Below are 72089 nucleotides of genomic sequence, written 5' to 3'. Positions count from 1 at the left end.
TTGTAAGTTTTGTGATCCATCTTTAGGTACCGCGGAAAATGGCAGTCCATTATCGTCAAGTACATAAATATTTATGGCACTTGTCCTGCCCGAATTATCTTTGGCAAGGTTGTAATGAACTTCTGTGAAAACCGCAAGAATACGATTATCAAGTTGATCCTCTCTGAAAAAGGGAAGATGGTCCTTGTTGTCATAGGGTATTATTACCCCTTGTTGATTCTGATCGTACACAGTCACTCTCCTGTAGAGAGGTTTATCCAAGTATTCCGACATGTTTTAAGAAAATAGAGGAAGGGAAAAGTATAGGAGGGTATATAGACTTAGGAGAGCAGAGGGAGGAAGAAGAAAGGGGAAGTTGGTGAGTTATATCATAAAGAGTGCGAGAGTACAAGGGAGGAAGAAGAAAGGGGAAGTTGGTGAGTTATATCATAAAGAGTGTGAGAGTAGAAGGAGAAAGTTGAAAGGGGAAACCGGAAAATTGATATGATTTAAAAGATCTCCTCTATCTTACCAATATGTATTAGTGTCAATATGCTTGGCCCTATAGGGCTTTGGCCCTACTTTATAGGGCCAAAAGAACAAAAGGCCCTATATTCAATAGGGCCAAATTTTCAAAAAACCTTGCAGGGCCAAAAGCCCTCGTGGGCCAAACATCATAGGGCAAGTCCATGGATAATCCTCTTTTTTTGTTGCTTTTTCAATCTCTATTTCAACAATATCTATCATAGTTAAACAATCAAAACTCCATTGACAAGGTCCACAAAATAAACTCTATTTACAAAGTAAAAAAATAAAACAATATTCCAAACAAATTTTCTAAACATTCAATTTTTTACTAAACTGGTTTATTCTTCGAAAACTAAAATGACATTCTAAATCAAATTTTTCAAACAATCAAATTTTTACTAAACCGATTTATTCTAATTTCCTATTATATTGACAAAGATGGCTTAAAATATCGGGTACAAGATGCTACCCTAAACTGAACTATATCACCCAAACGATGAAACATACTTAACTAAATCAAGACGTCGATAGCCTTACTGTTGATCAAACCCTTACTGTTGTTCTCTCTGCATCCCATTTTCCACATCAGTCTAAAAAATATTTGGTCCTACAGAAGTATTCAAGTAAAAGCACTAACTAGAACAGCTACTAAATCAAAGAACCAAAGTTTACACCACCCTCTTCTTCCAACAAAGCTATCTACGGCCGTGTCCTTTCTTGTGTGCATTGACAGAGCTTTTCTTTAATATGCCAGTTGCCACAGTCCATTTTTGACTGGGATCAACAACACAGTTCTCTTTGACATGGCCGGTAGCACTGCACTTTTCAAATTGTATGTTTTGTGATCCATCTTTAGGTACCGCGGAAAATGGCAGTACATTATCGTCAAGTACATAAATATTTATGACACGTGTCCCGCCCGAATGATCTTTGGCAAGGTTGTACTGAACTTCTATAGAAACCTCAAGAATATGATTATCAAGTTGATCCTCTCCGAAAAAGGGAAGTTGGTCCCTGTTGTTATAGGGTATTATTACCCCTTGTAGATTCCGATCGTACACAGTCACTCTCTCGTAGAGAGGTTTATCCAAGTATTCCGACATATTTTAAGAAAATAGAGGAAGGAAAAAGTATAGAAGGGTATATAGACTTAAGAGAGCATAGGGAGGAAGAAAAAGGGAGAAGTTGGGGAGTTATATCATAAAGAGTGCGAGAGTAGAAGGGAGAAAAGGAAGGGAAAAGTTGGTGAGTTATATCTTAAAGAGTGTGAGAGTAGAACGAGAAAGATTAAAGGGGAAACCGGGAAAATGTTATGATTTAAAAGATCTTCTCTATCTTACCAACATGTATTAGCGTCAATATGCCGAGTCCTATAGGGCTTTGGCCCTACTTTATAGGGCCAAAAGAACAAAAGGCCCTATGCTCAATAGGACCAAATTTTCAAAAAATCTTGCAGGTCCAAAAGCCCTAATGGGCCAAACATCATAGGGCTAGCTCATGGATAATCCTTTTTTTTTGTTGCTTTTTCAATATCTATTTCAACAATCTCTATCATATTTAAACAATCAAAATTCTATTGACCAGGTCGACAAAATAAACTCTGTTTACAAAGGCAAAAAATAAAACAAAATTCCAAATCAAATTTTCTAAACATTCAAACTTTTACTAATGTGGTTTATTCTTCAAAAACTAAAATGATATTCCAAATCAAATTTTTCAAACAATCAAATTTTTACTAAACCGGTTTATTCTAATTTCCTATTATATTGACAAAGATGCCTTAAAATATCGGGTACAAGATGCTACCCTAAACTGAACTATATCACCCAAACGATGAAACATACTTAACTAAATCAAGACTTCGATAGCCTTACTGTTGATCAAACCCTTATTGTTGTTCTCTCTGCCTCCCATTTTTCACATCAGTCTAAAAAATATTTGGTCCTACAAAAGCAGTCAAGTGAAAGCACTAACTAAAACAACTACTACAACAAAGAACCAAAGATAACACCACCGTCATCTTCCAACAAAGGTATCTACGCTTGTGTCCTTTCTTGTGTGCATTGACAGAGCTTTTCTTTGATCTTCCAGTTGTCACTGTCCATTTTTGACTGGGATCAACAACACAGTCTTCTTTGACATGGCCCGTAGCACCGCACTTTTCACATTGTAAGTTTTGTGATCCATCTTTAGGTACTGCGGGAAATGGTAGTCCATTATCGTCAAGTACATAAATATTTATGGCACGTGTCCCGTCCGAATTATCTTTGGTAAGGTTATACTGAACTTCTGTGAAAATCTCAAGAATACGATTATCAAGTTGATACTCTCCGAAAAAGGAAAAATGGTCCCTGTTGTCATAGGGTATTATTACCCCTTGTTGATTTCGATTGTACACAGTCACTCTCCCGTAGAGAGGTTTATCCAAGTATTCCGACATGTTTTAAGAAAATAGAGGAAGGAAAAAGTATAGAAGGGTATATAGACTTAAGAGAGCATATGGAGGAAGAAGAAGGGAGAAGTTGGTGAGTTATATCATGAAGAGTGCGAGAGTAGAAGGGAGGAAGAAGAAGGGGGAAGTTGGTGAGTTATATCATAAAGAGTGTGAGAGTAGAAGGAGAAAAATGAAAGGAAAAACTGGAAAATTGATATGATTTAAAAGATCTCCTCTATCTTACTTGATATGATTTAAAAGATCTTTTCTATCTTACCAATATGTATTAGTGTCAATATGCTTGGCCTTATAGGGCTTTGGCCCTACTTTATAGGGCCAAAAGAACAAAATGCCCTATACTCAATAGGGCCAAATTTTCAAAAAACCTTGCAGGGCCAAAAGCCCTCATGTGCCAAACATCATAGGGCTAGCCCATGGATAATCCTCTTTTTTTTGTTACTTTTTCAATCTCTATTTCAATAATCTCTATCATATTTAAACAATCAAAACTCCATTGACTAGGTCCACAAAAGAAACTCTATTTACAAAGTCAAAAAATAAAACAATATTCCAAATCAAATTTTTCAAACAATCAAATTTTTACTAAATCGGTTTATTCTAATTTCCTATTATATTGACAAAGATAGCTTAAAATATCGGGTACAAGATGCTACCCTAAACTGAACTATATCACCCAAACGATGAAACATACTTAACTAAATCATGACTTCGATAGCCCCAATGGTTATTTTGAAAAATCAAACTTCAATTCAGAGCCAAAGGTCACCATTGAAACTTGAGATATATCAAAAGACAACCATGATATAATATAAATAAATAAACTATATACATACGTAGCCACATCCTATTACAAGTTTACAACATAATTATAATCTAACTCTGGACAAAAGGAACGAAGATGGAAACAATAAGTTTAGTAAGCATGCTCTTGGTACTAGGCATGATCAGTGATGACTTTCTAATGGATTATCTAGAAGGTCAGAACACTGCATGAACAAGTGTTGGGGTTGAGCCATTAAAGTGGAACATGCAGCCAATAGGGTTGCTCAAAGATTCTTGAGATACCCAGAAGAAGAAGCTAAAAAGAGAGAAACTCAGAAGCTAAAAGTTGGAATGAAGAAGACAACGTTAGCGTAAGAAAATTGATGGAATACATGTGGAAATGGCACTGATTCACCAAAATGAATGCTTTTTTTCTTTGCAAAATGAAAACAAAAAGCGATAGAAGAGTAGAAAACTGAAATTGCAGATAAGAAGAAGAAGAAGAAGAAGAAGAAGAAGAAGAAGAAGAAGAAGAAGAAGAAGAAGAAATTTACAGAACGACGAGAACGAGCTACAGAACAATGATGTTCAATCTGAGAAGCGAGAAGCGAGTTCTGCTTTGCACGGCGGCATCGAGAAGAGAAGAGTAGAAGACAAAGACATGTTTGGGACTTTTAGGGCTTTTAGGACTAGCCCTATTTTAATTATTTTTTTGGAACTTCATTAGGGTCAGGACTTTGTAAGATATATTTTTGTAATTTTATGGGTGTGGACTAAAATTAAATTGAAGAATTTAGGGCCAGCCCTAGAATCTTAAATTATATTAATACCATTATTTCGTTCTTCTTATTAGTACAAATTCCAACTCTCCTCAAAATGGACAACATCTCCTCTAGACTCTCCTCTTTCCACACTCAGATCTCATTTCCAATTCAGGCTCCATTTCTACTCAAACCCATCTCACATCCCACAATCACTAATAGTGCACTTTTTTTTTTTTTGTGTGGATAAAGTATAAAGTTTCGAAAACATATTCTTTAGTTTACTTTCTTTAACCCATGTGCTATGCCAGAATTGTATTATCGTTCTACTACCTACTATAATTTCTTTCTGTTGCTGAACTTGAAACATTGTTTCCTAGCTTCTGTCGATGTTGGCAATAAATGACCAAACACCTCCATTGAGAACTCAATTTTGATCCATTAATGGCTGCTATAGGAAATAAAAACTTTTCATGTAATATAATTTTGCTCCTTTAGATTTTATAAAATTTTTAGCTTTTAAAAATAATTTATTAAAGATAGCTATAACACTTAAATTTGATAAATTAAATTAAAAATAACTTTTAATTAATATAAATACCAATAGTTATATTTAGTAAAATAATTTTTAAAATTTAAAATAAACATAATAGACATAAGAATCTGACATCAATAACTTAATTAAAAATAAATCTCAATATATTAATATATAAAATAATTTTAAACCTTTAATTTTAATGAGTATGAATTAACTTTAAAAACTAAAATAACTTTTTTAGAAGTACTCGTATTTTTTCTAAACCGTATATATAAAACAAAACTTTTTTTTATTTATGTATAAAATAAAGTTCTTTAAAAAAAATTAGAGTAAAGTATATATATATATATATTTTTAAAATTTGTCAAAAATTTTAAAAATATCACTAAATTTTATTTTATTTTAATTTTATTTCAAAAGTTTTCGATTTGCATCAAATATACTCCTGACAGCTAAATTTTAAAAAAGTTTAGGAACAATCTAACAATAAGGACAATTTACCAAATTAAAATGATGGGATGTAAGCTTTACCAAATTACAACAATTGGAATTTGGTTACCATTTTGCGTTGAATCAATTTATATAGAAACCGTGGGAGCCAACCACGGATTCCAAATGCACATAAACCGTGGGAGGTAGGGAGGTTTTATGATCAAACCATTTTGTATGTAAACCATGGTAGGCAGCCACGGTTTACGTGAAGAGAATGTGAAGCATAAACCGTGGTAGGCAGCCACGGTTTATGAGTAAATGCTTTCGAACATAAACCCCTAGAGGCAGCCACGGTTTATGAGTGAGTTGTATAAATAGCAAAGCCGTGGCTGGTGAGGGCGGATCATTTGTGAGTTTTGTGAGTGAGGGGAAGGTTGGTGGGTGAGAGGGGAAAAAAAATTTTTTTTTGTTAAGTTGCTGGTTTGAGAAGTTGAACCGGTTTAGTGGAGAACCGATGGAAGAAGAAGACCGGATGTACCAGTTAAACCGCGTTGCGCATGTGGCTGGATTTATCGACCAAGAGGTTGGTTAAACCGGCTTTTTATTATTATTTTTTGTTTAATGTTCTTATCATTAATGGTAAATGTTAAATTAATATTTTAACAGTTATAATAGAATTTTTTGCTGTTATCATGATAGTGAGTATTTTATATTTATTGAATTTGTAATTTATATTGTTGGCAGAAATAATTTTTTAGGTTTACGTGTTAGTAGTATTGTTAGTGTTATTTTCTCTATTGTTGTTATGCTTAGGGTTTTTTATTGATATTACTGTAAATTGTTGCTGTTGTTGTCTGTTGAGAGTTCGCTATCTTTCTTTTTACAGCCTGTTAGGGTTATTAGTGGTGTGAGAAGACAACAGAATATGCCTTTACACGAGCGTATCATACCGTATCTAGAGACGGCAGGCTTATATCACTTGGCTAGGCTGAATAGTCAGTGGTTCTGGGTTGATGAGCCTCTACTTAGCGCATTCATTGAGAGGTGGCGTCCTGAGACCCACACATTTCACATGCCCTTTGGGGAGTGTACGGTCACCTTGGAGGACGTGGCCTATCAGCTGGGTTTACCGATTGATGGTGAGCCTGTGAGTGGGTGCCTTAGTGAGTTTGAGAATTTCATGGAAAATGGAAGACCGGCATGGGTGTGGTTCCGTGAGCTGTTTGGGGAGTTACCTCCGCAGAATAAAGTGAAGCAGATGACAGTGTGCTACACATGGTTCCATGAGCGGTTTCGGGTTTTGCCAGCAGATGCTACTGAGGACATCGTGCGTATATACGCGAGGGCCTATATTATGATGCTGTTGTCATCTCAGCTGTTTGCGGACAAGAACGCCAACCGTGTCCACCTTCGCTGGTTGCCTTATGTGGCATCGTTGGATGACTTGGGTAGATATAGCTGGGGCTCGGCCGCGCTGGCGTGGTTGTACAGATGTCTTTGTCGTGGAACAAACAGAAATGTTGTCAACTTGGCTGGGCCACTTCAGCTTCTACAGTCTTGGATCTTCTGGAGATTTCCTTGTCTGAGGCCAAGTGATTTCAACAGATTCGGGTTTCCACTTGCATCCAGGTAAAGAAATATGATGCTAGAGTTTGAAATTGTTCATTTACATGTCCCATTAGATGTTATGACATTCTTTTAATTGAACTTGTAGGTGGGCTCAGTATCTACCGAGGAACGATGCAGTAGATCAGAGAGTGGTGGCTGCACGCCTTTCTTTGGATAGATTGCGTGTGCATGATGTGAGTAATTTACTTGTAGTTCATTCAGTTTTATTTTGCCTGTTATAGAATTTGTTTTACGTAAAGTTTCATTACGTGATATAGATCGTGTGGGAGCCCTATTCCACTCCGGATGTCGCAGCTATTGTTCATCCAAAGATACTACTAGACCAGCACCGCAGGCTATGGACGGCAGTTACCAGTCTCATTTATTTTGCTGCGATTGAGTGGCACCAGGTGGATAGGGTTATGCCTCAGTTCGGCGGGGTTCAGCATCTCCCTCGTTTGCCGCTTAACATAGACTGGCTTCATGCGAAGGACGGCAGGGGTGGAGATAGGTTTTTCCCCTCATATTATCGGGAGTGGCATGAGTATTGGCAGGCTCGGCATGCCTCAGTTTTACCCGTTGACCGAGTTGCTGATCCTGGGCCATCAGCTGAGTACCTGGACTGGTGGTGTCGTGTGGCGCACCGATTTCTATCCCCAGAGGTTGCATTTCAGGATCCCAGGCCTATTGTGTTGACTGAGGAGGCTCGTCATAGAGGGTCATCGCAGGCACCTCCTATGGTGCAGGTTGTCGACAGACCGGACAACCGCCGCGTGGACAGGCGTAGGCGTATCGGCACACGTACTACGGATCGAGAGTGGCGATGGCTGGCCGACCAGTTAGATGAGGGGCAGGGTGTTGGTGGTCAGGGAGGTGATATTGATCATCGAGTTCCGAGACGTAGGGCCAGACGACATGGTCAGCGGGATGGTGGTGGACGTGCCCGTGGTAGAGCACCATCTGGAGAGTATCACAGTGGTCAGAATGTTGTTGGTGAGGACATTGGTGGTGTGGGCACAGGGATGGATCAGGGTACGTACGAGGTGGGGGGTTCTTCTCAGATGTTCGCCGACTTTACTACGGCGGCCGTCGGCATGGACATTGATGATCCTGTGAGTCAGTCAGAGTTCTTCAGAGATATAGCAGACATCTTGGGCCTCTGCTGTTTGTCCCCGGATAACGAATAGCTCAGCAAGCCTTCCGTATGTGGACTTAACCAACGACGTGACCGGGAGGTTGCGAGTTCCCTTCAAGACGGAGTTCACACATTCACTGATGTTTGTTGTCATGTGCCCGAACCGTCTACCGCTATCCTGGTGTTGCGTCCACTTCTCATACTCCATCCGGTTCGCCCAATCACACATTGCCGGATTCTCTGTACGCATGATGTCGAACCAGTAATAGAACTCCGCCTCAGTTTTTGCGTACGCAGCATTAACCAGCATTCTTCTCGCATCTTTACCTTTGAAAGAAAGGCTGAAATTTGCTGCCACATGGCGGATACAGTACGCCCGATAAGCACGTGGGGGCAGCCAACCATTCACGGGATCCTCTAGTGCAGACTTGATACCGTTGTGCCTATCCGAGATAACAAGGATACCCTCCTGTGGAGTCACGTGCCTTCTCAAGTTGGACAAGAAAAATGCCCATGACTCGGCATTTTCTCCCTCCACAAGGGCGAATGCTATGGGGAGGATGTTTGAGTTCCCATCCTGTGCAATCGCCAGCAGTAAGGTGCCTCCATATTTGCTGTACAAGTGGGTACCATCAATACTCACAAGCGGCTTGCAATGTTGGAAGGCCTCAACGCAAGGTGGAAATGTCCAGAACAGACGGTGAAAGTACACTGTTGAGTCATCAATCTGGTCCCCAACTATAACAGGAGACGTCTGCAACACAGTAACTGTCCCGGGCATCGTCAACTCCACGCCTAGCATCCAACGTGGCAATTCGGCATAAGACTCTTCCCAGTCTCCATATATTTGTGCAACTGCCTTCTGTTTTGCTTTCCAAACCTTCCGGTAACTGGGTTTGAAGCCGTAATCAGCTTCAGTCGCTTGTTGCAAGACCTTGATCGGTACTGCAGCATCCGCACTAACCAACGGAAAAATCCTCGCACAGATAACGTGGTAATCAAGCTGACGGTGATCACTGGAAACAGATGTTGCTAAGCAAGTGTGCGGACCGTTGTACCTCCTAACCTCCCAAGTTCCCTTCCGTGCACGGAGCGAAATCCGAATCAGCCAACTACAACTTTTGCCGAAATCCTTGCACCTTCCATGATACTTCAAATGGTCCGATTCCATCACTCGGTACTCAACACCTCGACGGATGCTGTAGTCCTTCACACTAAGAATAGCTTCTTCTTTACTCTGGAAGGATTGCCCAATCTGAAATTCGGTTGACGAACCACCTACTGTAGCAACTCCGGCCGTATGTTCACCCAGAGCCTCCAAGTTTAACGTCGAGAAGTGTGGAGGGTAATGCTGTGTGCCGGAACTTGGAGGACCTTCTTGTGCTTGTGGATTGGCACCGGTGTCATCGTCGCTGTCCCCAAAATACAAATTTACAGGCTCCTCGCCAGAGTCATCGTCCCGCATTGCATTCTCTACTCGATCAGGTACCCCGATTTCTTGATGTTCATCATCTGTGGCACGACCTGATTCCCCCAGAAATGCCTGTTGCAGGACCCCTTCATTAGGGGAACGTGCAGTTGGAACTGCAACCGCTGGTACCAGATCAGCCGCAAAAGAAGGAGAGGCAACCTGCGGAACAGAAAACCGGTTTGCTGGCGCCGAGCAAGACGCACCGCCAGCGGCAGTCGAGCTATGAACAGGATTCGATGCCCCAGAACTATCCAGAGTTGCCTCCAACTTCGCATACAACTCGTGTATTCTGAGCTCAGGAAAACTCCTCACGCAATGAAATAGAACCCTAATATCTTCGTCAGCCCCTAACACGAATGTATCATACATCACACCGCTGGAAACTACAGCGATGGGAATCTTGTAGAAGATCTTCTTCACAACCTTGCTCCCAAAAACTCCAAGCTTCTGCAAGATGGTGCTCTTCAAATCTGACAAACTGTTTGACGAACTAACAAATACACTCAACGGTTCTCTATCAGTGAACTTCACACCATATTTTTTGCTTTTTTTAATTTTTCCAGAGCAATGCACTAAGACAAGAACACTCTCTCCCTCACTTGACATTGTGATAATGATCTCCTCAGCAACTTCATTCTCACTCGAATATATATAGACTTTCATTATACATAAACCGTGCTAGGTTACAAGGTTTTATGATCATTGAATGCCCTTCATAAACCGTGGTTGCCAGCCACGGTTTATGCTTTTTCTTCTTCATAAACCGTGGCTACCACCAGCGGTTTCTGCTTTTCATTAATAAAGTGTAAACCGTGGCTGCCTACCACGGTTTACATTGTGCATTTCCAACTCATAAAACCTTGCTGCCTCCCACGGTTTATGTGCATTTGGAATCCGTGGTTGGCTCCCACGGTTTCTATATAAATTGATTCAACGCAAAATGGTAACCAAATTCCAAATGTTGTAATTTGGTAAAGCTTTCATCCAATCATTTTATTTTGGAAAATTGCCCTAACAATAATGTACGATAACTATGTCTGTTTTGTTTATGTTGAAAATTATTTTTATAAAATTATTGTTGAATTGGTCTTAAATTTTTGAAAAATTAGTCATCGGGATATATTTGATGCAAATCAAAAATATTTTGGACAAAATTAAAACAAAATAAAATTTAGGGACATTTTAAAAAAGGGTAAAGTATATTTTTTGTCCCTAAAATTTGACAAAAGTTTCAAAAATACCTCTAAGTTTTATTTTGTTTCAATTTTGTCCCAAAAGTTTTCGATTTACATCAAATATACCCCTGACGGCTAACTTTTTAAAAAATTTAAGACCAATTCAACAACAATTTCATAAGAACAACCCTCAATACAAGCAAATCAAGTATAATTTTCATGCATTATTGTTAAATTAGTCTTAAATTTTTTGAAAATTTAGCTGTCGACGATATATTTGATACAAATCGAAAACTTTTGAGACAAAATTGAAACAAAATAAAACTTAGGAAAATTTTTAAAACTTTTGCTAAACTTCAAGGACAAAAAATATACTTTATCCTTTAAAATTTTTTAACAAACTTTATAGATAAAAAATATATTTTGCCCAAAAAAAAATATAAACATTTCTCAAGAAAAAGTAAAGCAACAAATAAACCCTTAGAATTTATATTAGTCCTTAAAAAAATACTAATAAAGTCCTCTAGGATAACAAACATAAATAAGTTAAATTAAAACTTTTCACCTTAATCATAGAGACTAATTTAAAAATAATATATTTATATCTGCTATCCTACAAAACTTTATTAATATTTTTTTTAGAGATAAATTAATCTAAAAGATAAATCATCAAAAATTTATTTATCATTTTAATCCTAAAACAACATCTATCAAATCAAATCTTACTTCATTCTAACGATTTGGCTCAAAATAATGACAAGGGATTGGATCATCGCTGGGATTTGGTGGACCTTTCCCCTTTGTCGAGTACTAATAAAATAATATTTAACAAATATTACAGAAACAGAATACTTATCTCTTTCTTAAGTTAAAAAATTAATGTAAATAAAGTGTTTTATGTTTTCATGAGTGAAATTTTTCTTATTACTTACTACTTAGTCTATTTAGTTCAATTTATAAAAACATAAATGAATACTTGAATATTTGTCTTTTTTGTGAACGAAATATTTGAAGAATAACGAGGTCTTTGACAAAAAAAAAAAAAAAAAAAAATCTAACTCGATCCCTGACAATTATTTCGAAAGAACAACGAGATCTTTGTGCCAAAAAAAATCAATGTCATTTTTTTTGGTACAGAAACTAATCAATCCCAAAAAAAATATCAGAAGCCAGATTTGATGTTTTTTTTTTTTCTTGGAGCCTCGTTATCCTTTCGAAGTAATTGTTAGGAGGCGGATGAGGTATTCACTCAAAATATAACTACCCTAGGTGTATATTAAAATTTATTATTAATATAAAATATATATTAAAAATAAATTAAATTATAAATATATTTATATATAAATATATTAATGATTAATTTTAATAATTAATTTTAATATATAAATAATATTTTTATAAAATTATTTTTTATATATTAAAATTAACTATTATATATTTATATATAAATTAATATATAATTTAATTTATTTTTAATATATTTTTATTATTTCATATTCTAGTGACTGATTTCGATAACTATAAGTTCATCAATAATTTTAGTAATACATCTTTAATAAGCAACAATTGTCATCGTGTGAATTTAGTCAATTTACTTAACTCGTTGTGTTGCGTGTTATTCATATGGTCAGGTGTAACTGCAGGGATGTCCGTGATGTGGATTGGTTAGATTATGATTTAAAAAAGCCATCCAGTTTAATTCTAACGAATATAATTATATTAGTTTGGTTTGATTTTATTTTTTTATCTGAGGTCAACTGAATCGAATTCAATTGAATTAATTTGGTTCAGTTTTTAAACTAATAAATAAAACGAAGCTATCTTAATTATATTTGGTATATTAAAAATTTGTTTAATGTTATTTTCAGTCAACAATATACAACAAAATTCAAACATATAAAAGGTAAAAATTTAAATTTCATAAACTGCAATCATATAATATGATTTGTAAGATAATTCAAACTTCAACAAGACAAATTCACATTTTAAACACAACAAATAAAAAAAAAAGTGATAATTTCCAAAAAAAAATTAAGAGTGAAAGAATTATATATGGTAAGTGTTCTTGTGAGAGTAACTTGGACGTGACCTCGACTAGAGGAGTCGACGCCGAGTTTTAGCCTTCAACATCGAGCTATAAATTGGGATGATCCGAACTCTTCGTCCAGAGAGATATCACGTCACGGAGAGTATGAACAAAGGGGGAGTGTATCTGCAAAAGGCACTCCGATACTTAAGTTAGTACTAAGAATTCAGTGTGTCTGTTAAGGATAAGATATCATACCTTTATAGGTTGAGCATAAAAGGTCGGTTACATTACCGTTGATCATCTGAATTGAAGAGTAGTTATTAGGTTTTAATAAGTGATAATGTCTGGTCGGTCGTTTTTATTCTAGGATGTAGCGTATAATGCCGAGTTATAGCGTAAAGTGTTGAGTTATGATGCATAAGTCCGAGTTATGACATCGAATTTGTAACGGCCGTATCAGTAGGTTAAAGAGTATAATGTGATTTATGATGAGATTATAAAGGTAGACTGATAGTATTGAAGATATCTTAATTCAAATAAATAAGACCCATTAGCGAAAAGAGATGCTGCAATAAGCAATTGAGCAATCAGAAATTGAGCCTAATAGAAAGAATCGCAAACAACCCAATTAGATGAAGAACTACATAGTAGGATGAAAGACATCATAGAGGATATCAATTCTACCAAGTTAGTTACGTGAAGAAATAAAAAGAAGGGATTGAATAATTTTGTAGTTAGTTAGAATGAATTTTGCAAAGTATCTTCGGACCGAGTTCTTACTCGAATAGGAATGTCATTTTTCATTCCTGCATTGTTGATTGTAATTTCTAAAATCTCTCTTCTTCTATTTCAATTCAATATATCAGTACAGTCATAATTTTTTGACTCCAACATTTGGTGCTTTCGTTAAGAGGGGTGGCCATATCCAATGAGCTCAATCGTCAAGCTGAGATTGCGGCATTACAGCAGAAACATGTTGAAGTCACAAGCCAACTTAGTAGGACGAATTCACGTATGGATGGGGTTGAGAATTCCTTACGTAAGATCCAAAGACTGTTGAAGGAAGCTCTGAAAATGAAGAAAGCGGATCTTGACTTGGAAGCAGAATCTACCCCTTGGATCTCGACCTCAATGGGGATCAAGACCTTCATACTCACATCAAAGCTTTGAAGGTTGAATTACCCTTGTTTGACGGAGAGCGTGTGGAGGAATGGGTGTTCAAGGCGAAGGAATACTTTGAATGATACACGATGCCGATTGAAATGCGGGTACATATGCTCTCTTTTCACCTCATTGGCTTGGCTTATTCATGGTACTGTTAGGTGATCAATAATAAAATCAATCATACTTGGGAGTCATTCCTGAAAGCCCTCGTAACTCGGTTCAAGCAGAACCAATTTTACGATCCTGAGGTAGCTTTTAAGGAGTTGAAGCAAACTAGTACAGTGGCAAAATATCAAAGTCATTTTGAAGACTTTTCAACTCAAGTCACTGGATTAAGTGAAGAGTGATTGATTTCTCTGTTCATAGTGGGTCTACAAAAATATCTCAAATGTGAGCTTTTATTAGCCAAGCCTACCTCCTACGTGACAGCCGTTTCCTTGGCTAAATTGCATGAACATAAATCTACAGCTTCAAAACCAAATCACAAACGGAATCCTGTTACACCACAAAACCAGCAACACCACAACTTATCATTACCATTTCAAGATAACAAAAATACACATCCTAAACTAAGCCTAACAATTGTACCTATCATCAATGCACAAGTCCATCAAACACCAACCCATTCTAACACCACATCTAATGCACCATTCAAGAAACTTATAGCATCAGAAATTAAATTAAAAAGAGAGAAGGGATTATGTTATTACTGTGAAGAGAAATGGGCATCGGGGTATAGATGCAAGACTTCATGCTATTTGTTCATTGGGGAGGAAGAAATGTTGGAAATACTGCGGGAACCAGAACCGGAGATTGTCGCTACCCCTGACTCTGATAGCCCGATTATTATTACTCCAATTCAACCTGAGATTAATTTCAACGCGATGGTGGAGCAATACCAACCCACAACCTTTCGGTTGAAAGGAACCTATCATAGGAAACCAGTTATGATTCTCATTGATGGGGGAAGCTCCCACAATTTCGTGAAAGCCAGCATAGCCGAGAAGCTGGGATTTTTTATACAAAAAACCACTCCCTTACAAGTTTTGGTGGGGGAATGGTGACGTCATTGGGTGCAAGGCATACTGTGAGGACATTCCACTGATGATGCAGTGATACCAGTTTTCAGTCAGCACTTTCGTGCTAGAGTTGCAGGGTGCTGATATTGTATTGGGAGTCCAGTAGTTGATGTGCTTGGGATACGTGACTACGCATTATGGGCTACTTACTATGGAGTTTGTGGTGAATAGAATTTCAGTGAAATTGCAGGGGGAGCATTTGTTGCATTTTGAGGCTATTAGCAACAAGATGCCACAAAAAATGGTCTTGTCGGAAGTGGTGACTACATTATATCACCTCAAAGGTGATCAAAGAAGAGGAGGAAAAGGGGATAGCCGCCGCGCCTACTGAATTGCAGCATATTCTGCAGCACCATGAGGCTGTGTTTGAGGAACCAACTTCCTTGTCGCCGGTCAGAGAGATTAACCACTATATTCATCTTTTGCCGGGCTCCCAACCAGTGAACGTTAGACCCTACAAGTACTCACATTTTCAGAAGGAAGAGATGGAATGGTTAGTGGTAGAAATGCTAGAAGTGGAAATAATACGAGAAAGTCAAATTGCCTTTTCTAGTATTGTTCTACTAGCGAAGAAGAAAGATGGTAGTTAGAGATTTTGTGTTGACTACCGAGTGCTTAATGCTATCACGGTTAAAGACAAATTTCCTATTCCCACTATTGAGAAAATCTTGGATGAGTTATTCAGGGCATAATTCTTTTCTAAGATTAATTTACGCTCAGGTTATCACCAGATCTGAATGCAAGAGGAAGTGATTCCGATGACAACCTTCCAAACTCACTAAGGTTACTACAAGTTTGTGGTGATGCCGATTGGACGTACTAATGCACCGTCCACCTTTCAAGCCACTATGAATAAGGTATTTCATCTCTACCTACGAAAATTGATAGCTATGTTCTTCGATGACATTTTGGTGTATAGTAGGACTTAGGAGGAGCATTTATGACATTTAAAGATAACTCTTGAGACTTTAGCACAACACCACATATTTGCCAAGAGGTCCAGGTGCCTATTTGGATAGTGGCAAGTTGAGTACCTTGGCCACATTGTTTGTGCTAAAGGGATTAAGGTTAGGGTTGGCAGGAGTACCCGAACCCGTGGGTACCCAAACCCGTCCTTACCCAGTTGGGGTGGGTTCTGTTCGAGCGGGATGGGGCGGGGTCGGGTTTAGGGTGTACCCACCCGCCCCTACCCACCCCAAAATATGTATATTATATATATAATTTTTAGGGATTAGGGTTTAACTCAGTGGGCTTCTTATTTATTATGGACAAAATTCTACTATAGTGGCTCGTACCACTCTTCTATCATTTTGTCTCCCCATAAGACTCTTTATGGGTATCTTATATGCACTTTTCCTGGCTATGCACTAGGTACGACAGCTGTTTTCAATGTGGATGACATGCTGCAAATCAAAGAGGCCCTGGACCACGAGTTGCGCTATTCACTCCAGCAAGCCCAAGAGAAAAAGAAGAAACAAGCAGACTTTCATAGGAGGAAGATGGAATTTAAGGTGGAAAATTGGATATTACTGAAGATTAAGCCTTATTGCCAATGCTCTCTCACAGGGGCTCACTACAACAAGCTTCTCAAATGTTTCTATGGACCATTTAAAATATTACAGAGGGTGAGAAATGTTTCTTACCAGCTGGAATTACTACCATCGTGCGCCTTGCACCTGGTGTTTTCATGTGTCTGTCTTGAAGCTGTACAGGGAAAATCCACCTTCGGTGTCTGTTTCGTTCGCTGATCTTCCCTCTTCACTTCAATCAAAGTCACTAGCAATTCTGGGAAAGTGTTGCATCTCCTCTTCATCAGGACCTTGCACACAAGTTCTGGTAAAATGGAAAGGAGTTCCACGTGAGGAGATCATTTGGATGGACATGGAAGAGCTTCAAAAGTTGTTTTCTGACACTGACCTTAAGGACAAGGTCAGTGGACGAGGGGATAATTGACAGAGTTGAGAATGTCTCAAATCCAAGTGAGCAAGGCCCATTAGCTGAGAGGGATGCTGCAATAACTGAACCAGCAATTGAGCAATCAAGAATGGAGCCCAATAGAAGGCATCGCAAAGAACTCAATTGGATGAAAGACTACATAATAGAATGAAAGGCGTCACATGGGATAACAATTCTACCAAGTTAGTTACGTGAAGGAATAAAAAGAAGAGATTGAATCATTTTGTAGTTAGTTAGAGTAAATTTTGCAAATATTTTTAGAGTGAGTTCCCACTCGAATAGAAATACCATTTTTCATTCTTACATTGTTGATTATAATTTCTAGAAACTCTCTTTTTCTATTTCAATTCAATATATAAGTATATTTATAATTTTTTTAACTCCAACATAAACACAAAATAAAAAAATACTTTTAAGTACTCTTCAATTCATTTAATTTGGTTTGATTTTATTTTATGATATGAAAACCTATAACTGAACCGTTAAAATTAGTAAATTTCAAAGTTTTGCTATGTTTTTTTCAATTTGATTTATCGGTTTAGTTTGGTTTAATTCGATTTTAGACTCCCCTAATTAAAAACTTTTATAAAAAGACATATACGAGAAATATTTCACTTTATTTGATATAAAAAGATTATCCACTTAATCTCAGATGTGATTGAGCTAAAGAGCTAAAGAACTCATCTTTTCTTAATCAAGTGTGAGAGTCTAATTCTTGTTTTGGAATGAAAAAGAAAAATTTAAAATACATCACTAATTATTTTATTTAATGATGTATCTATAAAGTATAAACCAACAAAAAAATTCAACTATACACACAAAAACACAATTCGTAAAAAAAAAGTAGCTCTGGGAGATAGGAGATGGAAGGAGGATTCGGTTCTGGGAGGACATTTGATTACAAAATAATGCTTTAAAAAAAATACTTTTTTTAGACTTTTTTCGGCTTCAAACCAACAAGGTTCTGTTATAAGAAATTGTGGTTTTTGGGATGGGTTAGAATGGATTTGAAATTTTCAATGGATCAGGGAGTTATTCCAATGGAAGATAGGGTTACTTAATCAACTCCATAAAACCTTACAGTTGGTCAAGCTAACTACTAAGAGAAAGGATCATGTCATATAGAAGTTTGATAAAAAAAAAAAAAAAAAAGACGTTTATTCTACTAACTCTTTTGTGTAGGTTATGCAGGCAAAAATACTCCCGTAGGATATCACCAGTTATAGTTTCACTAGCACTATATGAAGAGGCAATGTTCCTCCAAGAGTTGAATTATTTGCTTGGTTTGTATTGGTAGAAAGAGTAAACACTAAAGAAATATTGTGTCGACTAGGTGTTATTGGTCAGGAAGATATTCTTTGTGTACTGTGTAAAAAAGAGGTAGAACACATATTTTACTTGTTTATTAGTTGTGAGTATTCTTGACATGTGTGGTGTGCTTGGTTGTTTGCGTCAGATAAACTGTGGACGGTCCCAGGTAATATTAAGCAGCACTTTGAGAGTTGGATTAAAGCTTCTCGAGGGAAAAAAGAACGCAAACGGTGGTTGCTTAGTTTTTTTGCTGTTATTTAGAATATTTGACTTGAAAGAAATGATAGAATTTTCAAGAACAAGCACTTGGGTGTAGAAAATATCATCAATTGAATGGTGAACAGCTACCAAGAATGGTAAGATGTTGAGTCTTATGGTTATTGATGACAATATCAAAAATATCTACCGATTATAATTTTGTTGTTGTTTATTCTTTGTTCTCACTTGCTCTATCTTATTATGTAGAGCTTTTTATTTCAAAAAAAAAATTTAAGGATAGCTCATCATGAACAACTAAACTATCTTATAGGAACATAATATATAGTTTGAATCATTTTCGATTAGACAAACTACTAGTAAAAAAAAGGTGTAAAAAGAATATGTGTACGTATATAACAATATGTGTACGTTTGGGGGTGGGGGTTGCATTATTCAGAAATGCATCGCTTCTGTTCAAGTGGTGGTAGTGCTTCTCAAAGGAGGACTACCCGTTGTGGAAGAAGGTTGTATGTTCTGGTAATCATTTGAACCCAATTTTAATGTTGTCAAAACAACATTTACCGTTAAGAGGGGGCCTATGAAAAAATATTTTTCAGCTTAATATTAAGGAGCAACAGGTGAGAGATATGATGATTAGTGTTTTGTCTATGGAGGTGGAAAATGGCAGACGTATTCATTTTTAGGAGGATGGTTGATTACAAAGTGGCTCTTTGAAAGATAGTTTTCCAAGACTTTTCTCTGTTTCAAACCAACAAGGATCTGTAATAGGGGGCTGTGGATTCTGGGATGGATTAGAGTGGGTATGAAACTTTGAATGGAGGAGAGAACTATTCCAATGGGAGTTAGAGTTGCTCAACCAACTTCATGATCGGTTACGGATTGTAAAATTATCGGTTGGTAGAGAGGATATAGTTGTATGGAAATTTGACAAAAAAGTATTTTTTTTCACTAACTCATTTGTGCAAGTGTTGCAGAAAGAGAGTCTCGTGGAGAACATCACAAGTTACAGCTTCACTAGTATCATATGGAGAGGCTTGGTTCCTCCAAGAGTTGAACTTTTTGCATGGTTCGTTTTAGTAGGCAGTGTCAACACGAAAGAGAGATTGAGTAGACTCGAGATTATTAATCATAATAATAATATCTGTGTTTTGTGTAAAAAGGATATAGAATTTGTGCATCATTTGTTTTTTTGCTGTGAGTTTACGTGACAGGTGTGATGCGCTTGGTTGACATGTGCTGATAAAATTTGGACCATGCCGGGGACTGTTAAAGAGTTTTTTGAGAGTTGGATTGGAGTACCAGATTTTAAGTCTGAGCAAAAAAAGTGACTGATAGACTTCTTTGTGGTTATTTAGAACATTTAGTTAGAATGAAATAGCAGAATATTCCAAAATTCAGGGACAGGTGTTGAAGAAATTAAGACTAAGTCGTTTTTGGTGTAGTGTTGATCTGTTTGGTTGTGCTCTTTATTCTAACATGCTCTACTTCAGTGTGTCGAGCTCCTTTTGTTGAAAAAAAAAAACAATATGTATACGTATCAATAACAATATGAAGTGACTCAATCAGTCGATTGCTAGCACAATAAGCTAAGCATGTAGAAAGAATCATGAGTTCAATTCTCACTTAAATACATGTTATAACTAAACAGGACTAATGTAGCTAGTTCTATTTTGTATCTAATTATCTAGATTTAAAAAAAAAACAAAAGAAATTGGGTTTTTGAAGCTGCTATAATCACCCTTAAATTCATAATAAATAATATAATTTATATATTTTGGTCTATAATTTGCCCTACTTGTGCAATGAATGCCACGATGACCAAATAGAACGGAAAGTGCACCACATTTATTTATTTTTATTTTTTTTAAAAATAATTTTGACATAAGAAAAGATTTACATATAGATCCAATTATGCATTGGTATATGTATATCTAACGAAAATAACTGCTGCTGTTAGTGTTTTTGAAAAAATAGATATGCCAGATTGATTATATTTTCATAATGTATCAAAATTTAAACTTGTAAAAACGTCAAAATATTTTTTAAAAGAGAAATAAAAAAAAAAAAGTAAACCTTATTTTATACCTTGGTGCGTGGCGTTTGAGTGCAGAGCATGCATTAGCAATAGCAAAAACCCCCGAGAGAGAATCCCAGGTTGTCTCTCTCGTTTTTCTCTGTTCAAATTGCTGAGAATCGAGTGCATCAATTTCAACAAAAGCAATAATGTGTTATTGTAGCGATGGCCGTTCAAATGAACACAGAAAAGCCGCAAACTCTGCACAACCGCCACTAACGGTGATGCAACTGCCGAGGCGCGTGGCGGTTCCATTTGCCATCCTGAGGAGGTTACTAATTGCCACCGGATCCTTCTTAGCGGTTACCACTCTCTTATTCGTCCATGTTCAAGTTCCATCTTCTTCTTCTTCGTCTTCCTCTGACTCTCATCGTAACTACTTCACTGACAAGTTTCCCGCGGTTTGTTTCGTTTTCTTCTCCTTCTTTTATTCCTCTGTTTAGATTTTTTCTCGCAATTCCCATCATTTTCTCTAACCGTAATTCTTCTCTGCTGTATGTTATATTTTGTTTTTTAATTTATTTGCTAGGATGAGCATACCTTGCAGTTATTATTTATTATTATTATTATTATTGAAAGGTTTTCAATTTTTCTGTGTGTTCTTGACTTGAAGATTGCCATTATTTTGTCTATATTTGGTTTATGTGGGATTTTCAAGGGAATTTATTATTTTGCTAGTTTTGTATAGTATTTGGTTTGATCCTTAGCGATCAAAATATTATTTTTAGTTTATTTCGTCCGTTTTTTTTTTTTATCAATTTCAAAAAATTTGACAGTTTCGTGATCCGCAAAGATGGACGAGAGAGCAAGCGCCGCCGTATTTATCCAAGGCTACATTTGCTGCTTCCAAGGTTTTTGTCATTACTAACCTTTCTAGCTGATTTATTATGATTTCTTTGGATGCTGAGAATGTGATCAAATTAATAACAAGAATTAGAATGCACTGTTAGAAACAAATTAAAGTTGGTTAATTTTCACTCATTCAACCTTTTAAATTTGAGTTTTTTTGAGGCTGTGAGTCTCAGCTATTTTGAGGTGTCGTGTATCTTGGTGAATATTATAAATCATGGCAACCAAAATTTTCAACTTCAGTGTTCTGACTCTTTTTTTTACAGTTGAATGATTCAAGATGGGATTCAGATTATGAGAAACTGTGGAAACCTCCACCAAATCATGGCTTTCTGCCCTGCACTAAGCCTACTCCTAATTATAGAAGTAAGAATTCTAAACTTCTGTTGCAACTTTTCAAGTATAATTTCCTTTGGTAACTCCTTGACAGGTTGAATGTTCATCCAGCTTATCCCGAATCGCGAGGTTACCTTTTAGTTCATACAAATGGAGGTCTCAACCAAATGCGTACCGGGGTCTGATTTCTATCTCTTGAGTCAGCTCTCATATACAAATATTTGATATTTGATTGTAGATAAAGTCTATATACATTGATTTTGGACTAGTTTTTAAATTTTAGTGGTAAAAGTTTGTTTCTTTCGCTGCAGATATGTGATATGGTAGTTGTAGCTCGCATCATAAACGCCACTCTTGTAATTCCGGAACTTGACAAGAAATCATTTTGGCAGGACAATAGGTAGCTGATTAACTTCTGTTATGTTTGAGTTAAAAGTTCTCTCTATTTTTTGGATTCTGGTTATAATTAGATTTTATAGTCCCCTTTTTGTTTTGCAGCAATTTCTCTGATATCTTTGATGAAGAGTGGTTCATTAATTCTTTAGCTAATGATGTAAAAATCATTAAGAAGCTACCTAAAAATCTAGTTCATGCCACCAAAATGGTGATCCAATTCAAAAGCTGGTCTGGAATGGATTACTATGAGAATGAGATTGCTTCCATGTGGGATTTTTACAAAGTATGTTTTGGTTTAAATCTATTGATACTTACTACTCACAGTTTCATGTAAATATTTTACTTACCTTAGTTCCTAACAAATTGTGCAATCAACCTGTTATTGACAAACTCATTAGGTTATTCGAGCTTCCAAAACTGATTCTCGGTTGGCAAATAACAAACTACCTTCGGATATTCAGAAGCTTCGTTGCCGAACTTGTTTTGAAGCTCTTCGTTTCTCTCCTCGAATTGAACAAATGGGGAAGGTATATAAGTAGATCCTAAACTCCAGTTGACTTTTATGTTGCTCTGTCCATTTCTTTAAAATATTTTTCGGCTTATTTGTAGATTTTGGTGGAGAGGATGAGATCATTTGGTCCTTATATCGCGTTACATTTACGCTATGAGAAGGATATGCTTGCATTCAGTGGTTGCACACATGATTTATCTACAGCCGAAGCGGAAGAGTTAAGGATTATCAGGTATGGATTCCTCATAATGCTTGTATGACATTATATAAATCTCATGTCTTTCTATGATTCGTGTTGTTTGAAGATTATAATCTTGTGTGAAACTTGTAGAGAGCACACTGCATATTGGAAGAGGAAGCACATTGATCCCATTGAAGAGAGGTTAAAAGGACTTTGCCCCTTAACTCCAAAAGAAGTTGGGATTTTTCTTACTGCTCTAGGATATCCTTCAAGTACTCCAATATACATTGCTGCTGGGGAAATATATGGGGGTGAGTCGCATATGGCTGAACTGCGATCGCGGTATCCATTGTTAATGAGCAAGGTAAAAGATTATAACACTATGTTGCTCTATGGTTGTGAAGTTTGATAATTTCTTTTTATTTTTTGAACTGATCTTTCTCTTGATATATCAAGTCTATAGTAGTTTTACAGTTTTAATATATTTATCAATATTGAGCTAGATTTTTAACTGGTAAAGTCGATAGGATACGTTTATAGGGTCAAATCCAGAATATAACCATGCTCCTCTGCCTTTGGAGACATTTTACCTCTGATTCATCTCTAGTTTCATTAAACCATTTAGATATTGTCATGATTTCAATGAGAGGATTCCACGATTTTGAATCAGAAGAGAAATCTCAAGAAATGGCAGATCTATTCACTCTATCAATAACCGAGTCGGATTTGGTGTATCATAAGTTTTTTTTTTTTTTTTTTTTATATAATTAAAAGGAATACAATACATTATTATCATGCTCTGATTTCAGGAAAAGCTTGCTTCTGTTGAGGAGCTTGAACCCTTTTCCATCCATGCATCTCAAATGGCTGCTCTTGACTATATTGTATCGGTCGAAAGTGATGTTTTTGTACACTCTTACCCGGGAAACATGGCCAGGGCTGTCGAAGGTCATCGTCGATTTCTCGGCCGTGGAAGGTCAATTTCTCCAGATAGGTAAGGTTGTCTCTTCATTAGCAGATCATGTTTTGCATTTTTGCAATTGATGTTACCCTATCTAGTTCATCCATGACAATTCTCTTCTGATTATGATCACTGCTTTTAATCAGGAAAGCCCTTGTTCGTCTCTTTGATAAACTAGCTAATGGAAAAATGACTGAGGGGATAAATCTATCAAATAAAATTATTGATCTTCATCAAAAAAGGTATAAGCATTCATACATACTTAAAGTAATCTTATGTATAGTTCTTTTGGTTGTTAGATAAGTTCCTAGTATGATTTTTCTGTTTTAGTACTTATCATTGTAAAATCTACTCTTCTATTTCCCCCACTTTTTATTGCCATACATTGTTGTTGTCCATAGGTAATACTTGAATTTAATCCCATCTGCTTAAGCTTAGCATCTATTGAGTTAATCCGTTTGTGACTAAGACAAAAACTAGTAGATCTCAAGACTCATTGGTAAGAAGTCTCCAACTTGGGGTTAGGTGGGAATATTAGCAGCTTGTCATGTATGTTGTCTAGCATCTAGAGAATTGTCTTTTTTTTTTTTTTTTTCCAGCACATGATATTTGGTTTTTTCGGCTTTTTCGGCAAGTTATGTTAGGTGTATTTGTTTTACATTGAATTCAATCGATCCAATGATAAATGAGTCATGACACTGTTTCACATACATTTCTCTCTCAAGTTATGATTATGATTATGACATGCTGATCAAGGGAATAACCTTTTGTTTGCTTGTTTGATTGATATGGTGTTGGACAGGCAAGGCTTGTTAAGGAAGAGGAAAGGGCCCATTTCAGGAACAAAAGGGTTGGACAGGTTTCGATCTGAAGAAGCATTTTATTCGAATCCTTTACCTGATTGTATATGTCAAACACCAACACCAACTGCAAATGCTTCTCACGTTGTTAGGTAGATCTAGATAGATACATACATGATACATTGTCCTTCTACCATGTTTTAGGCGTGTGGTGGCAGAGTGAGTGTATATAATCCTTATCATTAAGGAGGAAAGATGGAAAGGGAAAGAAAATTTTGAAAAAAAAAAAAAGTAGAGCCAGGTGGAAGTTTTTTTAGAATACAAAATTTAGGACGTTCTAGAATATATTGATGGTGGCATTCATTTATTCATTGATTTGTTAAGTTAAACAAATAATTTTCGATGAGAAAGATCCTTCATTCATAATTTACATCTACATTATGCATAATGCCGCACTCTCTTTATGATTATGAAACATGTTTTATTCTACCCGTGTCATATGTTTATTGCTCTTTTCGGTAGTTCCTTAATTCTTACCCTTGGAACTGTTGGTGGTGCAAGTGCCACGCGGCTAATGAATCCACCTTTTTTCTGTGCTTGATCCTCATTCGTTGGTTCGAAAGAAATTCGATAGTTTCGTCAAAGTCTAATGGTTCCTTTTGTGGAGGAACTGTGTCTAGGGATAGAAGTAAATTAAGTTGGTTTAAATTCGATTTGTTAATAGCTTTATAATCGAGTCTGAATTTGAGTTAAATTTGAGTCTAAATATTTTATATAATACGATTTCTATTTTTTTGAATTTATTTTTTTTATATAGTATTATGTGATTAGTGGATGTACAAAATTGTTTTATACTACCCTCCTTGTTAATTAAACAGATCTTAATTCTTTATTATATTTTATATCAGATTTAATGATACCGTTTGATTGATCTATGTTACCATCACACCTAATGAAATAAAACTTTGTTGTTGTGTATTATATTTTATATAAATAGTTCAAATTTAAGTTTAGAATTTAAGATATATTTTTTTTTATGGTTCCGCTACGTTACCAACAGCATATCTACCAACTTCTGCCAACTCTTATTTATAATTGTGTTTTATGGAAGTGTGTTCGTGGATGTGTCTAATAAAAATGTCTTTTTTATAGCTGTGTTTAATAGAAGTGTCTTTATAGATATATTTTCTGGATGTGTCTCTTTATATATGTATTTAAAATATATTAATTATTAGACACATCTATAAACACACTTCCATGAAACACAATTATAAATAAGAGTTTGCAGAAGTTGGCAGATAATATGTTGGTATCCTATACTTTTTCTTTTTTTTAAGTTTAATAGTAAGTTAATTTTCAGAGAGTATTCTTCTACTCCTTCCTTTCTATATTACTTATTAATATATGCATGATTTTTGCCTGCTCCTTTCCAATTCTTCAGGATCCTCTGTCCAAAGGCTATAATGTAAATGATCCAACCTTCTGAAAACACTTCTTAACCTCAACTCTTCAAGACCAAAACAAAAAGAAAAAAACCCTGAACTCTTTAAATTAAATAGAAAAAGGGGGTTAGATCAATGCATCAGGACTATTGTTGTCATTGATAATTTTTTAGTATGCAATATTGTGTTGAAATATATGTGCCTACACTAAACAAAAACTTATATTTCACAGATATATCACTAAGTTTCATACGTATCAGGAACCAACCACTTAATTTTTGCCAACTTCCATAGATAAAGTTGATTGAACTCATCTACCACCACAATCTAAAGCCGCAACAGCAAAAGTCCTTCAAATGATGCGAAGGCTCCGATCCCTTGTATCACAATTTTCTAGAGATAACACTGCGCCCACCCATGAAGGGCCTCAAAGGCTCAGGGATATGGATGGATCCATCTTCTTGCTGGTAATTCTCAAGCAAGCATATTATCATCCGTGGTACTGCGCAAGCTGTTGCATTTAGCGTGTGAACAAACTGTGGTGGAGCCAGATTGCTTTTAGACTTTTTTGGGCTTGCAACCGGTGCTTCGGACGGGCGATACCGGATTCCCAACCTACGACTCTGATAGTCTGTGCAATTTGATGCACTTGAAATCTGTCATAATATCATACAGGAGGTGTAAAAAAAGAAGGCTCAACAGATTACATCAAAAGAAACACAATGTATATCTGCTTCACTACATCATTAACATTTTCTTCACCAAAACAAGCAGTTCCCTTAGTGCAACCAACCATTGCGGCTATTTAGATAATTTTCCAATATGAAAATTGGAAAAGCAGTAACCTTAGACCAAAGAGGCAAAAAAGATTACGCAGCATGAGCCTATCAGATAGAAGATATATTTGCAGTACCTCACCAAACCGTTCTAAGCCAGGCATCCATGCCTCCACATCAAATTTACGGTAAGCAGGTGCACCTAAATCTTCGGAAGCCATATCTAAAGTTCTGCAGAAACACAGAATCATACCAAATATAGTAATCAAATCATGGTTAAAATTTAAAAAGGATGTACTTCGGCATAAGTGGTAACCCTTACTTAAAATGTAACCCAAGGGATGAGAACATGTCTTCTTCAATTTTAATAAGCTCTTCATGATAATGTTCACTCTCTTCTGGGCGGCAGAAAATAAACATTTCAACCTTGCTGAACTGGTGAACTCGATAAAGACCCCTGCTCAGTTTTAATTATAACTAGAAATTTTAGAATAAAAAGTTACTAATAATCTTTAAATTGCCTCGCTACACCCAATCAGCTCTACAATCAAAATTACCTTGTTGCACTGCCAGCGGCACCAGCCTCAGTACGGAAGCAATGAGAAAATGCTACATATTTCAGGGGTAACAAAGTTTCAGCAAGTATAGAATCCATATGAAGACCCCCAACAGGTATCTCTGCAGTGCCGATGAGGCATTGGTCACTATCTTCTATGGAATAAACCTGTATAATTTTGGCATGAAAATGAAACATCAAAAGAAGCTATGAACCTCAACCAGAAGAATATAAACATGAAAAATAGACTCTTGGGGGAAAACTCAATGGTCATTTTAAGTCTTTGCTGCATAACAAGGTTGGACCTGATTGTGATTATCATTATTACGCCAACCAAGTTATAAGTCCCATGCTTAACAAAATACAAGATAAAGATGAAATGACTAAATTAAACATGTTTTCTGAGAGCCTATAAACTGTCTGACTCTGTCAAATTGGTTGTCATTGCCATGACACATTTGTCATCAGCTGTTTTTCTTATGTCCATTCTCGTGAACTCAAACAATGCAACTATAAGAAAGAAGCAGACTTCTGTGAAGTAGACACTAACAAACCTGTGTATTTTTTCCACGAGGTTGGAAGCCACATTTTTCAACAACAGAGGACCGTACAAGTTCAGGCGTTGTTAATGGAGTAAAGCCTTTCTTCATCACTTCTGAGAGTGTCCAATTCACAAGGGCCATCTCTAACAAAACTGCATCATTTTTCAAGTAGTAGAACTTTGACCCACTGACCTGTGAAACAGCATATTAGATGCATCTCACATACAACTGAAGTCAGAATATATTTGTTTCTTGTTTTTCCAAGACCCAAACTTCCATGTCAATGCGAAGTTTACAATAGAAGATAAGAAATAAACTATCATAGAGGAGCACTTGAAATGAGGTCTTCTAACAATCACATAGAATAACTAGTATGGAAAAAACTAAGGTGGTCTTCTAAAATCATATATGGAATCACCTCTGGTTACTTTCCCATGAGATAATATGTAGCCTCAAAGGCATGCCTGCATTTCCTAGAAAAACAAGTGTACTAAGGTCCAAGTAAATAGATTCCAACACCTAATCGTGTCCGCTATGTAAGGTTTCACCTTCACCTGTTGCAAATAATAGCTAACGAAATGCCTTATGTTAACCAAGGCATACCTCTGCAGCTGTGTCGAAATCGAAAAGGCAAAGTTCCTTTCCTAGTTCAAGATGATCCTTGACAGGGAAACTAAATTCTGGAGCACTGCCAACCTAAGAAGTAAGATGATCCATTAACATTTTGAGAAAAATTGATCCACTAACAAGCTAAGTTTTTAGGAACTGTAGTAACCAAATACCAGCTTCCTTGTCATAGAACTATCCTCTCCACCTATTGGAACATTTGGATGAGTCATGTTTGGTATACGCTGCGCTTCGAGTTGAAGTTTGTCATTAAGCTTGAGCAGGTCTTCTTCCAAAGCAATGAGTCCTTCCTTCAAATTCTTTCCTGCATGCAAAATGCGAGTGTCTTAAGGAATTGACCTAAAAGGCAGAGCAAAGGTAGTTGGGTGCCAAGAGCACCTTCCTCAATTAGTCTTTGACGCTCAGATTGTTCCATTTTCCCTTTCATCTTGTTTGCTACCGCATTTCTTTCTCCGCGCACTCTCTCAACTTCCTGCTTTCTGGAAACCAATTAGCTGAGCAATTGGGAACATAAAGTCCTTTTTTCTTCCCCCTTCCTATGTATTTGCATTAATCTAATTAGATGACACTATAACATGATTAAGCATGGTAAATCTTGGAAATAACAGGCATTTCAAAACACATGAATTTGGGGAAATTATTATAATGGAGAATGAAGAAATAAGAGTGACCTTCTGAAGATTAAAGAAGTGGTCATAGAGTTGAAGGACAAGTTCCAAATCAGCATCGGAGTTACGGTTGCGAATGTTGGCAGCAACAGCTTCCTTGTTATCCTTTATCCACTTGAAGTCTATTGCGGCCTTCCAGTGAGACCTCGCACCTTGGTCCTCGGCCTTGGTGGTTGATGGTGAAGTGGCGGGAGATGTTTGGAGTGCAGCGGAGAGAGGCTTGATGGTGCGGCAAAATGGAAGGTTCTGGAAGGAAGAAGAGTAAGAAGGGAAAGCGAGTTTGAGGCATGAGAGTGAGATGGTTGTCCCGTTCAAACAACTCATCTTCATCGAGTCTTGTGTCTGGGTCAGAAGCTCCCACCCAATTTTATCCAACCAAAAATGTTAGTTGTTTGTCGCACTGATAACAAGGAAAAAGATGTGAGAAGAATTGTAAATAATAAGTTAATTATCATTAAATTTATAATTTTTATTATATGTAATTTTTTATTATTTTAATTTGAGAGTAACTAAATTGTTATTTGTTTTTATTTTATTAACTTTCTTATTTTAGAAGAACTTGATTTTTATAATAAATTTTGTCGTTAGCCTAACTGTCGTCGGGTAAAAAATTTTGATAGGAAATAAAATGAGTGATATACTTTAACATGGTAATTTTTGGTGTTTTTTAAAATTGTGGGAGTACACAAATTGGACCCTCCGATTTGTGTTTAAAAAGTTAAAAAAATTCAGAGTACACAAATCGGAGGGTCCGAATTGTGTTAAAAAATTTTGAAAAAATTCAGAGTACACAAATCGGACCATGCGAGTTGTTTGATTTTAAAATTTTGCTTAATAAATCGCATGGTCCGACTTGTGGTTAGGCAAATATGAATTTCGGAAGCTAGAAAACGGACCCTCCGAGTTGTTTATTGTTATCAATTTTTTTATGAAAGGAAGAACTCACATGGTCCGAGTTCTATTCACTGACACCACATGACTGTGAAGTACCTGTATTCCCCACATCTGAGTCCAACACCATTTTTTCTTCCATATTCAAATTAAAAAGTGACCTCGTCTCCATTCTTAGCTGGTTAAATTTAAAAAAAAACAAAAATAAAACATATAGTCAACACTTATATCAGGTGTAAAATATAATGATTTGTATATGTATATTTGATTATTTTGTTCTGTTAATCAATTATTGGCCAAAGGTCATTAGTCTTTTGAAATTTCTGTGGGAAATCCTAAAAGAATTTACTAATATCAAAACTCATAAATAATTAAGTGTATTTGGAAATAAATTAATGAAGCTCATTTTTATTAATTGAAAAATGTTAGAGGACTAACAGAAGTTATTTTTTGCCAATAGATTATTAGAACCGAAACAGTTAATGAATCAATCCAGATGATTAGTTTAATGATTTAATAGTCTAATCAAAATCGAATCATAGTTGAACCGATTTAATTAAATATAAAATAAAAATATTAAAAATTCAATATAAAATTTCAAAATGCATAATGCATCTTTAAAATAAAAATTTTTTAATTAGTTTCTAATCAACAAACCAACAACTAAGAAATTATCTCATAATCAGAACAATATTACAAAATTAATTAAGAAAGTTAACAACAATTAACAATAATTGAAGTAGAGCAAAAACAACAATCAACCCCTGGTTTTTTTCGATAGTTACATATAGTGATATAAATGCATGTATTTTGAAAAACTCTCTTCATTGTTCCAGTAACAAAAAAGCTTAAGGTGGTTAGAGTCTAGAATTGAACAACTATATCTCAGGCTTGAGGTGTTAGACAACCCAATAAAAAAAGTGAGATTGCAGAAATAAAAACACTTCTATTCTGATCTATCACAAGCATAAATATCTTCATCAAAGCACACGCACATTCAATTATATAAAATATATCTTCTATTACAGGACCCGTAGATTTAATAAACAAAAGATATATTCTGATGTAGCAATTCAAAAATGGAATAAACATTTAGAAGGATAATATAAATATTAGCCTTTAACAAATATGAAAGAGCAAAAGCTAACTTCTAACACGTAATATTCCATTATCGTTGTTTACAAAGTCAAAATGTTGGAGCCCTAAAATGAAAGATTTGTTGTGCTTCAGAAAAAAAAAGGAATACAAATAAAATTTTATCTCAGTGAATCACAAATTCAACAAAGTTAAAAAGCAACAATCTTAATAATTGTGTATCATTTAAGTATCAAGAAAAGTTCAATAGAATCATTCAATTTAATCATTATTTCAGAAAATCAGTAATTCAGAACAAGCAAAAATTAACAAAATTAGTATTAACTATTATTAACTCAGCAATTCAGAATCAGACAATCAGTAAATCCAGTATTATTAACAAAGTCAGTAAATCCAGTATTATTAACAAAGTCAGCAACTCAGTATTATTAACAAAAGTACAAAACAAGTAAAAAAATTTTCAAGCAGCAGTGCTTACCGGCGGCGAGGGAGAAAGGGAAGTAACGACGACGGAAGAATGGGAACTGACGGCGACGGAGGAACCGAAGTGAGCTCGGACAGAGAGCGAGAGAGAGCGAGAAGAGGGACGTTGAGAGAGAGAGAGAGAGAGAGAGAGAGAGAGAGAGAGAGAGAGAGAGAGAGAGAGAGAGAGAGAGAGAGCTTCCACACGCGACGCGGCACCAACGGTCTGTCTCTGCCGGCGGCGATAGCACCCTCTACCGGAGAAGAAGAGTTCGGCGATGACTTTGAAGAGGGATGGTGGCTGCGGGCTGCGATCGAACTTCGAAGGAGGTTCGAGGACTAGCCGACTAGGGTTCTTTGATCTTCATTCTTCGGAGGAGGTAAATACCAAATCGGTACTCGAAAAATTCTGACGCTGATAAAATGGTACCTGATCTTTGTTATTGACAAAATGATCCCTGAAAGATTTCAAAATTTGACGAAAATGACCAACCTTCAATTAAGTTACCTTGAGTTAAGGTTTAAAGGTGACGTGTCAATTAACAATTTTCATAATTACAAAATTTACAAATTTTAATTTTTATCATTTTAAAAATACCCCAATTTTGATTTTTAAAAAATCCTAATTCCCTTCCTCTGAAACTCTCATCTCTTCTTCTCAATCATCATCATTTTTAAAAAATTCTAATATCTTTTTTTCTTCTCTTTTTTTACTGGAGAGACATCAAGTAAGACAGCTAAGAAGGATACATCAAATATTTTAGACAAGATGCTTATGAAAATTGAGAGTGCAGGCAAGTTGACAATGAAAATCTGATTTCTTTTGGGGTGGATCAAGAGATTGAAAGTGAGTTGAACTACGCTATCAAGACATCAATTTTTTTGGATGATAATGATAATGAAAATGCGAACATTCTGAGTGAAGAATTGATGGGATTTTGTTAGTTTTGCTGCTACTATTTTTGCTAAAAATATCTTACTGAATATATGTAAAATTGTCTTGATTGACAAAGAATAAGAAGAAGTGTTAAAGTGTTGGGGCTGAGTCTGAGAGAGATGCCACTTCTTGGACGGCGTTATCTTCAGCCTTGGAAGTGGCGAATCCGTTGCTGTTGCTGTCGTTTCTATAACCACCCATCATGAGCTCAACAACCATAGTAGCATCACAACCACTGGGTCAAGAAAAAAAAAGAGAAATGAAAAAGAGGTTGAGTCTTGAGAAGAAGGGGTTGAGTCTCAGATAAGCATCTTTGGTTAGAAGAGAGAGAAGAAGGAGGAAGGAGGAGGGCGGCGCTGTTGTAGTAAGGCAGAGTCGGAGGTTGGTCGGAGGAAGAAGGAGGAGGAAGGTAGAGGCGGTGATGAACGAAAATGAAGAGGAGTTTATTAGGGAAGAAGAAGAAAATTTGAGGAGGATGCTGAGGAAGAGACGAGGGTTTCAGAAGAAAGGGATTAGGGTTTTAAAAAATTGAAATTGGGGTGTTTTTAAAATTATAAAATTTAAAAGTGGTAAATTTTATAATTATGAAAATTGTTAACTGACACGTCATCCTTAAATCTTAACTCCAGGTAACTCAATTGAAAGTTGGTCACTTCTATCAAATTTTAAAATCTTTTGGGGATCATTTTGTCAAAAATAAAAGATTAGGTATCATTTTGTCGACGTCAGAATCTTTCGGGTACTAATTTGGTATTTACCTCTTCTTCGGAGAGAAAGAGGGGTGTGGGATGGGTACTGGGCATTTCTGTTTTTTTTTTTTTCTTAATTCAAAACGATGCTATTTTGAGGGTATACCACCGAACCAATAACCTAAAAAATACCCGGTCAATTCTGACTATTAACTATTGGTTCATCTGGTTCTTAGACCGATTTTTTTGCTAAGTGATTTTCATCATAGTTGTTAAAATCGAACCGATAATTAACCCGATCAAGCTACTGGGTTATCGGGTCACTGATTCAACCGTTGGGTTACAGATTGAACCAATTGATCCGGTAATAATTAAATAATTATATAAAAAATTAATTTATTTTTATAATAATTTTTTTATATTAAATTAACTTATTTTAAGATTTTAATAATTTATTAATTAATTATATTAATAAAATATATGTTGCAAAAAGTTAATATTAATAAATATTATATAATTATCAATAATAAAAATATGATATGATTAATAAAATTTTTTTGTTTATCATTTAATTTAGAGATATTTAACAATATTTAATGTTTTCTTTTAATAATTATGTAAAATTAAAAAATTAATTAATTTAAGTGAGTAAATATAAAATAAAAAATTCAATTAAATTAAATATAAAACTACTTATTAGAATAAAAAGACAAAAGGATAAAGAGATTTTAAATTTTACATGACTAAAAAGAGTTAATAAGATAAAATTATTAATTAGAATATATCTAATAAATTATAATATATTTATAAAAAGGCACGTATACTAACTAAAGAACATCTTAGCCTGCTGGTTGGAGTCCTTGCAACTCTAGTGACGCCAATTTTTTGAAATTGGTACGGGCAGTCCGGTTTAGTTTGCACTTTAAATCGGTTTACGTTATTTTAAATTGGTTAAAAATTTGGTTTATTGAATTTTTTATTGAACCGACCAATTCGGTCCGAATTTAATAACTATCATTTTCATTGTCATTCGGACTAATCGAATGATCGGTTCTCGATTAACCTGATTAAATTGGTCAGTTCAATTCGATTTTTAAAATTATAAATGTAGTTAGTTATTAATATTTAAAAACATAGACTAAAAATATATTCTTAAGTTATTAAATTGAAAAAATTAACTAATAACTAAAAATAATAAATTTTGTTTACTCGAATTTTTTTTCAACTAATAATCCACTTTTGATATACAAAAAGAGTTATATTTTGTGTTCAAATTCTAGAAATATAAAAAAGTTTTTTTAATGAAGAAACCCAAATATAACTGATGATATATTATAAAATGATAGAAATGTGTTGAATATAAAATGACAGAGATGTGTTTTATATACAACTTTTAGTAGTAAATTATAGATGGACAACGTCACAAAAAAACAATTATTGATGGCCGTAAGTTTTAATTAGTCATATTTTTTTTTACCAAAAATAGGAGACTCAAATTCACAATCTTTTAATTGAGTATAGGGAGACTGTGCCATTTGAACTATAATTCATTAGCTAATTAGTCACATTTGTTTGTATTCAAATACAATACCGCCTTGTGCATGCAGCAACCCGTTGGCCAGCGACAAACTTTTAAATGAAGCTCCGATCCGCGATGGATTAGTTCTTGACCTGTCGGGTTGGGGATACCGTGGACAACTAAAAAAAAATACAATGCCGTATTTTATAATAAAACTTTTGTAAGAATACATCATTTACTAAAGTCATAAAATGTACTTTTTAGTTAGTTAATATCTCAGATTTAATCCTTAAGCAGTGAAGAGTAATAATAGACTGTGCTTGAAATAATGTATTATTTCAAAGTTAAAAAATATATTTTAAAAGGTTATATTATCATGAATATTATGTCTAAGAATATTATACTCAAATATTATATAAAATTTCTTTTTTTAGTACAATAAATAGTTAGAAATTGTTTTTCACATCTCAAAGAATAAATTAAGATACATTTATTTTATTATACAATCTTTGGTTATAAAATAATCCCAATATCAATAAAAGAAGGGGTGATCAATTCTTTAACAAAATATATAATAGTTAGAATATATAATAATTGTATATACTAACTTTCATTCACTTAACCTGAAAATATCAAATACTCACTTTTTAATAGAAAAAATTAATACTATATATAAAAAAAATTATTCCTAAAATTTAAATTTAAAAAAAAATTAATTATTTTATTGATCTTTATAATTTTACTAAATTTGTAATTAGGTTTATTTACTTTTTTTTTCTTTTAATCGAGTCCTTACACTACTTTTAATTTTGTAGTGTGATTCTTAGTAAAAAATATTAGAGATAATTAAATATTTATCCGCAAATTGAAAGTATCCATAATAAAAAATCTAACTAGATCTTTGACTACATATTTTTTGGAAGAAATATTCTGTTAAATATTAATATTTTTCACATAAAAAAATCTAATTACAAGATTAAAAGCAATGTAAAGACCTAATTAAAAAAAATATAAAAATCTAATTATAAATTTAATAAAACTATAAGAATAAATACAGTAATTAAGCTTTTAAAAAATTCAAACAAATATAAAAGTAATACATTTCAATAAATAATTTTTAAAAATAAATTAAAATTCCTTAAACCAATCGCACTAAAACATTGCACAAGAAACCAATTGCATAGGATACATTTATCAAATATGTCAATCATGCATCATATTGTTATTCCGATAAATACTTTTAAGAGAATACGATAATTTTTTAGGGATATGAAATAGAATTACAATGAAATGTAGCAGTAGAAGTAGTAGTTAAGGATCCATCTTTATAATGCAGCGGAGGCTCTTTCCTTGGTGGAGATAGTCAAAAGCTTTGTTAATGTCCTTGAAGGCCACCTCGTGCGTTATGAATCCCTCCAAGCTAAATTCCTATAATCACAGAATATGCCACCATAAAAAACATTTTGCTAATATACCCATATGATATTTTAGTATTAATATATTCAGAAAACTTTAGAGCGAACCATTTTTAATAATCTTAGTCAGTAATTAGTTATAGAAAAAGTCTAGGGCGAGCAACTTTTATGTTTTCTAGCCATTACTTAACCATCAAAACAAAAATAAATGATTTTTCACTATTAGATATAATCTCACACCATTAAAAACACTATTGATGGATGGTTACAAAACACCAAAATTGCTGGCCCTCTAACATTTCTCGTAGTTAATATACTAATTTATGTGTAAAAATTATAGTAAATATAGATATAAATTATATTGATTCTTATGTATAAATTTTAGTAAATATAAGTACAAATTATGAATAAATTATCATTTGTACCCATAAAAGATACAAATACTGACAGATACAGATACCCATAACTTCTGTGTGCCAAAAGTATCCGGATGTTGGTTATACAATTGGTCCGTTAGGGTATTTTTGACACACGAAAGCTATCTTTTTAGGTACAATTGTCGTTTATTTTTATATGGATACATTTGTCAACGTTTATATCTTTCATGGATACAAATAATAATTTATTCTACAAACTATATATTTTATATATATAAATTCTTATAAATATAAATATAAACTACTACTATTTAAGTGTTAATCCAAAATAATAAATTTTTTTGGTCATATAACTGCACTTACTCTGTCCAAGTACTTGTTAGCAAGGAGGGGGATATCAGATTTGGGTTTGAGACCTCCAAACATTGATCCTGTGATTGTTCTGCCGCTCGACAACAGATAAGGATTCAATGTCACTTGCGAACCATGCATTTCCACCCCTAATATCACGGTTTTCCCCCAACCCTGACATCATACACAAATATAATTAAAAAAAACTCTAAAAGTCCCTCTCTTTCTCTTCTCAATGAATACTCCAAGATCAGATAAACGTATATACATTCCGGCTACTGTTAAAAGCCTCTGCCATCAGTGAAGCCAACCCTATGCACTCGAAGCAGTAATCAGCACCTCCATCTGTCATTTCGTTAATCACCTAACAAAAAATGTCAGACACAGCATACAAAGTTCAATAATTTTTGTATGCATAGTTCAAATTGCTACGAAATATATGGTGATTATTGTTAGTATACACTTAACATTCTTTTATAGTAACATCATGATACCTCGCTCACTGACTTGTCTTCACAAGTGGAGGGATTCACAAAATCAGTAATTCCAAATCTTTTTCCTGTATAAACAACACACAGTAATGGTATTAATCAAAATAATGTGTATTATTTAAAGTTGAAACAAAATTAAAGACCAGCCTAGCTAGCTAATAATACACATGAGATATATCCCAAACCTATTTCAAATTTTTCATGATTAATATCCACGCCTATGATCTTTGTTGCTCCTCGTTGCTTTGCTCCTACAGCAACCTGTTGCCATCCAAAAGCCGCGAGTTAAAGTTTAGAGACCAAAAGAAATTAGACTAACAGATAGAAAATGATAAATCTTTTTTTTTTTTTTACTTGGAGAAATAACGTAGTATAAAAATATTAATATAGGAAAAGTATAGGGTACCAACATATTATCTACCAACTTCTGCCAACTCTTATTTATAATTGTGTTTCATGGAAGTGTGTTTATAGATGTGTCTAATAATTAATATATTTTAAATACATATATAAAGAGACACATCCAGAAAATATATCTATAAAGACACTTCTATTAAACACAGCTATAAAAAAGACATTTTTATTAGACACATCCACAAACACACTTCTATGAAATACAATTATAAATAAGAGTTGGTAGAAGTTGGCAGATATGATGTTGGTAACGTAGCGGAACCGATTAATATATAATTATTCTTCACTAGAAGAAACATTATGAAAGGCTCTCTATATAAAGGGATGCCAAAAGTTTAAGTCACTAAAATTGATCTGATATTAAAAAATTTTGATAGTTTATATGAAAATTAATTTTTAGTCTTGTACTTTTATTATCATCTATGCATAGGGGAAAAAAACAAAAAAAATTTCTATATTTTAAAGGATAATTTTTTTTTGCAAACATATTATATACATACTAAAAACTAATGCTCAGTTATTATATATTTAAATATAACTATATATATTATTTAATTTATTTTTAATATATATTTTATATAAATAATTAATTTAAAAACCGATGTCTTTTTTTAATATGTAATTTAATATTTTTTTATTATCTATGGTATCTCTCTATTCATTTAAGAATTTGTTTTTAACTAATAAATTAGTACATGTACAAGGTGATATTCGAACTCTAATAAATAAACTAGTAAACTAATAACTAGAGCCATAAGTATTAAAATTGGACTAAATTGATCTATTTAACCGAAAAACTGATGAATTAGTGGTCCAACCGATTCGATTTGCTAGCTAGATCGTTTTTGTAATTAATCCGATTAATAATAATCAAACTCGCTAAAAACCAAACGGTTCGTATCAAACCAAATGTAGTCAAACACTAGACCTGCGCCTCCATCAATAGACCTCCAACTTGTGGATCACCTTAGGAGTACCAACAATAAAATAATTAATCTTTCAAAAAGGCTTTTACCATGTGATTTTGTCACCAAACCAAATAACTATTTGATGTATATAGCATTTATAATGATATACATGATATAAACGCATTTGATTGCCACAGAAACATTTTTATTTGTTATATACTTTATATATATATTCATAGTTATTATAAATATCTTATATATTACATATATATAAAAATATAGATTATATTATAATTTATACATAATTTAATTAAATTAAATATAAATGAAGGCTTATTTTTTGTTTTTTATATTTATATTTAATTATAATTAAATCAATTAGTTTAATTTATAATTTATCAGTTGAATTAGTAATCTAATAATTTAATTGTATAATCAAATTAATTAGGAAAATAGATTCTTTTTTATTTATTTCTAGTTTCATTTATAAAATTAAAAATAAGATATGTATTCTATTAATTATTAAAAAAATAAAAATAAAAATCTTTTTTATTAATTAGTGATTCGGTCATGATAACTATAGTTAGAGAAACTCAAATTGGTTTAAACAATTAAACTAACGTTATTTCTGGTAACTTACCGCAAGGCCTACAGCTCCTAGCCCAAAAATAGCCACTGTCGACCCTTCTTCCACGTCGGCCACTTTCCATGCCGCTCCCAACCCTGCAACAAAATTTCATTTTTTCTTCTTCTATGAATTGTCTTTATTTTTATATTTTTTACTCTTAGATGTGACAATGAATTTACAACAACAGAAGTAAAATCTTATCCCATTAAATAAGATTATCTACATAAATCAAACAATATTAAAAGTGAATATGAAGAAAAAAATCAATAAATATACACTATTTAAAAAAAATCATACTTTAAAATATATTAAAAAAATACAAGTACCGTATATATTTTTCAAAGACTAAAGTAAGAGATAAGTTTAATTTATTCTAAAAAAAAGTCTAGGAGGTCAGTAATTTTTATATTTTGTGGTCAGTACTTAATCATAAAAAAAAGGTGAGTGATCTCTCACTATTAGATGTAATCTCACACCATTAAAAACATTATTGATGGTCAATTAATGGTTACAAAACACAAAAGTTACTAACTCCTAACATTCCTCTTATTCTAATAGTTTGCTTTCAGAAAAAAAAAACAAAAAAACAAAAAATCTGAGTTTGTTACCGAAACAGATATTATTGCATTGACATGGAGATGGAATAAACTAATATAGTAAAAGAGTATTGAAATTTCTTCTTTTATGTTATGTCTCTTTTTCTCTCTGAGAAATCACTGACCATCATGATGATCCATCGTCATCCCCTCCAACTCCAAACCTCTCCAACTGTAGCCCTCCTCAGTCCTCTATGACCTCCCATTACCTTATCTATTTATTTATTATTATTATTATTAACTTTCTATAATATTTATATCTCAGTATCTAATTTTTTTAATTTATTTTTTATAATAAGTTTTAAATATCTAAAATTTATTTATTTTTATATTTTTAAATTAAATATTAATTTTTTATTTTATTTAGTAAGTTAAGCATCACCATTTAAACACAATGTCAAATACTAAATTAAAAACCAGAAATCATATATATATATATATATGAAAACACTTTAACCCCAACTTTTTATATACTTAATAGGATATAACAAATGAAAAATTAATGTCTCTAATTGAGTTTTAAATTGTAACCTGTTGAAACACCGCAACTGAGCAAGCAAGCCTCGTGAGGAGGAAGGTGATAATGGCTAATGTTGACCAAATGAGCCACATCCACAACTGTGTACTCTGAGAAGCTCGAAACACACAAGGTATGGTGCACCGTTTCTCCATTCATATCCCTGAATCTGCTCGTTCCATCTCTCGGCATTACACTGAAAAGCTCCTTCCTGAATTTGGAGCACTCGTTGCTCTTAGAACTCTTGCAGTCCCTGCATTCCTCGCAGTTCGCGAGGAACACAGGGACTACTCTGTCTCCTTCTTTCATTTCTTTCACGTGTTCCCCACGCTCTCCACAACTCTTAAGTATCCGTTACAAAAAGCGGTATAATATAATTAAAATTTAATACACTGACAAAAAAATGACAGCAAAAAAAAAATAAAGGTATCAAAATTTTAAAGCGACTTGCAATTTCAATTTATCAGACGTTACCCTACGGCTTCATGACCGAAAATTCTTGGAAATTTTGCTGCACTGACCTGGGAAGGAAAATTACAGATATGTATGGGATACTCATTGGAAGTTATTTAGTGACGGTAGAAACTCAGGTGCAGTCAACTTCACGTGAAGTGGATAACTGAGAGTCGTTAGATGATTTGATTGATTTGATTAAATTTTTATCTAATGGCTCTCAACTATCAACTTCACGTGAAATCGACTGCACCTGATTTTTCACCTTTAGTGATTTAACGAAAATCTTATGAAAATAGATATGCTTACGTTGTCTATTTTCCAGATGGTTACATCAGTGTGACACAGAGAAGTGAGTAGAATCTTGATCCGAACCTCCCAAGCTTTTGGTGGGTCAACCTCAATTTCCTCTATAACAAGAGGTTCACCTGCTTTTCTGCATATTGCAGCTGTTCCAAAAATAACAAACAAGGACATGTTAAATTAGATATTTAGATTGATCATAAGTAGTCTGCATAGAAATATTTCATAAACATAAATTTAACCTTTGCATCTGATTGGTTTGCCAATATTTTCACTGCTATTGCATGCCATAGCTGAAGATCAGAGAAGTCCTGATATGTGGGTAGTTGGGGGCACAGGTTCAAACTCTTAAATAAACCAAACTTTTGAAAATCGGATCAATTATTAAGTCAGTAAAAATTAGTGATTCAAAGATTTAGAAGTTTGTTCTAGTTTGGTCAAAGTTGAATCAAATATTATAATAAAAAGAATATCATTATTTATAAAATATAATTTTTTCTTGAAAAAAATTAAAATAGTTAATTATAAAATTTATTATTGGTTCAATTAATTTGCCAAATTATTGGTTTAATTAACCTGTCCAATAATGAGAAAGAAAAATAAAATAAATAAATACCTTCCTTCTACTAAACAAACTAATTGGAAACTAGTGAAAGTAATAATAATAATAATTTAAGGATTTAACTAAAGAGTACTTAAAAAAATTGTTTTAAGAGTATAAAAGAAAAAGATTTTTATTTTTTCTAATATATATATATATATAAAACTTAAAAAATTAAAATCTAATTTATGTTTTCTATTAGCATGTTTTATTTGTAATATAACAACTCTGAAAGGACTTCTTAACAAACACCTATAGTTTAATTCAACACGCGACATGCGTTAAGATTTTAGTATATAGCTATTAATGAAAAAATTTAGGGTCAACAATTTTATTAAATTTTAGTTAGTATGTAATTAGTAAAAAAAAAGTGAATAATCCTGTATCATTGAATAAAATTTTACACAATTAAAAATATTATTAATAACTATTTAATAACTATAAATCATAAAAATTATTGGCCTGCTAACGCTACTCATTATTAATTCCACGTCCCTCCAATATGAAAGAAGCATGCATAGGCCTTAAGTAATGTTAATCTTGGCATTCTTGGGTGCGGCAGTCACCATCAATAAGTTATACTAGGAATTAATAATCTTTTTGAACAATATAAATAATAAATTTTAAAATTGATCTAATTTAATTAAAATACATTACGTTATAGATTATTTTTTTAAATTTTAAAATTAGAATAATTATTTATACATTTAATAAACTGAACATTCGATATATTTATTATTTATATTATTTAATATTTTTATTGTCTATCTATATTTTTTTTTTAAAAATCTTTTTATATATAACATAATAGCATAAGAGATAGATGAGGAAATATAATCTTCCATTACATCCGTAATTATTAGTATTTTTTTTTTTTATCAAAGATAGAAAACTCGAATCCGCAACTTCTTAATTGAGTATGAAGAGACTAATTATTAGTGTTTCTTTATTTACTGCCTTCCATCAACATCGAATCACATCCCACCTTTTAATCTTTTGCTTTTATTTCAAATTTTCTTATATATATATATAAATTTAAATTAATCGAACGATAAGTTTATTTATTTATTTAAAGGAATTTGAATTATATCTTAATCCTTATATATATAATAACTCATTGAAATATATGTATATTATCATGAACTTTGAGTAGTTGATGAGTATGAAATTAATTATATTTTTTCAAGTATTCATACATTTATCAACGTGATCCACAAATGACAGATAAAGTAGACTATAAGATTTGGTATCTCCAACGAGGACTTTTATAAAAGTAGGCAGCTATATATTGTACCAAATTGTGGCTAAAATTTTTATATATGAATAATTTTAATGTGAAATATAAAAATATTTAATATTTTAATATTTTATATAGCTATAGTGATAACACAAAATATTATTGATATTTTATAATAAAAAAATAATTATAAAAAAATAAAATGTTATTAATATTTTATAATAAAAAATATTATTTTAATTATTAAAATACAAAATATTATTGATGTTTTGTTAAAAATATTATTTTAATAGTAAAAATACAAAATATTAATAATGTTTTGTAAATGATCATTACAGTATTTAATATATAGTTTAGTTTATCATAAAAGATTTCACATTTAATAATATAATATAAAAAATAAAAAATAAAAAATTTTATGTGTTTAGAGAGTGAACGATGAAATTAATATTTTAACTACTATATATACTTGTGTCCTACACAAAATAATATATGAAAATATATGAAAAAATTTTGAATGTTTTAAATAAAAGTACACATAGTAGTTATTATAATAAAAATTTTATGAAATTAATTAAATATAATGATTAATTTGATAATTTTAATATTAAAAATATTAAAAATAATGAATAATTATTTTATTTGCTTTATCTGAGATCGTCTTAAAAATTGGTTATGCAAAAATTTTAAGAAAATCTCTAGTAGCAGTCCTCTTCGAATAGAATTATGAGTTATATGATGTAGTTTGATTTTGGCAAGGGATTAGCAAATTACTCAGGTTGTATGTAAAACAGATTTTAGTAAATTCTTTTTTTTTTTGTGAATAATTGAAAAATAACTGATCTCATGCAAATTTGGATTTAATTAAAAGTGTATTTGAGCTGAAATTGCAGCAGAGTTAGTGTGCTAGGTTCTGCTTGATTCAAAAGGAGGCAAATAAGCCACCAGATTAACTAGCTAAACATGGATCCTTGAAAGTTGTAGAGTTGGTCGGTGGATTTTTCTAGCACCTTTCCAGTTGTGTTTGCTGGAGATGGACCTTTTTTTGGAGTTATTTTTTCCCCTTATTCTTTTGCCTATTCTTTTTTCTTTGTCTTTTAGGAGCCAAAACAAGAAGAATAATTACTCATCGATAATAAGACATAATTTGTGATTAAATTAAAATACTTACATTAGAATCCTATCGTTCTAAAGACTTCTCTTTAAACAATATTAGTAGTTAAATTTGCAGGTATTTCATCATAATTCATGAGTAAAATTTTTAAGTCTTCTAACTCTTATGTTAAAACCGATTTAAGTAAGTACGATCTAACATGCGATAAAGTTTGCTTGAACCTTCTTTATTATCATGTCTAGGAATGGCAATAGATATTTATAGAGCGGATACCTTTCTCCCTCCTTCCATTCCTGTTTATATATGAAAATGTTCTTTCTGGTCTCATCTCTGTTATAGGTCCCTGTTTAATTGTTTTCATAGGAATGGCGAATACTCGTAGATATTCATAGGTATTTTCTTTAAATTTTTTTAAATAAATTTAACATAACACATAAGGTATAGGGGTGGCAGTGGGGCGGGTAGGGGCGGGTTTTTGCCCTACCCGACCCCGCCCCACCGTCCTGTTATGCATATACTACCCGCCCCCATCACTACCAGCAGGTAGTAAATAGCAGAACCCGAACCCGCCCCTGCGGGTACCCGCCCCACCCCGACCCGCCCCTGTAAAAATTAAATATTTTAATTTTTACCTATTCATATATAAATTAAGACAAAAAATTAAAATTCATAGATAAATTAAAATACAAACATAAAATTCATACAATGTCATTAGCTAAAATAACTTGAAATTAAAAAAAAATATTGTTATATCACTACAAATTTAACACCATAATAAAGAAATTACAATATTAGATATAAAATGATCTTCAATCCTTATTCTTGATCACTTTCAACATCTTCATCATCATTAAAAGTTTGCAAATCAAGATTTAAACCTGAAAATTAAAAGAGATAACACCTATATCAATAAAATTAAAATACATGAGGGTATAAAATTAACATAAATCATATCATAAATGCATAATTACAAAATTAGAATAAACCAAATCAGAATGCACAATTAAGGTAGTCGAGCCAAATGTATGCATTCACTTCCTTTAAAATCCTATAATAGGTACATTACAAATTCAATATTACAAATAGCAAATTATGGTAACTGTGTAACTAATCATGACAAATAGCAAGTGACTAAATTAGATTGAAGAATAAAGCATATTACAGTTCGCATTTACAAGTTAATCATCAAATTTGCAGTACTGTGTACACCATCTAATTTCAGCAGCCACTCCCAGAATAAACCATCATTAAAGATAACAGTTACATTATTTTTGAAACAACATAAATTTGTCCAAAGTATGTAAGAGTACAAGAATGGAAGAGAATAGGCACACAGGTCAGACAAACTTTGACAACTACATGCACCATCACACCTCCTTACAACCAAATCAGCAATATATGTCAAAAATGTATATTAGCTAACAACATTACCTGAAGTCCCAGAATAAACCATCATTAAAGATAACAGTTACATTATTCTTCAATCTAATTTGGTCGCCTCAATTCACAAAACTTATCAACATTACAAATTCTAAAATTTTAAGTTAGAGTATTTGCTCCTCTTGTAAATTAAAGTTCGTTATTTTACTAGTTTGTTATCAAACCAAACTCTGGAAGTTGTTCACAGACACATTCAATTTTTCAAGCTTTATTCCAAGTAACTGCATATTTTGTTAACAAAGCAAACAGAACAGTTTGTGATTTAACCCAAACAAGCTGTTTCAACATATCAAATCATTCAAAAAGAAAAGAAAGGCTGGAAAACTCAGGAAACTCAGTTACAAACTTAGTTACAACCTCAGGAAACTACCCAAACAATTATGGTGTTTTTTACAGAAACACTGAAATCTCCTCCTTTTTCTTCCCTTGTTTTTTACGGTTATAGTAGCATTACTTTTCGAAAATTGAAATTCAACAACTAAAGACTTATCCCACTTGACGAAATCAGCTACAGAATCCAACGATACAATATCATAAATCAAGTAATTTTCACTTGAGTGAACAATTCTATTACGAAGCAGGAAAGTATAATTTTTTCTTTCACACCATTATCTGAAATCTGAGTACCAACATTGCGTATGAAGCCTCGGTTTGGAAAACGAGGAGGAGGGCCAGGGTGGGTGCGGTAAGCTGGTAAGGCAGAGAAGAAGCACTGAGAACCGGGAAATACTTCGGGAGCAGGAAGTGTGCGGAGACGGCGGATTTGTAGGCGGCGATAGCGGTGGCGAAGGTTGTGAACGCGAGGACTGGAGGGAGCAAAGAGAGGACGACACGGGAGGAGAGGGTCGAGAGGAGGTGGCGGAGGTGGCGGAGGGAGGAGCGGTGCTGAGACGAATTAGACGATTCGACGAGTTGCGAACTTGCGATGGCAGAGACGAGTTGAGCGGAGGAGGAGCGACAGGCACATGCGGCTTGAAGGAGACGCGGAACTGGAGCAGATTTGACGGTAAGCACTGGGTTGAACTGAACCGAGGCGGCGAGGCTATGGTCTTGGAGAGGAGAAGAGCTGAGGAACAGAGGAAGGGGTTGCTAACCCTAAATCCCTAATCGAGTGAGTGAGTGACTGAGTGGCGGTGAGAACTGAACCTAATCACTAAAAAATTATATATATATATATATATGCACTCCGGGGCGGGTTTAGCCTGAACCCGATCCTGCCCCGCCCCGCTCATCAACCCGCCACGATTCAGACCCGCCCCGCTCCGGGTCGGGTTCAAACCCGCCCCAACCGGGTAGGGGCGAGGCGGGTACCCGCAGGTACGGGTACTGCTGCCATCCTTAATAAGGTAACACAAAATATATAACATATAAGGTAACACAATCTAAAATTTTAAACACAATTTAACATAATTCAATACAAATATTAAATATCCAACATGACAACTTGGAATTTTTATATATAAGTGAGAATATTGTAGTAAATTTTTTTTGGCATGGATTTTGTGGTCCTTGTGGGACGGGTATATCCACTTCTATCTCTATCTCTATTTATTCATGAGGATGTGTCTCCGTTTCCATGAGAGTTTGCAAGTCCCCATTTAACTCCGTCGTAAATAATCCCTGCAGCTACTCACTTTTACAGGTATTTTTATCATCCTTAATTATGGTAACAGATATTATATATTATATATAGAAATGTCATTGCTGAAATCTAATTGAGACATGATTATTTGTTAGTACCATATTCATTTCTAGAAATAAAATAATATGACTAATGTTGTTACTTGTTGAAACTTACTAATTTATTTTGTTTCTTCTTTAGTTGAAGTATGTATCAAGAGAAAATTTTATGTTTTTTATTGTTAGTTTAAACACTTAAACAAAATTGCTAAACATAATAGGAATACACAATTGAATGCACAAATATTTTGTCTTGAGTCTCGTGGAATAATAGAAAATAATTTGTCTCAAGCTAGCTAGTACAACTATGAAGAAATTTCTATCAATACAATTAATAAAACTCACCTTTCATATTTAGAATTTTCTCATTGATATAAAATATTATCTGAAAGTTCATACCAACAATTATCCTATATGTGTTTTGATATTGAGATATCGTTGAAAGTTAGTAAAATAATAAACAACTTCTTGACATATGATATTGAAGTCTATGGACTTACTTTTTAATGATATATATAAATTTTCTATCATCTTGTAAGAATTCAAGAGTGAAATATACGTTCTTATAAGTAGCATGGAGTATTTACATCTTCTTTAGGTATTCAAAAGGAATTATGTGTAATAATTTTTAGAATTTTTAAAAAAAATATTGTTTAAAACTCTTCTTCCAAGACATTTATAAGATAACTACATATGCATAGAATTTTTTTTTCTAATAAAATGGACGACAATGATAAAATTTTGTAGTCTATATAGCACTAAATTATAATAGCTAAAGGTCATTTTTTTTATAGTATCAACTATCAACAAACCAATGCAAATAGAATGAATGCGAAGTACATGTTGTTAAGACTTTAAATTTAAATTGTTACACATATATAGAAACAAAATTGAATATAAATTTATTATTACTTGCAAGCACATATGTCAACTGTTTAATTGTGAAATATTTTCTTTTAAACAAATTTTATTAGAAACATAAGTTAAATTTCAAGTATGAGGATATGACCTCTTAATTGTCACTTAATCCAAAAACATAGACTTGTGATATTTTGTCTTTTTATCAATATCATGCATATAAGAAGACTTCATGTAACGTAAATCATAGAATAAAAGTCTAATCACAAATAATTCTTTTTCTTAGATATCATAACCATATAATTGTCATGTTGAACCACATGCCGAAATGTATCTACAATTGTTGAACTAATTCCTAATTTTATTAACGGCTTATTTTTTTTGTAATGAGTCATTAATATTGTATATAGTGATTGTTACATGACATTGTGCTTGTATATATATTATTGAATGATTTAGTTTTAAGTAACTCGTTTAATTTTGAAGTCGTGTATTCAATTTTTATAATTTTTATTTTTCTTCATTTTAATAAAAAATTTAAAATTATTTTTGTAATCTTTGATCTATGAATTTTGTACTATTATACATAGATAATTTTTTTTTGAATACTCGAAAAGTATTCAATATAAATTTTTCTCATTGAATATCCTTAATTTGTCATCTTATTAGAAATAAAATAATTACTAAAATGCTTGAGCTAATACTTAAATTAGTCCACAAAATTTCACCTGCACCTCAAACTAGTATTTTTTTATTGTTAAGTTACAACCTCGACCCAAACGGAGATAAGAGTTTTAAGAGTGACTTATGGATGATTATTGATTACATAATCTCTTCGATATTGCCATCGAGGTTACATAAACACCCCCCATAAGCCTCCATTATACAAAAAGATAAAGTGTTACAATGCAAATATCAAAACAAAACAAAGAAATCAAAATATAACACCAATTAATATATAATCTTCAACATGTTGAAAATTCCTTTCAAAAATCACCTCTATCCTTAATTTTTTTTGTGACATTGAAACCAAACCTTAATGTTCAGTATATAGCCAAAGAAATCTTCTTACACCTAAGTTGACAATGACTCCCACATGAATGCAGCAAATACTTTTAGCTACGATAATTTCATCACTTTATAACTCATTAGTACATTTCGATATAAGTCACGTTATTTAATAATTATTTTCACTCCTAAAATTCACACACAGACTATTGATTGTTGTATCAAGTAATTTTTCTATTTTCATTACCTTTTGGAATGATCCTCCATTTTATTAATGTATCTAAAATTCTTTTTGGTTACATGATGAAATTCTAGCATCCCAGAATTCTTTATCAAATTTACTAATTTGTTTCCTTTAAAATTGAGATTTCAATTTTTGATATATTTGTTTGTTGTTCATTGTATCAAATTTTGGCTCTTCCTAACAATGATCAGCTCTTTCATTGTTATTATTGCTTAGCTTCTTCAAGTATAAATTAGATGTCTATTTTCACTCTTTTAACTTCTGTTGTCACACTATTACCTGTATTTGAAAATTCACAAAAGAATAGGAGAGGACAATAATTTGTATTTAAAAGATATCTTCCTACTACCGTCAGTTGTTTTTCCTAAATATACTCCACACAAAGTCATCATTGAATTTTTCTATCTCTTTTTTTCATGAAAAGTCTTCTCTCTAAACCTCTCCCTGTACTTTCTGTCTTTCTATAACAGCCAACATTATTAAGATTATCCCATTCAAACCAATGACATAATATTTCTTTCCGAACCTCTTTTCCATTGACTTCTTTATTCTAAAATATTCTTTCCTTACAATTTTAACCACCTTTTGATTGCACTATCCATCAAAAAAGACTTTAAGGTCATTCAGTCTATCTCAATTTATTCCACCTATTTGCATAGTTTTTGTCCACATCAAATCCACATAATTACAATAGATAAAGAGGGGATTTCTTCCTCAATAGCCTGCACATGTAACATAATGCTAGTCTCATTATGATTTATATATAGTATTCAAACTTACTAACCTTCATCTTCCAAGGATTGTACTCCAAACCATGATCAAAGATGTGTTTCAATTCAGCTACTTCCAGATTTTTCTCCAACGCCACATTAATAAGGGACTTAATTGAAAAGTTTTCATCTTTCGAAAAACACCATATCGCTTCATCCTAGATACCTGAAATTAAGAAAATATTTTGTAACAAGTAATACAATTTCTCACAGTGTTTATACTCCCACTCAAAAAGATGTCTTCACCGTTGTAAATTTCAACACCAAGATAAACCGTTTCAGAAACCACAATTTGCTATTATTTCAGTTTTGTTTGATGAAATTGCATAAAGTCTAGAAAATTTGTTTTTGATGCATAGTTCTCCCACCCATGTATCCTTCCAAAATCTTGTTTTACATCCATCCCCCACATACATTCTAACCCCTTTCCATGCAATATCCTTCAACCAGTTACATATTTTGAAACCTTTAACTATGTCACTCCAAGGCCTATTTGATTTAGGTTCTTCATTTTTTATGACAGAATTTGATATATCACTATCATTACACGATGCCACAATGCGCTTTCAAAGAGGCTTGTCCTCCGCTGAAAATCTCAACCACATTTGTATAGCAAATACGAGGGTGTGCTACTCACTGCTGTCGTCCAAGATGGTAATAACAACATTCTGCCTATAGCGTTTGCATTCATAGAGTATGAGTCTACCAAGTCATGATTATTTTCTCTCACAAATTTGAGATAGCACGTGACTCCCCAACATGGCCTTTTTATCATATCTGATAAATATCAAGCCATAGGTGTTGCCCTTAATGTATTCAATAGTGGTTGGCATCCTCCAACAACTCATTACGCTTATTATATTCATCACATGGCTTTCAACTTCCTGATCCGGTTTAAATCGGTAGAGGACAAGAGGTATCTTATCAATGCAGCGTATAGTTCAAACAAGGAGGAATACGAGTTGTATTTGGATGCCTTGAAAAGGTTATCAAAAAATATGTTGAAGACTTCGAGTGGGCTATGAAGTTTAGGAATGACCTATGACTCCAGCATTGTGCTAGAGGTCATAGGTATAGTCACATAAGCTTTCAAAACTTGAAAGAATTTAAAAAATGTGCAAACAAACTCTCCTAATTATTCAAATTCTTTCCAAATAAAATAAGAAGCATATCTCAACTTTACCTATATATATATAGGTGCGAACATATTGATCTCGGATGTTGAAAGTAGAAAATTTTCTGTACCACATCTCAAGTGTATACCACCTGAATACATGTTTATTATATATCTCGGATGCACCCATAATCCCTTAAAAAAATTATGTTTCTTATTCTGAGTGCATACCACCCGAATCTAGCTTTAATAAAAGCATAATTCCGGTGTCTAAAATGTAACACAATACACATAACAATAAGAATCCTGCTAGGGAGACAATGAGAAATCTTGACAATGTGTACAATGTACTAGTTATTTAGTCCAATAGGAATAAATAATAAAAATTCCTCCACAGATTATGCTAAATTCAAAAACTCGCATTCAATATTTCACATCAAATTTTAAATTTCAAATTTTCTAATTTTAAATTTTAAATTTTTAAAAAATCTAATTAATTATTTCAAAAAAATAACCATCCAAAATTCTAATTTACCAAAATATTTCACTCCAATTCCCTCTTCTTTTTCAACCGGCGGCCACCCCCACCTTCATCAATAATCATCCCACTTCATCTTCGCTGCTTGGCTTGCCACACGCCACTCACCTTTAGTAAAATAACCATCCACTTAAGAATAAAAATAATCATCTGCCTACCTAATGAATTGAACATAAAACATATTTTAATTATATATAACTAAACTCAATCCAGTCAAAATAATCATCTACATAAAATTTAAAATAACCATCCGCATACCTACTAAAATGAGCATCTTAAAACAGAAGAAGAAGGAGATGAATAAACAGAAGAAGAAACTATGATCATCCAACAATTTAATTTTTATTAAAAAAATGTATAAATTGACATATAAGTCTTATGATTTGATGTAACCATAAAATGAAAAAATGAAAAAGAAAGGAAAAAAAAGCTTGAACAGATGAGGAGAAGACGATGATAGTAGGTGTGAGGGGCCGTAACATCAATGCGACTGTGACCCGCCCAACGATCACAACTGGCTGACGAAGGAGGCAGGAGCCAGGCGGACACAAGGTGCGCACACCGCGCAAGTTACTGACGCGAAGACAGGCTAGCGCCGAAAGATTAGCACGCGCAATAGGTGAGCAGTGTAGGATCGGGGGCGACTGAAGCAGCTGCTGCCAGCGGGGGGAAGACGCGTGAGAAGGAGGTTGTACGCTGCAATTCTGAATGGCGCTGATGAAGGCTTCAGGTCACGCGGCCCGCGGCGGTGGATGTTGAGGGCTACAGTGGCTGGTGTCTGTGGCAGCGCGACAGATGAGAGAGGATGGAGAGGGAGAGAGAGAGAGGAAGAGGGAGACCGATTGGAGGTGTTCGTGACAGTTTGGAATTCTTATTTGCTTTGTATTTAAAATTGGAAATAATTTTATAATTAATTAATTTAATTATCATTTAATGTTAATTTCAAAAATACTCTCATTGTACACATTGTACATTAATTGTATTGGTTCCTCATACTTTCTCTAACAATAAATATTTTACATGTTGCACATTTCTATAAATAAAATATTTAATTAATTTAAATAAAAAAATTCTGATACAAAATCAATAATTAGAGATATGACGCATTGACGCCTATTGGTTCCAGACTATTCATTGAGAAGGCACACATACGTCAATCGTCATCAACTTCTTTTAATGCTTATACCGAAGTCCTGGGCAACTCACAAGCTAGTTGAAACAATAGGAAAGTTTTCACATGTACTAGCCACTTTATTGGTACTTCGGTAAACCAAGTACGGATTCGGTGAGCAGAAGATTTTTTGTCCTGTTCTGCTATGTGAAATGGCAAAAAAGTACATGGAAGGACATGATAAAAACGGCTGAGGGTAGTTCTTTTTGCAAGGCATGTGTGGGTATACAATGGGTGTAGAGCTAAGCCAGCCATATAAGTACGTGAAAACTTTTCTTTGTTGGATCCTCGACTTGATGGGCTTTTACAAAAGTATCTTTACAACGTTAAAGAAAAAAACATGAACGAATAAGCTTCTTAACTTAATTATACAAGGCTAGTGAATAAGGAATTGTCAAAAAAAAAATGCAATAAACAACAAACAGAATAATCAAACAACACACAAAAAATAAAATAAAAGATATTGTAAATTTTTAAACGGTGTCGTTTTCAGGTAAAACAACCCCCTAAAACCAGAAACCAGCCTGCCGTCCCCACTGTGTGCCCTAATGTAATGGTGATTAATCAAACCCAAGCCAAACCTAGTCGCTCGTATCTTTCCCGCGACTCTCTCCGTGAAGCACAGTTTCTGTCGGTGGCCATCATAACCAATCTTTGTGGTCTCAGTGTCGCGGTCTTGTAATTGGTTGTGTGCAGTGTTGCCACCGTATCGCACGCGGCATCGCTCTTTCCCCGCGGTCGTCGTAGCCGCGGGCGGAATAATCCAGTCCTAGAGCTGGTCCTCGTCGCCGATGTATGTGTTGCCACTGTTCGCACTCACACGGACGCCTTCGATGTGGTCGTCCTCGCCAGCAGATGAGGTAGCAGGTCCCTGTGCCGGTCGTCGTTGTCGTCTTCCTACTTGGAGCCTGGCCGTTTGAGAAGCTGGTACCTGATTTGGTGAGTTGCAACAAATTTTTCTGTTTTTGAAATTTGTTGCCGTAATTCATATTACATAACTGTAGTTTGTTTTTGTGGCTGAAAGTTGAATTTGCTAGTGAATGTTAAATTTGTTGAAGAAATTTGTTTCTGATTAATGATCGTCACTAAACATTGTATTTGGTGCTGTATTGCTGCAATTATCACTTAGGGTACTTGTGAATTTGTTGCTGTGTTACTAAGTAATGAGTTGGATAAATTTTTTTTCTGAAAATCATCACTAACTTGAAGTTTTTATGATAATTGCACCTTGAATTTGGGAATCTATCTTGCTGAAAGAATCACGTTGCTAAATTATTTTTGCTGATAAAAACTATCAAAGTTAAATTTGTTGTTGAAAATAATCAATGAGATGAATTTGTTGCTTAACAATAGATTTGAATTTGGTTTTTAGTCAGTTTGTTCGGGTGTGTTTAGTTTAGCATGGGGAAGAGAGAAGCGCGTTTGAATCTCATGAAAGCGTCATCGTTATATTTGGTAATTCTTCTTTTGCGGAAGTGATTAGCTTCTGCGTTCACGTTCACGTTAGCTTGTTACTGTTGGGAAATTAGGTGAGAAAATTACATTTTCTACCAGGGTAGTGGTAGATCTTGGAAAATTTTGTTTAGGGAGCCTAAAATTTTAACATAAATTAGAACAACATCTTTTGTTTAGAACAACATCGTTTAGTATTTTTTTAATATAAATAATTAAATTATCCATAAAAAAGTTTTTTTTTCATCTTATTCCTTAAAAATTTCATGAAACATAAAATAAAATTTAAAAAGTAAATCGATTATTGTAATAATTATGATGATGATGAACTGTTCTAGTTAGTGCAATAGTCCATCATGTTAAATTTGAAAAATTATTCAGTGAATGATTGAAGAGTTGAATGTAGGTGCCTTTAAATTGTAATCTACGACTTTTTGGCAAACGAGCTTGTTATATTATCTGTAGTACTTTTTAATAAGATTTTGTAAGAGACGTGTATGCGGGCAAAAGGTATGAATAGAGGTAGAAGAGGAATGGCATGTTGCAGAGACGATGTACAGGAATGAGGCGAGTGGATGGTGACCAACAGGGATCATTGGACTGACCTCGAGGCTATGGGTTTCGAAGAACAGGTACTTAGTTTGTGGTTCAAGGAAATTTTTTTTCTCAGCTCCCCTTCTCCTGTAAACACTCTGTCTTTCCAGCTCATCTGTCTTATACTTTCAAGTATGATAGACATGCATGCATTTAATTAATGTGCTAATTACAAATAATAGATAAAATAAAAGATATATATTAAAATCAAATCCATGGAATACATGGCACATGATAAATATATATAACAAAGATAAGATAATCATAATAAGTAGTGAATTAATACTCGCCAATGTATTTATTAATGTAAAGTTACGTTTATTAAATATATAAATAGTAATACACGGGAATGGTTGTGGAGTTAAGTTTGTTGCTGTGGGCTATGGGCTGTAGGATTCATTGGTTATGCTTGTTTTGGGTGCATTTGCAGGAAGGTGTGTATGACACGAGGATTGAAGCTGAAGAAACTATAGCTGAATATGAAGGCAAGGAAGATCCGATTTTTCATGAATTGAAAGGGATGGAAGGTCTCCAAGTAGAAGATATCCTTCAAATGGAGTTTTGTACTCCTGAAGAAGCACGGTATTTTTATAACAGCTATAGCCGATTGAAGGGATTTTTCACGAGGCAGGGGAAAAAGGTAACGAACAAGGCAGGAGAGATCATTAGGTATACATTCGTGTGCAACAGGCAAGGGTTTCGTGATAAGAAATAGTTGGAGATGGCTGATCGAAAGAGGGAGCACAAGGTAGTGACTCGTTGTGGCTGCTTAGCTGAGATGAGAATTAAGCGAAAAGATGGTAGTGACAAGTGGTACGTCTCTCGGTTTTTGGACAACCATAACCATGAGCTTGTAGCTGGGAAGTATGTCGACTATTTGAGGTCGCACAGGGGGCTATCTGATGTTGAAATTTCTCATCTGACTAGCTTGAGGGAGGTGGGTATAAGCATACCAAAAATATATCAGTCATTTGCAGCACAGGTTGGCAGTTTTAACCTTGTCAGGTTCACTAAGCAAGACATGTATAACGAGGTTTGAAAGCAAAGAAGCTTGCAGAATGGGGATGTTAATGCAGCAGTTCGCTGTTTGGAAGGTGTAGCTCATGTGGATAACAGGATGTACTGGAGGTATAGGCTGGGGGAGGACAACAATATGTGCGACCTGTTCTGGAGCGATGGCTGTAGTCAGCTGGATTATGGAATTTTTGGTGATGTTCTTGCATTTAATGCCACATATGGTCGAAACAAGTATAATCTCCCTGTGGTTGTGTTTTCAAGAGTGAACCACCACAATCAAACCTGTGTTTTGGGGCGGCAATAGTATCGTGCAAAACACAAGACTCCTACATTTGGGTGTTAGAAAAGTTTCTGGAAAGCATGGAAGGAAAACCCCTAAATGAGGATGAGCTTGATTTTCGTTCCTCGTATGGGACCCCAATGTTACAAACTGAATTTGTCGAGCTTGAGAAGTCGGGTTGGACAAAGTACACCCGTGAAATATTCTTTAGATATCGGGGATCTCTTAGGAGATGTGTTTGGGTTAAGATTCGCCACTGCGATATTAGTGACAGCGGGGAACTGTACATCCTTCAAAAATATAAAAGGCCCGAGCGAACCTAGGAGGTTAGGTGGGAGAGGGCAAGTAATAAATTCAGTTGTGATTGCATGCGAATGGAATCATTTGGTCTACCATGTGTGCACATTGTAGCTGTTTTGGTTCGGATGGACATCACATCCCTTGCCGACACGCTGGTTCTCCGTAGATGGTCGAAGACCGCAAAGTTGCATTATGGAATTGTGGGAAGTTTGGCTGACCCGAACAACTACACAACTACATACAGAACAAGATTAGGCACATTTGCTCAGTTATGCACAAGACTTGGTCGGGTAGCATGTTTCAGCGATGAGGACTTCAAGGATTACTCAAAGAATATACTCAATGATGCCCTCCGGCTAGAGATGAAGCACCGGCTAAGAACAGCGGAGGAAATCGTTGTTTTCGTGTCTGATGTTGGCATGAAGGACCCCATTCGTGTGAGAACTAAGGGCACCGAAGGATGACTTGGTCACCGAAGGACTCGATGCCCAAATGGGACGCCTCAGGGTACGCAGCGAGGGCAGCAATGCTCAAGTGGCCGAAGAAAACATCAACGCGTTGAGGTTAGACTGACTTTACAGCTCCGTTTCAATTATTTGTAGTATTTTTTGTTGCCATATAATATACTCGCACCATGTAAGCCTGTCATGCAACCATTCAATAACAAAAAATCACATGTGGCTTTATATACTTGTGCCCTTTACGGTTGTCTGGGTCTGATTTACTTATTTTGTTCCTTTTTACCTACAGCAGGCCGAGCAGAGCCATCCGGATGGCGAAGATGCCTCCCCCCTGAGTCAGTTTTGATGGAATCGGGAAATCATGTGGTCCCCCAAGCAGATCAATGCGCTTTGATATGGATTCTGGCAACTACGCATGTGGTCTTGTGTGATTTTATATTTTGTCTTGCAGCTAGAGCTAATCTTATTCTAAGAGATATTGATGTCTGTGTTATATGTACATATATTAGTATTTTGAGTTTAATTCCTTTTTATGGTTGAAAGTGGAGTTTTTGTTACAAGACATTTCAATTAATGTTGCCAAGGTGTGTGTGAAGTGTGTTTCTTTATTTTTGTTGTGATTCTTTTTTCCGTTGCAGCCATAGTGTTTTATTTTTGTCATGCATCCATGGTGTTTATTCATGACACGTTTATTTTTGTTGATGAGGTTTGTGGGTCTGAATCAATTTTTCTATGATAGTCCATGTTAACAGTGGCCCATTGCCATGAGATTTTTTGCATTCCACTAATTTTAGAAAAAATTGTTATTAGTCCACGACCAATAGAAACATGAAGCAGTCAGAGAAATCTAGTGACTCACACCACTAAAGCAAGACATATTTGCTCACCACCATGCATTAACAATACAAATTAAAGGGAGACTTGCATGTGCTATCCACAATGCTCCAGGGGTTGAGAATCCAAGTTCATATCAGGATTCGTTTTATTTAGTATTCGGTGATTTACGGCCACGTGTGGCATAACACATAGTGACGCTAACATAAAAATCCTTTCATGATGAACTCATGCCACGAGCAATGATTACGTGTTGCCGTACTAATACATGCATGTTTTGTGTAAGCCATTAGTAAATCCTACTAATATAAAGTTGTTTAACTATGTGAGTCAATTTTGATACCTTCAGACATATGCAAATCACTAGAGTTGGGACACACATACATTAACAGATCCATAGCTAGGGGACTACCATTGCAGAAGCAACTTTAATAATTGTAACATTCAAAAGGATGGCCATACATATAATCAACAGGTTGGTGTATGGATAGTGTGCTCCCCCCACTACACGAAGGACCACTCTTGTCCACATTGAACCACACAAGCTAAACAAAAGATAACTGACTAATCCTACTATCACCTAGCAGATTTATTTAGGTGCTCAAAGTAGCATGCTTTAGACTTCTAAAGCAACATATACTGACTATTGCATTCAGCGGATGACAACCACCGACGCTTTAGTTCTCCAAAAGTGTTGCTTCAACGTTCGGATAGATTAGTCCTGGACACAGAGGAGAGTGCGCCAAAGACCCGCCGCATTAGACTCGACAGCCTTCTTCTTCTGATTCCACTCCGACATGACGATAGTTGTGGCGGTTTTCATCCAAACTTTTCCAATGAAGGCACCACACAGCCACATCTCCACTGCATGCGCAAATTATAGTAACATTAGTCTTACCAATTGTGGTTGGATTATCGAAAGAAATATATATGGCATAAAAATAGTTTGAAATAGGCCATACCTGTTGTGTATAGTTGGGGCATTCTTTGGATATTCAATTGGTCCCCACATTGTTGGGTCTAGGACAATATGGGTGAAACTATCGACATTCTGCTCTTGACTAAAAATTTGGGAGAGTGTGATCATCTGCAAAGAGGAAAACACACAATCATTTGCAACTAAAACAGGACTCTTGTTATCATATCACTGAATTATGAGTCACGGTTAAATGGTTCAATAGGGACTAACAATGGTGCGCATGTTGCGCTCCCTTCTCTCAACTGTCTCATCAGATTTGGTAACATCGAGACAATAAACTTTGCCTTCTTTGACATCCAGGACCATTATGTACCAAGAGTTAGGGACCTCATATATGGGAACGATGACCTATAATAACAGCATGGCACTATCATTAACTTGCATAGAACAACGCATCGGGAGACAAGCATAGGTTGATGAGCCATTATGAATTATATAAAAAATCCAAAATACCTTATCCAGTTGAGTGGTTGCTGGCATCCAGCAGCACAAGTATGCCTTGACAATGACATCAAGTGGTTTCAAGCAAAGAACATCATCAGCAAAAGGGGATGGAAGGAGCCAAACTCTTGGGGGGTTTCTCGGGTAGCTTTCAATGAAGCCATCATGACAATGATGTTCACAATCTGTGTCAATGTAAGAGTAAACACAAGCACGTGAGAAAAGAATGTAGTGGTTCAGAAACAAGAGATTAATAAATGTACACAAGCTTCATGCATCTAGGTGAGGTGAATGTTTAGGACACAGGGAATGTAGCTGTCCCGTTGGGACTTCCAGCTCGTAGAACTTGAACAGAATTTTCCTGTGAGTATAGGTACATGTGTTCAGTAACGAGTCCACAAATGAAACACTAATTTGTTACGAAATAGCCATTAACACTGTGTATGAAAGTAAGTTTGTACCCATAGTTATCTGTCTTTCCAAATATATATGCAGCGATACAGCACTCCTCCATTGTGAGTTCCATGTCATTAGTCGGATCAAAAACCATCTCGAACGATTACAAGGTTTAGGGAAAGCGGTTAGGAGGTTACTTTTTGGCAAAAATCAAAACGATTTATAGGTGAATCCATGTGAAGTTGGTTTACCGTGGGAATCAGGAAGACAGGGGAGTCAGCTCTAGAGATTAGGCCAGGGCGCCGGATTCCTTTTCCACTTGCTCTCCTTACCGGAGTGGTGCTATCAGTTCTGGGAAGAGCTGACATGTTAGGTGGGGTGGGAACGACCACGTTGGGGTCAGAGCACACTTTGACTATCTCTGATGGCTCTATCTTTGCATGTTTCGTAGCTCGAGCCGGCATCGGCGATAACGAAAACAGTTCAGATACCAAGCTTGTGCAATCAAGCTGGTCAGAGTTGGGTAGCTCATTAAAAGCCTGCATTATCTGCATGCCCAGTATTACAAAAAGTCTATATCAATCTTACAATATCTATGTCTATCGTTGGTTTACAGGTATACACTAAGGTGTAATGCAAAATAATTTACTACGTACCTTTTCCGTGGAGTTCCGAACTGGGACATGGCTCCCAATGCTACCGCCAAGGGACAATTTTGGAGTTCCAGATGACCAATGCAGCAACGGCCTCATCGGCAAGCAAATAGAAGGCACTAATGGAACTGGCCTTAGCGTTGAGAGTGACTCGTCAATGATGACATCATCATCGTATCCTGGTGAGTTGGAAACAATGACATCCCACATATAACCAGGGCCATCTTCGACCTTACCCATGCCTTTATCTCCAGGGTTGATCTGATGGGTGTACGATTGAACCTTCAAATCAGTTTGGACTCTCGTAGAAGGTACTCTACGAGCTCCAACGGACGCTTGAACTGTGCCTGCAACATTCCAAAATCCAGTACTAGCCCCTCCTGTGTTGGGCATATGTGACGGCACAACTTGGTCCCTTCCATTAGTTGTAGCCTTCCTTTCAACCATCCTTTGGACTTGACTAACATCAGCAACCAAGCCAGCTATTGGCTTTTGCATCTCTTCCAGACGCTCGTCAAGGACCACTGACCTAGCCTCGATCCTCTACAAAAGTAACTTCAATGCCAGACGAACCAGATTACATAAATGACGTATCAAAGGTAACATGGCATGTGACTCTAATAGTTTCTTGGTTGTTAATTGGAAAGTTAGTTTACAACCCTAAACTAATGAAACATTTCTGAAAAAAATAAAGGAACTTTTAGAGTTACTAACCTCCACCATTGCCAAAATCATGCGGAGCATCTCATTGTGAGCATCATCGGAATCGACATTGTCCTTTTGAATAGCCTTATCAGCTGCATGGGCCGACTATGTCGCAACATAGCGCAAGAAACCACGGCTAGTCAAAGGTCAATCAAGGCCACTATTGAAAAAAAATGAAAGAGCCCATAGAGGAGAGAAACTCACCATGTCTGTTGCAAGCTCCAGATTGATGTTCTTGGTATGTGCGTCCCCAGCGGTGTGCTTGCAGGAGGGAGTCAGAGGGGACGACACAAGTCTGCGCACCAAATACGTGTCATTAGTCCAAAACCGACTCCATGAAGATCCAATATCAGCGAGAAGATAATAACTTTAAAAACTGTTACTTTAATATAACATATTCAACTTTATGCAAACCGAACAAATTGAAACATGTACCCATCCTCTTCTGCTGGAAGGTGAGACTCCGTTGGAGCATCCATGGCTATCCCCCTAAGCAAGCGCAGTGATAAAAGTGTTTGTCAAAAAATGTGATACCGAGATTGTGAGATGGTGATGGATGTGAAGAGAGGAGACACCACCTAAACTAACTTATATAATGAAGGATCAATACCTCCAACAAAAGAGATTGACATTAGAAAAGACAAGCACACGTAGCATTGGCCTACTAGCTCTCATCACCACAAAAGACAAATTATTGGAATTGCCCTTCCTTCCAAAAAGACCCTGCAATTTGATTTTTTATTTTCCTTAGTTATTTAAGCACGTGTTCTAACAAGGAATTTAAATGATCGATTACTCACACTGTGCAAAGGAACTAATCATTATCAACGTCAACACTTTCGAATTTCAACTTTTTAGAGGAAATCCATCTCTCTCGATGGCGCCAACTTTTCCTCCTACAAACTCTAACACCCTCTTCATACATCCATCAGCCGATAAGGCGTTACGTGCCTATTGATATATCATGATCATTGCACCCCTATCTGTGACGGACACGTCAGATCAAACGCTTAACATAATCTTTTTAAAAGATTTGTATCCAGAATTACCTGCTCAACATTGCTTTCTTTCGGCGTTATGGCAGGGAGACATCATCCATATCCCAGATTGCGTGGATGAACCATGTCCACACATAACTCCGTTTATTCTGAAGAGTCATCATTAGTTCTTCCCGAATCTTCGGCTTCAAGTCCTTAGTACACAAGCAGGTTATAGATCTATTTAGACAGAAGTCGGTGATAGCCGGTGTAATTACTTTGGATGGTGACATAAAACAACCATACTCCTGTGCTACTTATCGCATACTTGGAACTTGATGCCTAAACGTGTACTTCGATAAAAGGGAGTCAGTAAATAAGGGTGTCTTTCTTTGGAATTTTTTTTATGTTTATTTATGTACATTGTTGTACTTTTTTTTAACATAATTTTTAGGCTTCATTGCTCATATAAATTTTTTATTATTTTTATTAATACATATTTTTTAATAGAATATTTTTTATTTGATTTTATATAATTATTATTATGTTTTTAAATTAGTATATATTTTATTTATTATTATTAATTATTATAACGTAAATTTCATTAGAAAGGTATACTTAAATATAAAAAAATACCAAAGAAGAGTACTAACAAATAATCGGATTAGTTTTTATTTTTACTAGAGAAAGATAAAAATTGCTTAATTTCAATGATTTAGATTACTAAAATTAGCTTGTCACCGTTATATTCGATTGAAATCAAATATTATTGGGCTAAAATTAAGCTGTAAAAAATGAAACTTATACATTTTTAAACTTTTATCAGATTTTACCATGTTTAAATTATACTTTTTTCATCTTTAAATGTTATTAGAAAAACATTAGTAAACTTACTTGGATTCATTTTTTTTTTATAAATCTTTAGTTCATATTGATGATTTGTTTTTAATAATAAAAAAATTATATTTATATTTTTAATGATTTAACCACAATATTTATATTATTCTACTTGTATGGATTATTTAAATATATGATTCGAAAAAAATAACGCTTGAAATTTTTTAAAGTAACAAATTTTACAAATTTAAATTCTAAATTTATGTTAACATAATGGTTTTCAACACTATTGTGTTGGTGTATTCTTATTTTTTCATGTCATATAATTTTATTCAAATTATTTAAAATTTTAAAATTTTTTAATTACAAAATTTTTTATTTTAAATTTAAATAAATATAATCTAAATTCACAATTAAATTCAATCCAACAAAAATTAATGTACTTGTGTCATGGTACTCATATAGTTGATTAGGAGTAGTACATCATTAATAGTTAAATATATTAACGTTAAAAAAAAACGATATTTTTTTTAAAATTGGATATAGAAATAGTTACATTAAACTTAATTTGAAAGACACAAATACTTGAAGCTATCATATTAAACCGCATAAGTGGAGTCACCAAAAAAAACTGCATAAGTGAAAAATTTAAGTGACTTCAACAACTAATATATAAATTAATTAAATAATAAAAAATAATACATATAAAAATATTAAATTAAACAATTTTTTTCTTTGAACACATATGTCATACATAAATTTAAGTTTCTCAAGATTTGGAGAGGAGTCGTAACTACTATTCACCTCTCTGGATCTGTCTCTGCTACCTTGGCTATTATATTTCTTTGAACACAGTGTAATGTCACCATTAAAAATAGTATATTTTTTTAATGGTGACATTACATTGCACTTGTTTACAACTTTTTCGAATAAAATGGTGTTTCAAATGTTAAAGATTAAATTAAGATTTGTCTCAAATATAGAGGACCAAAATAGTACTTCGTGAATATGGGAGAGTGCGGTACGGTTCTTTACGGAGGTGTTCAACTCTAAATCAATTCAAATTAAACTGTGCATCCAATGAAAACCGATTAAAATCGCACTAATTTAGATTTGATTGGATTATATTTTTTGCAAACCGTTGGATTGGATCGGATTTTGGATCTACTTCTCATAACCAATCCAATCCAACCCAAACCGTACAATGTGCTATGATATTACTATTTTATTTTTATATTTACAATTATACCTATAACATGTTCAACTTGTTATATATTTTTATATTATTCATGTATTATTATTATTATTTAATAAATATTTTATGTTTAACATGTGAATTATCTATTTCATTTTAACTGACTTATAATTTTATTTCTATTGTTATGTTATCATTGATTATTTAAAATATTTTTTAGACTTGTTATGTTATCGTTGGTTATTTAAAATTTAATGTTGAAACTTGTTATATATTTCATTTTTTTTACTTTACAAAATCGCAAATTCAATCCCATCCAAACTGCTTGAAATTGGATCGAATCGGATACGATTTTTTTTTAACAAAACTCATCCAATCTAATCCACACCGCAAATAAAATTAGTGTTTAAATCAAATAAATTTTTTACTCAAAACCGATCCAAACCGCACCGCAAAATATGTTAGTGCATGTATAAGGCTTAGTTCCATTTGCTATATGTGGGTCGGATTTTTCAGTCCAAAATATGAACCAAATAATAAATAAAAAAGGATGCAAAATTTAACAATTATGGCTTCACTGTTTTTCACCCAATAGTATAATGCTGACCAAAAATCATGCAAAAATAATGCACCCAATAAACGATCCATTACCCTCAAATTAATACAAGCAACAACTATGCGCCAAAAAAGTCCATTAGTCCTAAAAAAGGAAACCAGCCAAACCCAAAACAACAGGTAAGCCATCTAAGGAAGCAGCACCAAGCCACTAACACGGAAGCCTGCGCCAAGGGGTAGCAGGTGTCATTTTCAATTCTTCATATAATCATTCCTTGATTAACGTAAAATTGGGTACACACTTTACGAGATTTAGATTCTCTAAAGTTTAAATTTCACTTTAAAGAGTAAAGTATGATCTCTCACCATTTATTTTATAGGTGGGACCAAAAATAAATATGAGAGAAAAACCATTCAAAAGTAGAAAATCACACTTACTCTCTAAAGTACAAATTTAAAATTTAGAGGATCCAAATTCCACTTTACGATCCTCTCGATCCTCTCCATTATAAACAGAAGTTACATAAAAAATCTCATCCATTCATATTTAAAAATTATTATTTTAATAATGCAAATTCATTATACACCAGTGTACCAATAAAATACATTGGCACAGGTAAAATTCTTTTGAAATAATAATCCTATTTTATATCATACTATTTTTTTAATAAATAAATTAAATTAATTATTTAATATATGTTTTTAAAATTGTTTGTATTTTTTATATATTATTATTTATCTCGTTTATAATATTAAAGAGATATGTCTCGTTTAAGTTTAAATATTTTTTTATTTATTTAATTCGTTTACATATAAATGAAATACTTTTAAATACATCTCATTATAAATGAGAAAGTGATAATATAAAATAAAAAAATAAAAAATATATATATAAGTAAATAATGAATTTAATTATTTATTTTAAAAAATATATATCATACATTAACTTTTGAACGCTTATTTGATCTGAAAATCTTTTAAAAATTAATAGAATTGATTTTTAAAAGACTTATAATTTTATATAATAAAATATTTTAAAAAATAAATTGATATCACAAAAGAATACTTAACGAAGGGAGATGCATGTAGCATATTCAGAGGGTTTTTTTTTCCCTTAATGTTAATATTCTAGTTCTTTGTTAGGATTTTTTTTAAATAAATAAAATAAATATTTTAGTAAATAAATAAATATTAAAATATGTAATTTGTAGTAATTTTATGAAAATGAACCTTATCTAATGAAATAAGGTCACATAACGTTGACGTGTATATTTCGTTTACAGTGTAAATGAAATACGTTATGACAAATTTTCAACACATATAAAAAGATGTATAATTCTTTATATTCTCTACAAATATTTCACTACTTCTTCTCTACCTTTTTTTTTTCTCGAAAATAAGCCAAAATATCTAGTAGTGAATATTTGGTTGTAAGTGTGTATCCCAATTGTCATATGAGAAATAGTGATAATAGGGTGATATTTAAGTGTAAGAATCCTATTCTGTTGCGTATCCGATGAGTAAATTCTTTGTCTGAGCTGACGAGTCTGATATTGAGTAGCGTCGGTGGTAGCAGGAGAAAAAAGATCGGAATGATGGGGTACAGGTTGCTAGCACCGATGGAAAACAAAGTTTTTTTATTTTTTCTGTTTTGTCTCTATAGCGACGAGCATGTGCGGCTGATATTTGACATCTATAGGAGAATTATGGAGGAACAAGCAATAGAGTTTTCTGCAGAGGTTGGTGACATCGGTGGCGGTGGATATGGGTAGTCAGACTTCGTGCAGGATGACCCACCTCTCGCTACACGTTGCTTGTCTAGTGGAAGACATGGACATTGGTGAGGACTCAGACGAGGAGTATGTTGTGAATAGCAACGAGAGCGATTCTTCTGAAGATGATGAGGAAGAGGAGTATGTACCGGAGACCCCGATCGAGCCATCACGTCGGTATCTTCTGCCTGCCCCAAACTCAATTCCGGCCTTCATCTGTACCCAGTCACTATCGTACATTGGATCTGGGCGCGATGGATGAGAAAAATCCATTTTCCAATACCGGTGAAGACGATTACAACTTAGATGGTAGTGTGAAATTTCGGATTGGCCATAGATTCAAATGCCGGGATGCAGTATTGCAGGGCGTAAAGAATTACAGCATTCGCAGAAATGTTAAGTACCGAGTTGCGGAGTTGGATCGATTAAAGTACCATGTGCATTTTCGAAGTTGCTCTCGAAGCCATGTCAGTTTGAGGAAGAAAGACTCCTCCTCTGTGCTCTCTGTTGCTAAATCACAGGAGGCCTGGCACCAAGTAGCCATTCCACCAACTCCCAAGTCTCCGTCCCATACTAAGTGTGGAAATCGCAAGAACACTCGCCTACTGGCTCTCCATGCGCCTATAACCCGAGGTGGTATACAACGTCTTGCAGAGTGATGGTGCACTCACCCCATGGCAGATGGAGAGTTTTTATCTCTGGACGTCAACGCTCCACAAATGCTATGATCAAAGGATTGTCAAATACAAAACTCCTGAGAGGCACCGTATCACCGAAGCTAACCTTCCTCAAATAAGGGACAATGGCGTACAGTGGGACAAGTGTGTGATTCAATCGGCTTGAGAGAAGCAACCGAGGCCTCTGATAAAAAATAAAAGGTTGAATAAGAAATCTATAAAACTATGAAACTAGATTAATTAACACCAAAAATACTCCCAATTAACATTCACATAAGAAATTAACTTAAATAAAAATATAATTTTATTAATTAATAACTTTATTAGTACACATGTACTTAATAAATAACTTAATTTAAATAAAAAAATTGTACTAAATCGTTAATAACTAAGATACTATGCAATTAGTTAATTAATAACTAAATTAATAAATAAGTAGAAATAAATTTGACAAATGAATAGAAACATTTATTTAATAAATTAACTTAAATAAAAATATTTACTTAATTAATAACTTTATTGGTAAACATGTATACTTAATTTAAATAAAAAAATTTGTACTAAATAATTAATAACCAAAATACTACACATCTATTAAATTAATAACTAATTAATAAATAAGTAAAAATAAATTCGACAAATAAGTAGAAACATTTACTTAGTAAATTAATAAACAACAAGTTAGTTAATAACTAAATTAATAAATATTAATTTAATAAATAAACTTAAATTACTAAAAACAAACCCTATCAACTATTCTTAACAATACATTCATCCAACTAATATGTCTTGTACACTAGTTATATAAAAAAGTATCTTAAATATGGCTTCACTCATACATGCTCTAACATAAACCCAAAGACAACAACACTAACCTCGAAATCAGCTGTCCCTGTGACGTGCCATGTCGCGTTCAGGCGGTTGATGTCCGGATCATGTGCATCTGCGCACGCCATGCTCGCCTAATAAGTCGATAATATGGTCAGAAGAGGGTAAAAGTTGGAAAAATTTTGAAAAAATGGGTGAAAAACAACTCCAAATAGCATTGTAAACGAATTTGGTAAATAAAATATTTATCTCGTTTACACGGTAAACGAGATACATGTAATTTGTATTTTTATAAAATTGCTACAAATTATTTGTTTTGATAAATAAAATATTTTATTTAAAAAAATCCTTCTTTGTTAAGGTTAATATTTTTTAATTTTTTCTAAACCTAATAATATTAGGTTTTCGTTCAACCACTTTTTTTTTAGTCTGATTCTCATTTGGTTAGGAGAGAACATTACTAAATAATTCAAAAGGTGCAAGGCCCAACTAAAACCGTGGGTACATTTAAAAAGAGGAAACATTAACGGGATTACCATTGGACCAAAACACGGGAACTGGAATACTATCTCTTGCGTATATGGACTTGGTTTTCTTTGATTCTTTTCTACCAATGTCCAGTTTTGAAGATTATGCAAGTCAATGTCTTATCAACTTGCAGTTGAGGTTTTAGCTAAGTGGTCCATCATTATGCTTCTTAATAGGATTGCATTTGGATCCAAATCTCACTAGAGATAATGGATGAACTCTTAAATATATGTGTGTGAATGTGTGTGAGTTGTATGACAAAATATATATATATAAAATATATATTTTCTCAACTTATCATTCCCTTCACCCTCCACAACGAGTGAAAAAAAAAAAAAAAACACACATACATGGTGAAATATAAATAGTGAACAAACCACCCATCTCTTTATTTTCTAATGGTTGACGTTTTGAAACTCTCACTATAAAAAAACATTCAAATTTTTGAGAAATTTTTTTTTATTTTAAATTATAAATTATAAATACTAAACAATAAATTTTAAATTCTAATAATAATTCCTAAAACTTAAAAAAAAAAAAAGAAAAGTTAAAAAAAAATATAATAAAAAAATTAGCTTAGTTAACAGTTATTTTTATACGTTCTTGTGAAAAGATAAAATAAGTATACATTTGTTCTAGATTTTGAAAGAAAAAAAAAGTAGCTCTACGACTTATATATATGTATATAGAAAGACACCAATCAATATATATATAGAATATTGGTTTGGATCGACCTTATTTAAGTAAAAAAAGTATTTTTATTAAATTTTAAATATATTCAGATGCATCTTTTAAAAAACTATTTTTATTAAAAAAATTATTTATTTTTTTAAACGCTAATAATACCTTAATTAAAAAAATAAAAATAAAAAATATTTTTAATACTTTAGAATTATTTTTAAGAAATTGGTTAAATTATTTTAATATTAAAATGCAGTTGGTGTTATGCGTCATTATGATGCAGATTCGTGTTTTACTGGAATATTGGAAGAAGCACAAATCGCTGTCGATAATTTGTAAGGAGTAAGATGGTGGGGGCGACTTGATGTATGGTCGGGGCGATTTGTAAAAAAAATTGAATTGCAGTGACTATAAATAAAGACTCAACGAAGGCTTCACGTTAATCATTATCTTCTATGTTTTTGTTTTTCTGAGTTATTTGTTGTTGTATTTAATTCAAAAAAAGTATTAAAAAAATATGGATGATAGAGTTAGTTTGAAAGTACATTATAATAGCCAAATTATTTTTAGACATATGAAGGTGTAAGATTTATGTGTGAGAATCTATATGATATTGTTGTTCCTTTTACCATATTATTTGAAGAACCAAAAGATATAATTTGTAAAAGAATAGATCCTCAGATATTAAAAATAGTGACTAATGTTGTGTACAGATATCCTATAATAGTATTTGGAGGATTCATATAATTCAAGACAAAATATGTCACTAATGAAGCAACGATGCAAGAAATGTTTTCAATATATTACAAAAGTCGATCACAACACTTCATCATTGAGCTATACATTGAGTTCGAACACTTGACTTATGAAGAAGCCGACAGAGACATGGATTGAGAAGGCTACAATAGTGAAAGCGAAGATGAATTTGAAGGCAGTTATGAAATAGATGATCCAAATGTAGGTGGAAATGATGTTGATTGCATTAATGAGCCAGATGTAGAAGAAGTGGCAAATGTCCTAGCAAGCCAACATTCGTTTGGGGATCCATCTTTTATGCGCGCTTTGGACCATGCAGCTTTAAATGCACCGGAGTTTCCTCAGTATGCGCATGCTGGCATGTGAATATGATATTAATAGAGTATATCTATATTTTCTGTACTATGAGATGATGATTCTACCGTGGTTGCTAATTGTAATGTATAACTGCTTTTTGTGGTATTGTTGCAGATCACCTATTTTTACGAACTACGAATTTGTTATTGGGATAGAATTCAGTTCTGGAGAGATTGTGATTGCGACCATCAAAGACTATACAATTCGTAGAGGAGTTGACTACCGAGTATACGAGTCTGAACCAACGACATTTTATGCTAAATATGTACAATATGAAAATAATTGTGATTGACTTATCAGGGCTAGTTTGATCCAAAAAAATATTGTTGGGAAATAAGACGTATAATAGTAGCCACACCTACACCAGATCTACCAATTCTCATGACCATTACAAGCTGGACTCAAACATAGTCATAGAAGTGATATAGCCATTATTGGAAGACATCTATGATTTCAGATGTACAGGCAAAGTTCAATTACATGGTGCTATCGCAAAGCATGGTTGGCAAAAGAAAAAGCAGTGTAAAAGATTTTTGGTGGTTGGGAGGTCTCATATGAGGCTCTGCCAGCATGGTTTGAAGCTATGTGTACAAAAGAACCATCAGCAGCTGTGCATTTTGAAACAATGTTTGTTTATGGATGGGATGAATTGGCTCAGGATATCCAGGTATTACAGTGAGTGTTTTGGAGTTTTTACTCTTGTATTAGAACATTCAAACATTATAAACCAGTTGTGCAAGTAGATGGCACACACTTATATGAAAAATATAAGGGAGTTCTGATGGTTGCAATATCACAAGATGGTAATGGAAATATTGTGCATATTGCCTTTGTTATTATCGAAAGGGAGACTGTTTATGCATTGTACTTTTTTCTTTCTAATTTAAGAAGACATGTCATAGCTTGGGATGGTGTGAGTCTTATTTCTGATTGTCATGAGTCTATTACTTCAGCCATAGCCCGTAGCAATGGAGCATGGGATCCTCTGAGAGTTATCCATATGTATTGTATTATGCACATAGCAGCAAACTTTTTGAGAAAGTTCAACGCATTGTACTTGCAAAAGCTTATCGTCAACATAGGCAAATAACATTTAGCATTATAGAAGTTTGAATCTTTTTCATAATGTGTAAATGCTTAACGGTCATTTTTTGAAACAGGTTATTCTAGGACAGTCAATGAATTTAATATGCGATACCAACGACTACGTGACCGCGGTGAGGTATATACTCAGTGGTTGAATAGGACCCCACGCCAATAGTATGCTTTGGCATTTGATGGTAGACATAGATAGGACCAAATGGCCAAGAATCTAGTTGAGTGTATCAATGGGGTCTTGAAAGGGACACACAATTTTTCAGTGACAGCGCTTGTTAGAGCCACTTTTTATAGACTCAATGAGTTGTTCACCAGAAAGAGAGCCAAGACTGAGGCTCGCATTAATGTTGGACATATTTTTTCTGAAGCTGTTATGATTAGACTTAAACAAATCAGCGAGCATTAGAAAACATTCAGGTTAGTATGCTTGATAGGTGGAACGAGGTGTTCAAGGTCCGTGAGATGCCATCCGGTATGGAGTACGCAGTCAATCTACGCCGCTGGTAGTGTGATTATGGTGATTTTCAGGTGGATCGAATTCCATGTCGCCATGTGTTTGTATGTTGTGCGAACT

General features: G+C 33.8%; 3 protein-coding genes and 2 long non-coding RNA genes across 7 annotated transcripts; 2 read left to right on the top strand and 3 right to left on the bottom strand.

Annotated features, from left to right (window-relative positions):
* Positions 1 to 13691: 13691 nt before the first annotated feature.
* LOC112767413 (uncharacterized) lies at positions 13692 to 17211 on the bottom strand. Its single transcript, XR_003184897.3, has 3 exons — positions 16760 to 17211; positions 14748 to 15570; positions 13692 to 14532 (listed from the first exon to the last, which is right to left on the bottom strand). It is a non-coding gene; the product is annotated as an uncharacterized lncRNA (long non-coding RNA).
* Positions 14527 to 17443, top strand: LOC140181068 (uncharacterized). The gene is made up of 2 exons (XR_011875685.1): positions 14527 to 15973; positions 16488 to 17443. It is a non-coding gene; the product is annotated as an uncharacterized lncRNA (long non-coding RNA).
* Positions 17444 to 20707: 3264 nt separating this feature from the next.
* Positions 20708 to 25158, top strand: LOC112767254 (O-fucosyltransferase 7). The gene is made up of 12 exons (XM_025813136.3): positions 20708 to 21077; positions 21453 to 21527; positions 21792 to 21891; positions 21973 to 22040; positions 22173 to 22261; positions 22360 to 22540; positions 22656 to 22784; positions 22867 to 23000; positions 23100 to 23313; positions 23759 to 23943; positions 24057 to 24152; positions 24713 to 25158. The coding sequence occupies exons 1-12, from the start codon at positions 20826 to 20828 to the stop codon at positions 24864 to 24866; spliced, it is 1677 nt and encodes a 558-aa protein (XP_025668921.1). The 5' UTR covers positions 20708 to 20825; the 3' UTR covers positions 24867 to 25158.
* A 1121-nt stretch (positions 25159 to 26279) lies between these two features.
* On the bottom strand, positions 26280 to 29753 carry LOC112765368 (serine--tRNA ligase, chloroplastic/mitochondrial). 3 transcript variants are annotated; one of them, XM_025811268.2, is made up of 9 exons: positions 29325 to 29753; positions 29032 to 29189; positions 28809 to 28957; positions 28630 to 28722; positions 28039 to 28218; positions 27486 to 27652; positions 27251 to 27385; positions 27066 to 27159; positions 26280 to 26808 (listed from the first exon to the last, which is right to left on the bottom strand). In XM_025811268.2, exons 2-9 carry the CDS (start codon positions 29078 to 29080, stop codon positions 26536 to 26538), a joined length of 1140 nt encoding a protein of 379 aa, XP_025667053.1. In that variant the 5' UTR covers positions 29081 to 29189; positions 29325 to 29753; the 3' UTR covers positions 26280 to 26535. The 3 variants fall into 3 exon arrangements, with proteins under 3 accessions (XP_025667053.1, XP_072078205.1, XP_025667052.1); XM_072222104.1 differs by having other exon boundaries at positions 29032 to 29207; positions 29325 to 29729; XM_025811267.3 differs by having other exon boundaries at positions 29032 to 29125; positions 29325 to 29729.
* Positions 29754 to 36074: 6321 nt separating this feature from the next.
* Positions 36075 to 41776, bottom strand: LOC112767018 (alcohol dehydrogenase-like 2). Its single transcript, XM_029294338.2, has 10 exons — positions 41610 to 41776; positions 41374 to 41513; positions 41086 to 41132; positions 40626 to 40951; positions 39511 to 39593; positions 37734 to 37809; positions 37552 to 37616; positions 37326 to 37421; positions 37070 to 37231; positions 36075 to 36342 (listed from the first exon to the last, which is right to left on the bottom strand). Exons 1-10 carry the CDS (start codon positions 41656 to 41658, stop codon positions 36226 to 36228), a joined length of 1161 nt encoding a protein of 386 aa, XP_029150171.1. The 5' UTR covers positions 41659 to 41776; the 3' UTR covers positions 36075 to 36225.
* Positions 41777 to 72089: the final 30313 nt, after the last annotated feature.

The sequence above is a fragment of the Arachis hypogaea genome, chromosome 17 (assembly GCF_003086295.3).
Source record: "Arachis hypogaea cultivar Tifrunner chromosome 17, arahy.Tifrunner.gnm2.J5K5, whole genome shotgun sequence".
NCBI lineage: Eukaryota > Viridiplantae > Streptophyta > Magnoliopsida > Fabales > Fabaceae > Arachis > Arachis hypogaea.
The sequence above is the reverse complement of the archived record's forward strand: the minus strand, read 5'-3'. Positions and strand labels throughout refer to the sequence as shown.

Coding starts and splice junctions, on each gene's coding strand:
- LOC112767254 (XM_025813136.3), top strand. CDS start 20,826: ATGTGTTATTGTAGCGATGGCCGTTCAAATGAACACAGAAAAGCCGCA. Junction 21,528..21,791: donor CTACATTTGCTGCTTCCAAG/GTTTTTGTCATT, acceptor TTTTTTTTACAG/TTGAATGATTCAAGATGGGA. Junction 23,944..24,056: donor AGGTCAATTTCTCCAGATAG/GTAAGGTTGTCT, acceptor GCTTTTAATCAG/GAAAGCCCTTGTTCGTCTCT.
- LOC112767018 (XM_029294338.2), bottom strand. CDS start 41,658: ATGGCATGCAATAGCAGTGAAAATATTGGCAAACCAATCAGATGCAAA. Junction 37,810..39,510: donor TAGGAGCTGTAGGCCTTGCG/GTAAGTTACCAG, acceptor GGATGGCAACAG/GTTGCTGTAGGAGCAAAGCA. Junction 37,232..37,325: donor CTTTTAACAGTAGCCGGAAT/GTATATACGTTT, acceptor GTATGATGTCAG/GGTTGGGGGAAAACCGTGAT.
- LOC112765368 (XM_025811267.3), bottom strand. CDS start 29,651: ATGAAGATGAGTTGTTTGAACGGGACAACCATCTCACTCTCATGCCTC. Junction 29,126..29,324: donor ACTTCTTTAATCTTCAGAAG/GTCACTCTTATT, acceptor TCCAGAAAGCAG/GAAGTTGAGAGAGTGCGCGG. Junction 28,219..28,629: donor ATTTCGACACAGCTGCAGAG/GTATGCCTTGGT, acceptor GCTGTTTCACAG/GTCAGTGGGTCAAAGTTCTA.